The 72089-nt window shown below is 34.4% G+C and overlaps 1 protein-coding gene across 1 annotated transcript; it reads right to left on the bottom strand.

Annotated features, from left to right (window-relative positions):
* Positions 1 to 14684: 14684 nt before the first annotated feature.
* On the bottom strand, positions 14685 to 44470 carry LOC113504695 (diuretic hormone receptor; the record flags this gene model as incomplete). The annotated part of the gene is made up of 11 exons (XM_026887103.1): positions 14685 to 15888; positions 16339 to 16453; positions 19111 to 19277; positions 20374 to 20562; positions 22692 to 22817; positions 24678 to 24757; positions 25304 to 25384; positions 25911 to 26013; positions 31003 to 31096; positions 40136 to 40313; positions 44185 to 44470. Coding segments are annotated over 11 exons (1467 nt in total), but the record flags the coding sequence as incomplete, so codon positions are not given.
* Between the last annotated feature and the right edge of the window lie 27619 nt (positions 44471 to 72089).

Here is a 72089-nt window from a genome sequence, read left to right as displayed (position 1 = left end):
ATAAAAATCATGCCGCAGCCTCTAGTTACGAAGAAACGTGATACCCTGTTTTAGAAGTACCTATTTTAAAAGGTACCTTTGAATTTGTCTTGTCTTTTTTTATTGCACCAGGGAGGTGAGTAGCCAAGTACATTGTTCACAACATTTTGTGCGTCGCGCTGAACAATACCGGCTATTTTATTTCCTACATTTGGTCTCATTATGCAAATTTCACAGCCGTTTATAAACGAGAGTCTACCAAAAAGGTTTTATTTGTAGGTACTACACTCACCTGTAAAAATTCAGACACATACAGAATATATTCCACAATAATGAGATAAGTAGAATAAAGTATGTACGGTCAGCAAGAAAGTAAAAAAACAAAACGTCAGAGACGCTCAGAGTTTCACAATATTGGTTTTTAGAGGAGATCTGAAGTCAGAAGTATTTTGTGTCCATCAATATTACTTACAAAATACATTTGATAGTGATCTTTAAACTTGAAGATCTGATAGTGTTAACTTTTGCTGTTGGTTGTACAAAAAAAACCATCTTACTTCCACTGCAATCTAATATGCAAAGACCGCTTAAAATGCAAAGAGATACTTAAGGATAAACAGTAGAACCTCTTTAAACGGGTTCTTGGTTTGTATGAGAGAAAGAAATCCGATCTTATTTTCGTGGTGGTTTTGACTCCAGCCATCCATTTCCTGCGCTTTGCATAGCGGGCACTTTCCGTCCTTTTGAAAGGTTTCCAGTTTTCGATTCCGCTCCAAGCGACCTTTTGCTGCAAATGCCTTTGATTGTGCTCATTGTACTTAAGTTTATGAAGGGATTTTTACATTTTATTGTATCGCAAACTAGTATAATAGCTCTGAATGTTTCTGCCACAATGGAAGGAGCTTGCACCGTTCCTTTTGATTCATTATGTTTTTATTACAATAGGTTTAAAGAAAAAAGGCACTTGATTTTTATTATTATGCATCACTGAATTACATTTTTAACATTATTTGGTTGTTACTATAGATATAAATCGGTAAGGTAGATATATAAACTTGATATGTACCCATAAGATGTGTCGTGTATACCTTATGTGTACTCATCACATAAATTGGGACATCAGTCGACGAGTTCAAAATCTTAATCAGTGACCTCTGCATCAATGTAATGTTGTATTGGGAAAGCGACTAGATCGTCGATCGCGCTAATTTTATAGCAGAAACGACTACTTAAATAACATAGATAACGATAAAGTTTTTTTTCCACAATAGGAATAGCCAGTAACAATATGGCGTCGAAACAGTTTTTAAGATCGTAAATCTTGAACGGCATGCCGCAGAAAATTGCTGCATCGATGTTTATGGCGCGACCTCATGCTAATGACGTCAGCAACACGGAATACAACCTCCGTATCTACCTCGCAGCCGTTAAACACACCCTTCACACGATATAAACGTGGAATGTGTCAACGTGTGATTTGTATCGCTAAATTATGGGCAGATGAACTGCGAAAATGAATAAATTATATAGGTACTGAAAATATGTACATATATGTTGGTGCTGAAACCAAATGAAATGACGATGAGTGAACTGCCCTTATAGGTCTCGTAGATGCGAGATGCGGCTTTCTAGCTTCTCACTACCCGTAACGACTATCAAAGATGCATAGATAACAGCCGGGAACCACAATGTAAAGGGCCTTCCGAAACAAGTAGGATCTCATTATGACTTCTACTCCAATAGCCAATGGTCACCCATCCACGGAACGTCCATATGCAACGTTGCTGTGATTGATAATTAAGTACAGTTATAGCTAAGCCTCGACTTCCTCGTGCTACAATAAAGCTCATGATGCAGGCTCTTCTTACAATGATTTTTTAATATTTTCTATTATGATTATTAGAAAACTTTATGCAAATTCCTGACACCTGTTCCCAACTGTCACTTTTGAAAGTTGAATACCACCCAAAACGTAATCCAATACAATTTACTTTTAATACTTTGAGCTGAATGATAGGAAAACAAGTTCGCGTGTTCGGATGTTATAAGCTAAAACAAACTTAGTCACTTCAAATTGATAGATTGATCTGCGACTGTTGTTTAAGAGTTCCAATTGTTATACTTACATACACATAAACCACTGTATTACATGTCCACGAATACGATTGTTACTTTCAAATAAATATATGTAGATCGTTAAATGTACTTGAGTGCCTGTTCTTAAGCTCTTACTATGTCTTCTTAAAGTGGGGCTTTCGTTGTGGAAGCGAGAGGCAGCTATGCGTAGAGCAGCGCGCTCTCTTTTCCACCCTGTCACCAGGCACAGTTTAAAAACTAATAGTTATATCTTGATACTATATAGGTTCGAGTAGATACTCGAAACGCCATAAAACCGTTGGATTAAGGGAAGTAAACATAGTCCCCATTTTATTGCTTGAGCCGGCGATAAAATTAATCTTTTAATCTGTTTTAGCAGTCGATCACGATTTTCACCTGTTTCTAGGTGGCTATACCTTAAAGTTGTAATATTCCTAGATGTAGGTATACATGGACTATTTTAGTAGGTAAGGGTCCAGGTTGCAAGAGCACTGCATTGCCATTCACCGACACTAAAACGCTGATGACGTTGCACGGAGGTTCAGGTTTTGTCCGTAAGAGTCTGATGTTACCCGTTTTCTCCCAAGAAGGAATGTGAAATTAAAGCTATTAAAAATAAAGAAAAGGTTTAAAATTACAAGTCATGGATATATAAGTAGATGAAATCGTGTTAAAATCTTATCACCAATTAATCTGACGTAAAAAAAATACTTTTCTTTATTTTCGCCCATCAATTCACTTGAAATATAACTTAATTAAGGTCTCCTTCGCTGAGTAAATGTATCTGTCAGAGCGAAAGCCGTAATGTTACATGAAAGGTGATTAATAAAAGAAGACATATCAGCCTGTTTTATATGAAGGACAAGTAGAATATGTGACTTAAGGCTCATTCAGATGAAGCGAGAAAATTGTCCTCCAAATTGCAAAACAATGTCTACCGGTGAAGCTCTGCCCTTCTGGCCAGCTGTCATACCGACAGTCGTTAAAGTCAAAAGGAAACGTTTCAATGTATGGAGATGACAGGTCAAGGTCACGTGACTAATCTGTACGAAATATCATCTCCATATAATTTCGTCAGTCATATTGAAGTTAAAAAGAAAGTAAATATGGATGTCATTTTCGTTTTTATGGGGTCACAAAGCCCCCGCGACTAAAGGGAGACGCGGGTCTCGTTTATTTTTAAATTAGTTCAGTGTTTGTGTTACAATAAAATAAAATGCCCTTATATTCTACCATTTCTGGCGTAGGGTGTACTACAAATATTACACCTAACCTAATATTATCCTTTATACCTACTACTTACTATGAAATCACGGTTACGGCAATGTAATACAAGTGGCACAATATGTTACGGTCTGAATCAGCTTTACTTACATTATTCAAGTGCGTAAGTGATTGAAAATACACGTCATTTGTTCACGTTGACATAGTGACTGGAGACGAAAATAAATTCGTTGATTATGTGCAAGGATTGTTTAAAAGCATTGAAACTGATTTTTTTTGGATTTTTATGGCCCAGGTCAACGAAGAAATAGTGCGAAAACGTTTTAAAAAAAATGTTTATCAAATACCTGGCTTGCAAAGTAATTTCTGGAAAAACATAATGAAAATTTATTACATAAGTTATCATATTGCGTCTTATAGCTTTTCGTTCAATTTAATAACGGGCTCGTTTAAAAAGAATATAATTTGTCTGAGACACACAAGTTTTTTTGTCGTCATGTTTTTTGTTTGATCTTTATTGGGGATCCAGGCTTAAAGGAATTACTATGGTGGGTAACAGAGGCGGGTAAGCAATAAAAGGATTCAAGATAACAGGGATTTTACAAAGTAAATTGGCGCGAGCTTAGTCCAAGTTAAAACGGGACTGTCGTAACATTGTCGTGAATAAAACAACAGAACTGTTTAAAATATTTTAGAAATGACGGCAATAATAGCATAAGACTTTCGTTGTTCTTGTGCTGTAAATTGGAAATGAGTTTTCTTACATTAAAACTAAGTACAAACACGTGTTGTTTATTAAAGCAATAATGCACTTAACAGACAGATACAACTTTTGTGAGTCGGATTGATAAGTACCTACTTGGTAAGAGTTAACGTGCGCGGGACTGCTAAAGGGCTCCGCTGGCGCAGAATCTACTCGCGGATCCCGATAGATTAGGGTGAGAAAACTTCTGTTTAATCATTAAGGCAGACACATATCCTACTAATGTTATAAACGCAAAAGTTTGTACGTATGGATGTTTGTTACTCTTCCACGCAAAAACCATTGAAAGGATTTTGACCATATTTGGTACAAAGATAGTTTATAGCCTAGATTAACACATAGGATAGTCTTTATTCCGATTTTATATACCCGTGGCATCATTTTCGGCTTGTTGCAGGCGGGCCCGCGGGCCGCTGCTAGTAGTTACCTAAATATTTAGATATTCATATCTAAATTTTAGTACCAACGATTTCCACGTATTTTAAAGTGTCAACGTTGACTAATATGCTATGCCTAAATTTTGTTTAAATGTTAATTCACTGAAGTTTATATAACCGTGCTCATGTTACTAAATCACTGGAGGGCAAAACCGTTATCCAGCCAAATGGAAAATAAATACAGATCGTTATAATGCGTATTGGTAATCCCAGATCGTGTTTACTTAAGTTAACTGCAGGTACTGGCGGGTTAGAATTTATACTGAAAAAGAAGACCGCGTAGAGTAACATACGACTCATAGGTTTGATAAAAAAAAAAACATTAAATGTAGAAAATTATTTAAACACATATAATTTTTTGAGCATTTGCAGACACAAGTATCTCATGGCCAAGGTGCTTCAGGTTCTTAGTGATTAGGTTAAACTACGCCATATCTATCTCATAACGAGTTCCTCTCTGTTTCGGAAAGCACTTTAAATTGTGGATTCGTTCTGTTAATACATACCTTTTTACAGTATTTACTGGATATTTTGCTGGAGAAACAGACAACCAGTCTATTAAGGAGTATCGTGATGCCCATGTTACTGGGTTGAAGATATTAGGCCGCTTCTTGTTAACACTAGTCTCAATAAGACTGAAAGCCAGGACAGGAAGACTGGAGGCTAGGACGTTGATGATAGTTAACTGGTTTCAACAATGTTAGGTTGAGGAACTAGGACTGAGGTAAGTTTAAAAGGCGACTGCAACAAAAAACATAACTAAATGATCCAGTTAATAATTTCGAACATCGGGTATTCACTAAACAATAGATAATAAAATAACTAATTCGATAGAAGCTTCGAACGGCTTCTAATTGAGGCAAATTAAGTGACATCAAAGCGAGAATCACTTTTGAAGTCCGTTCAAATCAAATTTCATTTGTTTCATACCTTAATTTAATTGATGTACTGTTAATAACGTTTCAATTAATTACCAATTGTATTTTGCCAATGTAGCTTAAATTCACGGTTAAATAATTTTAATGTGAATAGATTCTTTCCACGCTGCTACACGTAATTAATCTTTGTTTATTTATTGAAGAGACAATTCTATAATCTTTAAAGAAATAATTTAATATGGGACTCTGGCTATGCGCGTGTTTTAGGATTTGATAAACCTTTCAAGTATGGATCATCCTGAATCAAGTTACGTTTATAAACCACATTACTTCATGTAGTTTGGCATCTGGGAACTTAAGACAAAACGAGGCATGATACCTTTATTTGTTATTGTGGAGGATGCCTCATGGAAACCCACCTCCGGGACGAAGTGGGTAGTGACAGACCCTTGGACCATATAAATTATTTTATTTCAATCAAATGTAATTAAAATAATTTATATTTTTGTTTTCTGCACTAGTAGTAAAAGTATCGGGCGTCATTATCCTGAACGGATGGGTCAACATTGAAGATTGACCCCCTTGCTAACTAAAATGAATTGCAAATTCATCACGCATCGACTGTGGAAGGCATGATGCCTAGGTAGCCTACCCGTGTTTTCAATCAAAATAAAAAAAACGATTTAATAACCCCAATTATTATCGTAATAATAGCAGCATCTAATTATACTTAAAAAAATATTTTAGTTCCAAAGAATAGATTTACTCTTACATAATAATAATAAGGCACAGAGAGCGCTAAATTAAAATTTCATATCATAATCTTTGAGAATATTTGATATCATCCCTGATCCGACTCTCGGGAGATTTCATTATGGTGAGTGTTCGCGAATGCTATCGCGATTTCCTGTAAATACGGATTAACTTCTCATGATTACACTGACGAGTGGCAAGGGAAAATGTTACTATAATACAAAAATAATAATTTAATGTTTCAGAAATTTTACACAACGCCATCTAGTGTCAAACTATTGCTTGTATTAGGTGTAACAAGTGATACACATACTTATATATTTTAAATACATACATATTATACACGGATAATTTTTTATTAGTGATCACACGAAAAATCCTGGGTAGGAATTCGCACCTCCGGTATAGCAGTCAGGGCCTCTAACTACTAGATTAACTAACCCACCTTCGTTGACTTTCGTGCTATTACTAAGAAAGAAGAATGTTTAATTTCTAACCTCAGATGAAGGAAAGAATTCGAGGCATCACAAGGATTCTAAAATGTTTTCGAGGTAAGCAACAAAGCAATGCCGACCTTGTCCCACATGTTATAGATTTCTTTTTCTCTTTATTGAAAATCATTTCAACTGATTTCTTGTCCATTGGATACTACTCGTAGATAGTAGTCTTTCCTGTTTCATACTTTTATCGATTTACCACAAACGGATGTTTCATCTCCTTACCGTTATATTAAAGTCATTGTAAGATTGTATGAGTATTTCTTCAATCTCCGCTAACGCTATGTTCAATTAAATATAAAAGTAATAAAATAGCATGTTTTTATACGTACATGCTTTTTCCTTCTATTCCATAGGTTTCTTAGTTTAGTAAAATCTAATATTTTGTTTGCTTTGCAGGTTGCGACGGAGAGTTATTGGTAGCGTTCTGTTTTAGTTTAAGAATGAGACTGCATGGAGAGAAGAGTGGTTGACGGCTAACCCTCGTGTGTCCTACACGAAAAATCGTTTGTGTGATACACGAATGCTTGTTCTGAGGCAGGGTGTCATTGTGCATGTCCGTGTTTGTTGAATGACACCCCCGCGACATGAAGATAAAATTCTTAGTGAAAGACTTTCTTTCTTTTTAATTAAAAATAAATAAAATTCATCTGCCGATGCAGAAAGTCATCTCCAACATTCGACCGTTATGATTAGCTTCAGCACTTGTAGCTTTCATTTGTTTACGCCTCGGTACTTGTTTTCTAAGCTTAATTATCCATACATTTCCTAGATCCGTTCTACAAAACCCTCATACATATGTAAGCTTATGTAGGACAGGTAAGCAAATATTTGCGGGTCCCGTATGTTCAGTATAATAACCTTTTATCAAATGTGCGTTGTTTGTTCAGGTCATTTGGCCAGGGGCAGCTCCGATGGTTGTTCGGACACCTAACTTATAATATCGGATGTTTGGAGAGTTAACTTTCGTATGGGGAGCGTAGATTGTAAAGTTAGTATCAGAACGAATTATATTAGAGTACTTGGCTATGTGACTTTGTTTGCGTAGAAAAGTGGCTTTAGCCATAATAGTTTTTACCTGTCTTTTTTGTCCAATACACACATAATGGAAATAATGCAAAAACTCACCTTATTCAAATTTGGCTAAAATTATGTTAGTAGATTATAAGCTGGGTAGGTTATTAGCAGCTATATTTTGTTCATTAAAATGTGTAATTTCTGTCTTAATTACATTTAAAGGGCGAGTGACCATAGGCAATATAACTTCACAATCTTTTAAAAATACCCAAAAAAAGGAAAATGCCTTCTTGTCATGTGATTTGTCGGACTTGTCAGTTCAATACATTGCAGCATTGGTGCAGTTCCTCAGTGTTATTTCACGAAAAAGTGTTACTCATCTAAAATATCTGTATATACACTTTAAAATACCGTACCTACCCACAGAATCCTTTACAATTCATAGAAACCAATTTAAAATACTCAAACCAGCTTCGATACTAATTATAAATTTACAACTACAAGAGTGACGGACATTTGATCTATTTACACTTCGCGGTAAAATTTCATAGTTTGAAATTGGGATCGACTAACTTTTCGACATCATAATACCAGAGAATTAAGTGCTTTGAATTAATTACAAACTCTAAGCCAGTTTAAGTATCTCTTGATCCTTTGCCTGGCGACCGGAATAGTTAGTCAAACATTAATTATCGCTGTATTACGTGTGGTTCACAGTACCCAACGGACGAGTTGTTCACATTGACTTCTTTAGCTCTTATTCCAAATACATAAGGTTGATTTTTGTATTGAAGTATGTAGGCTTTTGAGTTCTAGTATTAGGTGTTGATAGAAAGGCCTATGAGCATCGATCCGTGGATGAGAGTAATGTAGTTCGGAAAACAAAAGTTTGATAATTAGCTTGTTAAAAGTACAAAAATGTCTGATTTACGTGCCTCCCTTCATTTCTCTACAAAAAAGGCATTATTGCTGAGTTAACATATTTCTTTCATTATTAATTATGGATCAGTACTTTTCTCACCTTGTCTTTTGACATGGACGTCCTCTAAAGATATTCGTTTAGTCTGAGTTTTTATTAAATTTTATTTTATTTCCCCCCGCGATTCTGATCCATTAGTTTTCTAAAGGCCATCTATTACCCATTTGCCTGAATTTTAGAATTTAGTTGTTTTAATGTATTGATTTAGTTCTTACTATTTTAAATCGAACTGAAGTAGAACGTTTCGCTCTCTATAATAGATATTTAAAAATGTATTTATTAATCGACTGACTATATTTTTTAGCAAAGGAGTTTGCCAATAAGTCAAGTGCGTGCAAGACATAGTAGCGACACGATGAATATATGGACTCCTTGACCGATCCTTCGCGTTCACTGGTCAAGTCTCATAAATCTAGATAAATGTCGTGTAGGAAATTGCGTCCAAAAGCGATCACTTACCACAGGTGTGTATAAACTAAGCACATCTGTAATATTATTTAACTAGCTTTCCCGGCGGACTTTGTACCGCCTTAGAGTCGATGATAATATTGCTGATTGTTTTTAAGTAATCATTTTAAGTTGTATATAGGTTGTAAATAAGAAACACATGATTTACTAATATTGCCGATTGAATTAGTTTTTTATGCTAATCGCGGCCCTTCAGCAAGATCGCAACCACCTTCATATACATCTACTGCAACTTAGAGCAAAACTCATGGGTGCTGCCAATAGATATCTAGTTTATTTTTGACTAGCTGTTGCCCGCGACTTTGTCTGCGTGATTTTCAAGATGTGAAAAACTATGAAGTTTAATAATAACGATCATCGCAAAAATATAATGCAATATTGAAAATGAAACACTTCTTTTTTACATTTTAAGCTTGATTTTTTATTTCTAAATTATAATGAATCTTGAGCGGCCCAAAGACTATCAAATGTTAGAATCAAACAGATTTCATCGTTTTTGATACTATCCTGGTGTCAAATATTTCACAGCTGTTTTAATGACTTTTTCTTATTTAATCCCAAAAACCTGTCTGTCTGTCTGTGACATCATAGCTTCCGAACGAATGGAACTATTTTAATTTAAACGTAAATTATGTGCGAGTGTTCGTTTAAACATGTTTGACAAATCGAGCCGTTTAAAAATGGGAGGGAGGGTGCAAGTAGGAAAAAAATAACAGATAAAACAGAAACAAAAATGTTTTACTTTCGAGGGTTTTCCATTTTCCAATTGGGTGGGTTAAGATGTTCGAGCACGTCTGTTCTTTTGCCCGCATACACCTGAAATTTCTAGACGGATTATGACAGTGATTATGAGGTATCATAAAATTATTATTGTACTGTAACCAAAGAGGTAAACCAGAACCATATTACTGAGGCCCCGGTGGCCGTTCGTCTGTCTGTCACCTGGCTGTTTCTCAGGAACAGTGATAGCCAGACAGTTGTTATTTTCACACACGATGTTTTCTGACGATATAAAGAAGATGTCAAATTATTTTTGTGGACGGAGCTGGTGAAGTGAGAGTCGGGCTCGGTAACTGTGGATTTTACATAGTGTCATAAGATATAAGATTTTGCAAAATTGCGCCCAGATAAACGGTTTCCTGAAACACGTTATGTTTGATTGTCCTCTTAATATTAAAACTGATCTTCCTCACAAACATTTGGAATATTTCCAAAATAAAAAAGTTGGTAAACGTGTTATCTTGGACCCCTGGTGTTTTGGTCATGATTTGCCTTTAAATTGGTGATAAATAAATCGCGTGATTATAAAAAAATATCAGACACCCCTTTTTTTAAATTGACAATTACAAAAATCTAAAGTATAGGATATGTGTAATTTGTGATGTTACGACAAAGCAAAATATGAACATAAAAGTGACTTCATGCGCATGAGTTCTATTTACTGTACCAATTTACAAAGAAAAATTACGTATTTTATTCGTTAACCTACCTGACGATCATTGAAGTAAAATACCGTCATCCCTACTGCATAAATGGAACTTAAATAAAGACTACATGAGGTGGGTTATGAGGTTACGCTGTCGATATTGAAAGCCAAAATGAATTTTCCAGACATTGTATGACGGATGTAAGTGCTGATAGCTCTACACGCTATTATCAGCCTTATTGGGGAAATTTCCAAAAATATGTTCCTAATCCTCGTCGGCTTAGCTTTGGGATCTCAGAAACTCGTTCAGTCTCGTTCCTTCCCCTGTTTTTACAAGGCTACGAAAGAAGAAAATTTTAAATAAGTAGAGATTACAATAAATTTCTCAGTTTCTTTGATGGCGGATGTAGACCGATTTTTGTTGCTAGTTGTTACAGATGAACCAAGGTAATAATTAACTGTGTCGTTTAGTAATTTATTGTTATCCATAATTATAGATGAGATCAATGTGAACTACATGCAACTTTGGGTTGAGTGTCACTACGAATGTTTTGATCTTGGAGTAGCATCGCCAACATTACCGAGCTAAAAACATAGGTATATACACCTATCGTAAATAAATACAAAATCATATTCCACATTTGAACTTGAGTAATTTTAAAATAATTTAAGTTCCTTTCTTGCAAGAATGTACGGATTACGGTAACAATTGCATAAAAAAACGTATTAGTTTATGTTTCTTTTATTTTACTTGTGAAATAGTCGCGGTAGGCCTATATCAGACTTAAAAGAGAATAAGATGACTAATTTTGTGAAAATGATTTTTTTCGAAAGATCCTATTATTGCTCTGCCAAAAGTCTTAAGATAAATACCGTGATGTTTTTTATGTGTAAATTGATGACCGTGCTGCCTACTACTCAATGGGGTGAAAATACACCTCATAATTGTATTACACGATGTTACGGGTGACTCCAAAAATTTTAAACTTTACTGCTCATGCCCCCTGCATAGTAGCGTTATGGTTTTTGTATATTTGTTGTATCATGTGTACAATAAGGTACATGCAAAATTTGAACGAAATATTTTCAGTAGTTTATTAGATAATTTGATATTTGTTTATAGATATAAAAGGCTCCTGCTCACCCCCTGTAACGAAAAGCGAGATAATAAGTAAAAAGTATGTTGACCAGACCTCTTGTTGATATTCTCTGAAAATTTGAATCAAATCTATCCAGTACTTTCCGAGATCTTTCCGGACATACATACAGACAAACAGACAAACAGACAAACAGACAAAAAATCTAAAAAACATATTTTCGGCATCGGAATCGTTCGTAGACCACCCTGCAATTATTCTTTTTAAAAAATATTCAATGTACAGTTCTCACTTTTCTACAATTTTATTATATGTATAGATTTTGACTACCATTCCCCGATTTAATGGTACCACCTTCATGTATTACTGCTACCTGCTCTACTGGTAATCCCCTCATGACTGCTACCTACTCTAAGGTCCCACCCTACTCTCACGCGTACAGTACCTGCTACCCAGCTATAACCCTCACTGCTCTACTGGTAATCCCTTCATGACTGCTACCTACTCTAAGGTCATGAAATATTACTATCTGATCTCCTGGTATCACCCTAATCAACTACGGCTACGTGCTCTCCTGGTACCGCCCTCGTGCTCCCCAGCTACAACCCTCATGAAATACTACTATCTGATCTCCTGGTATCACCCTATGGACAACAAAAGTTTTACATGTAATGAACAAATCAGCATTTATTGAAATGAAAGTATTCATTACACATATCGAGTTTTCATTGTTTTTAAGATGTATTCTGTTTTCGGGACGGAAACAAATCCAACAAATCAAAAACCATGGCAATCGGTCCAGCCGTTCTCGAGTTATAAGTGTTGTAACAAACACGACTTTCTTATATATATATAGATAGAAGTAGTTTTAATATTGATTTCTTACAAATATCAAATTGTCATCCATACGTCATTACATAGCTGTCATTTGCGTTTTGTTATACCACGTTTTATAGTGACTGACGTTTCATGTCAAGTCACACGGGAACGCTGTTGAACGGGATAAAAAGTATCCTATGTCCGTCTTCTGGCTCTAAGCTACCTCCCTACCAATTTTCAGCCAAATCTGTTCTGCCGTTCTTGAGTTATAAGTGGTGTAACTAACACGACTTTCTTTTATATATATAGATAACACAAAAGGTAAAACCGAATTCAAATAAAAATTTCTGAGCCGAACTGGTTGTTTTTTGGGACCAAAGGACTGATATTTCACGTTAAATGGAAAAATAACCAACAAAGTCGGTTCTTCCAGCTGAAGATCTGATGCAACGAAAAAAAAATACGTGTGGCACTCGGGGCCTGCCGCGGTAAAGCTATTGCATAAATACTTATACACCTTTATACTTTCTCACAAACAGCTGATTATGTATTCGTCCGATTTCGGAGCAGCTCGTCTCGATTCGGGTGAGTTCCGTAAAGTCGTACAAGACGTCTAATCGCATGACACACAGCGCCGTGTCGAAGACTGCCGAACTGACACGACGTTAGACGATGCACGGCCTTCAAGCCACACCTCCGTGCCCGTCGGAGTGGGGAGCGTGAGGTTTTTTCGTTACGGAATTTCTGGGTTTAGTCCCCGCGCTCAAGGTCTGCGATAGAAGCTATGCAATAGCTTAACAATATAGCAACGAACCTTTTATCCTTCTCCGTTTTTGAAGTTGGCTGAAAATTAAATCTTTCTTATTTTATTTTTAAATAAGATTTGCTGATTGGTGGATAAGCTCAAAATATTTATTAGTTGCTACATATATCATTGGTGATCAACTATTTAACCAATATTCCAAACATTAGCTTTCAATAGACAATCATCTATCGTGAGCAAATTATCTATCAATCAATTTAAATGGCACGTTGGCGTTTATCATTAATCTGTGGTTGTGTCAAACGCAACGCAACCAGCCTAGTGTGGCCTAACTCTAATTTGATTGTCACAGCAATTGAGTATTTCCCGAAACCAATTAATTGGGTTCTAATAAAACGGTTAACAGAACAATACTTGTATGTTTATGTTTATCAGATTGTATAAGTAATAATTTTTTGTTATTTAAAGCTGTGAAAATAGTTCAAAATAGTTAAAATGGATCTCAGCGATATGATTCAATAAAGTGAACTTTATCTTAATAAACTTACATATCTCGATAAATTAGATTCACACACTTTCGAAGGCCATCAAAAATAAGTGTCTTTGGAATCTCCTTGAGCATTCTCATCCCTCTTGTTTTAATTGAATGAGAGGGTCAGCAGCGACTGACTGCATTGGAGCAGACTGGGCTACATGGAGAGAGGCCTAAGTACTGCAGTGGACTACAACGAGCTAGTGATAAAAAAGCCTGATATATACGTCCATTGCTTTTCAATAAAAAATTAAAATACACGGGTACTCCAGGAGTTCCGATAGAAGTGAAAACTTCACATCTCGTGACCTCGCCGCGAGTTTTACCCATACAAAAAAAGGGCTCAGCGCCGCTAAAGAAGTTTTCGATTAAAAAAAAATCTCCATTCCGATTAACCCATTTGTTTCAATTTATCCCATCTTTATGATTAGAGTTAAATAAATAAAAATAAATACACAAATATAAATAAAAATAAAAACGAAATTCGACAATCACAATTTTTATTACAGATAAATGTACAAACAATAAATCACTTTTTAATTTACATTTATTTTATAAGATTAAATAATATACATTTATTTATGTTTTTTTGTTACATCTAATATGAAATATACAGCTAGCTTTATTTATTTTTGAATATTATATCTAATAATAAATTGGTATAAATAGTCTGTACGGAAAGAGAACTAAATACTATTTTTTTACTAAACTACAAATCATTTAACTTTTTTTTTCAGTACGAAACGCTTGATTCTACCTTCATGCTCATGACTCCGGTTAGGTCCGAAACTAATCGGCCGATTTCGATAAACACGCGTTACTCCTTAAACAATTATAATTCCTCCTCACGAAAGTTATTATTATTATAATAGGAAATTCTACCTTTTAGTACATTGATCGTTATTTTAAATATTTATTACGTACAAGTGCATTCGAAGCAAATATTCATATTTTTTTTAGTCTTTCACAATGTTTATTTAGCTGTTATTTATTTCATAATTATTTTAGACGCTGGAAGGAAGTCATAGACATAAGACTTTTGGAAACTTATCTCTTAAGGCTTTCAGATTTAATTATCATTTTGTTCTGTGACATAGTAAGTCTTAATTGTATTTTGTTCTACCTTAGTTTGAATCCAAAAATAATGCTGAAAATACTAATTATGTACATCAACAAGGTATATTAAATATGGTGATTAAAATGTTGCTTTTCTATCGCCGTCCCCTTTCCACACAGACTTTGCACGTGTAATCTACTCACTCATAAGTTTCGTATAATAATATTATTATGTCACAATATGAAAGGTATCATCTACATAGAAAATAACGTCATTGTATGTAAAATTTACGATATGCTATAAAATTTATGATACAAATAGCGCATTGTTTCCCAATTTTTTCATCCTTAATACTAAACATTAATTACTTTCTATTTTATAATATTAAATTAATCTAGAAGCTGTTTTAGCTTTGGCAACATTCAAAGACTGACTTACTCGAGTAAGTTACGTACAAAAAGTTATTTTTGACTCGTTATAAAATCGCATAGTAATACATAGATGAATATATATAAAAATTTGAAAATCTCTAAATCACTAAAGAAATAATGCGGCAGTATCATCTAATTTTATGCATTTAAAAATACATGACGTCGATATAATTATTAGTGATTTATATTCTATATTAATTTAGTTTATCATAATGCTAATATATGTATTTAATACGCTATTACTGATGGTACAAGTCCGTACATGCGTCACGTAATACCTAAACTTACGATAATAATAATTTACAATAATTTAAGGAACATTAAATGCGTTAATATTCAAAATATTTGGTATTGGGGCTTGAATGAGAAGAGTTCGGTGACGTAGCATTAGACCGAGTCAGAGAAAGGGGTCCATTTCGTCCATTTGACTTTTCATTAGAAGCGTGCATCGTATCGTGGTGGTTGGGTAGGATAGAGATAGATGGTGATGTCGCTTGTGCTTGAGTGGTGTTAGTGGGGCAGAGTGGTGATGAAGAGGCGGGAGAGGCGGGGAGGGACGCTGCGGGGGGAGCGTCCTCCTCGGGCAGGGTGCGCAGGCGCGGCAGCCTCCCCCGCCCCCCGCCTCACACCGGGGACTGCTCGCCGCTCGCGCTGCCACTCGTTATGTAATCCTGCGCGTACAATGCTCATGAAGAAACAGTTCTATAAATGCAAAGGGTAGTAAAGAAAGGGATACTAAACAAAATATATCACTAGAAGTAATTAATTGAATCTCATGAATACATGATTGCGTGTCAAAGTGTAACACCATCTATTGCCTTCACACCTCTAGCCTTAACTCTGTAGGCTTGCTACGTGGCGCAACAACAACAAGTCTCTGGTACTCGAAATTATTTCTACAAGCGAATTCCGCCACATAACCTCATAGAGTTCCATACAAAAGACACGTCATTAGAGTCGAGAACTGTCTGGAAAAGGGTAATTTGCACAGTCGAGGTTGTTGCTCCTTGTTGTCTCTGTTTATTTAACGTCCGCAAAGGGATACTTAGTAGCCAATCAATCGTAAAAGGATTTCGATTTCTGTCTTAAAGTGATTTCCTTATCCTAGGTGCAATACTTACAGCATGCAGGTGCCTGCCATCGTGAGGAGGCAATAGCGATGTTCGGGGCACAAGCAGGGTGGTGGTAGTGGTCTCAGAGGCAGCTGACTCCCGCTTAGATGGGTGGCTGTACAACCTGCCCCACAGTCTTCTTGTTAACATCCGTATTCAAACATTCTCTGTGCATATACGCTTATATTTAAGTAACTCTAACAATAGTTCTCAAAGATCACCGGTATTTTGGGGTAAAAGGAAAAAAGCGGTACAAAAGGGGAAAATGCATAAGGAAACAGATCATTTTGAGAAAATTAAATAATTGTTTCAAGTGGATAGTAAAATCAGAAAAGTAATCAGAAAAAAATGAAGCATTAATAAACTTTTGTACAAGACCAATTTCGAAACGTTCATGCTTCTATGATTGATGTATTTGTGCGGTTGTCGTTGACAAGAGCTGGTAACAAAAGCCAGTGATCAGACAAATAAATAGATCTAGGATTATCTGTGGGTGTTACGTAAGCTGTCTAGATAGAACAAAATTGTCTGAAATCCAATCAATTGTTTTTGTTACATCGTCATGCTTAGAGCGGTTATGCCTTTATGGATCATAGTTGTAAGTGTATTTAGATAGAGGTGAGAGAAGGCCTCCAGATATGAGATTTTTGGATCTAACGTCCATCTAAAGTAAGTGTACAATTTTTTTTTCACTTGCATTTCTCTTTCCTCATCGCACATGAATCTGAATCAATCATAGGCTATAGAAAGCTATACCATTGGCGTTCCTTTTATTTAACAAACAAAATTTCTAAATCTATTATTTTTTTGTCTACTCGTACGTCTAAAACACAAAACTACAATTCAAATTGTAAATAACTTCGAGAAAATATGAGATAAGTTCGAACATAGTTTCCGATCAATATTGTTTTAAATTGTGCCTTCTTTTATTTATGAACAAACTTTCATACTGAAAGAATACATAATAGATCTTCCTTTTGAAGACCTCTTCATTTAACCGTAAAGGAATGGATAACAAACGCCTTTATTAGGTTTTCGAAATAGATTCATTGATGGCTCTCGAGGTTATTTGAGAAAGTAAAAGGATACCCCGATTTATTCCACTTCCCTTCCGTTTCCCACTTCGTCGTCAATAGGTATGGAGATTTACCCTTTTAGGTGACCCTTTGAGGTCTTTAGGAACGGTTTAATGTGAATACGGAAGGTGTCTTGGGGAATAAATTGTATTACTATCTGTAAAGGCTGGAATTAGTTGAGAATGTGTTGTCAGTTCGTGTGAGTATGTTGAATCTGCGTAAATATCCATGATTCTGTTTAGTCTTCATGCAAGATTCGTGTTGAGCAAAAAGTAACACATGCAAAATAATTAAAAACCTGAAATAAAAATATTTAATTAAGTCCAGTGTGCAGTAAGAAAATTAAGTAAAAAAATAAATTAATTGCAGTATTAAAAGGGGTATTAAAATAAATAAAAAAAAAGAAAATTATATAAAGCGGATGAAACATTAATTTATTTGTAAAATTAATAAAACACGTAACAAAAATAAAACAATGACAATTCCATCCAAATCCACATTATATCGTTGTCTTAAAAAATCTTCTTAAATGCAAAGTCCATTCCGGTAAGCAAATTCGTTGGATGTCTACCCAGAACTGGAATGAATTGGAATCCTCGGTCCTCTTCATACCGTGAGTCTATTGGGAAATAAAAATATTTGATCAAATATGGATTTGGAAAATGTTTGTGGAAATGCATATATTATTTGGGGCCGTAAGCGTGCAGTTAAGCGCTGCTGAAAAATATCTTTGAGAAGTGGTGCAGTTGGATCAACCGTCGGTTACGTCAGAAGTCAATTGTAGATGTAAACATGAGAACAGTATAATTCCAGAAATTTTAAATCAATTCTTCCGTAATATCTATAGTCCAAAGACTATGCGATTTTCATTTAGAATACCGATTCACTTAACAATTTTAAATAAACAGGCGAGAGATAAAGAATCGATTCCAACTTCAAAATTTATCGAGCAATAAATTCATTTTATCTACGAGAAACTTTAAAGACTTCTTTTTAATTCAGTGTAACTCGATTAACTTTCTTATACTTCATTAATTCGAATTTGTCAATGTTCGAGTTGAGGGTACAATGTATTCTGCAAGTCAGAATTCATTACACAACCGCAGTGATTCAGCGATTACTTGTCTGGTTTTGTTACTATATAGCAAACCTTAAACCTTAATTACAGCTGTCTGAGTATAGTTCTTAAATATTGATCTAGTTAGTCTAGGTAAGTCTAAGCTAAGTCTATCTAAGTCTAGGTAGTATAGTTCTTTAATATTACATAAAGAAACTTATTAGAGAATAATCAATTTCATTCCTTGATATTATGTGAGACATTTTGGTATTGGTTTCAATCAATCAAATCAATAAATTCAGGAAATCGAGGTCTACTGCAGCACATAGTACTGGTATTGTTTTGTCATTTAAAATTTGTTGCGGAACCTCAATAAGAAGGCTTTTTTTTCCTAAATACTTGGCCCAGCTAGCATTTGGCAATTCATATAAACTTGATTAAATCACCAATAAATAATAGTAGCAGTGCTGTGATTCAGAACTCTCCACTAATATTTCTCCCATTAAAGTGCTAAATGAAATGATTTCTATTAAAATGACTGTATTAAAATAAGTTACTATCCCAGTTTTTCCCAATTAGTATTAATGCGTGCATAAGCCCTTAAGTCGTGTCTAATGCCTATCATGCACAGTTTCCTTACGACCTTACCTTATGCTCTCAGTTCTCGATCGAGGGGACCAGTCTTTGGAGTACGAGGCCCCTCTTCTCCTCCCCCCTCCTATAGTCCTCCCCGTCTTCCACCTCTCCACATGGTACCTGATGGCGTGACGGACCTCCGTGTTCATGAAGCAGTAGAACAAGGCCACCGTGAACCCCTGAAAAACATACCTTATTAAAACCTCCCAAAATCCCGATCCCCAAATGGCAGGATCCAAAATTACCCGAATTGTTTTAACTGTTTGCCCGAACATTAATATTCTTGCCATCCGTTATTTTAATATCTTTGTGAACAAATTAAAAATTTCGTTTGCAGTCCAAATACAACGTGTTTATTGTAGGTATTTTATTTCTGACTGGATGTATGTTTGTATATAACAAAGTAAGTTCGATCGTCATTATGTTTTGTTGAAATTCTAACTTTGTTATGACTTGATATTAAACAACGTTTACAAGGGTAAAGTTCATTACATAAATCCGCCGCAACAGTTCAAAAGGTAAGCCCAACTTAGCTAGAAACACACATCTCACAGTTTCAAAGTTCATTACGGCATTGAGAACTCGCCACAAACTGCCGGAAGATTACGTTTGATTGTTCCTGTGGAGGCTACATGTATACGAACTTCTTTGGAAGCAAACAGAGCAGTATAAGCAGCCTGAAGAGTTCTTGCGGTTTCTAGAGTCGATTCTCAGAGGTTTTACTGAGACTGAAGTGGTGCTAACGCCAGCCATATTTAACGACCGCCAGCGCCTCAAGTGTGAGTATTATGTGTTAGCTCCAAGCCTTTGACACGTTAAATTGATATTACTATCAATAATTCTCAAGAAACCTTCGAAGTTGTCGTTTATGATAAATTTTGCTGAAGCCAAGCGTTTATCTAACGGTGACACGTAGTTCACGTGGATAGAATAAATTCGATTTGCAAAGCAAGTAGCTGTCATAGACGAGATATAAAATGGCTTTAACGCTACATTTTTAATTTCGTTAGTTCTCTTTTTATAAAATGATAATCTTATCTCTTTAAGCAACTAGTCTTAAGCTAAATGACTTAGTCTTTTTACGAGAAAATTTGCACCAATTATTATCAGTTTTCAGATTCTTAAATTTGGATAGGTCGTAGTATTTTTTAACCAGCGGCTTCGAAGATGTTGGATATAGATCTAAGTAGCTAAACATTTCTTCCATCGAAATCTAGACATACGACTTTTTGTAGTAAAACTGCTGAAAAGGCAAGTTTATAAGTATATATTTACCTGTGTGGATAACATGAGTGCCCTTGTGTAGTCGAAGGCGTGTGCGAACCAGGAGTCATCGCTGGGCCCGCACAGCACGAGCAGGTTCGTGATGCCCAGCAGTGGGATAAGGACTAGAAGTGCTTTCGTCGCCTTCCGATACTGTTCGGTCTCCAATGTGTTCGCTGAACGGAGCTTCGTGATCAAAACCTGGTGATACAAACAAGATATTAGTTAGTTTTGTTAGATTTAGTAGTAAGACTGCTAAGACCTAGGACTGCCAAGTCAGAGGTCTTGGATTCGATGTCACGGAACGCAACGACTTTTCAAATGTTGTGTGTGTTTTAGAAATTAATATCACGGCGATCTTGGATCCTGTGCCATCTCTATCGTCGACTAATCGGGTCAAGGGAAGTAATGAATTATAATATATGTATGACTATTTAACAATAGTCATCGTGGCTGAATCTGTCGCGACATTATTATTATTAAAAGCGAGCATCAGATACAACATTCTAAGTGGTTATCACGTTTTTAAATTGTCTGTATTCAAATTAGGCCACTAAAATAAACAAAGGGTCTAATTAGCTCTCCAGCAGACTGTTTGTACCCTATCTAATGATACCCTCATAAAGAATTCTGGGAACAAGTAATTCGAGCAACAGTTTCAATGCCTAATAGGTTTAGGTAATTCTACTCATGTATTCGTGGTTCTTAAACAATACATAGCTGTAAATTTTAGTGGTATAAGCCACCACGCCGAAGCACGCGCTGAATCACGGTTAGGGTCAAGATTAAAAAAATAATTGAGATCTTCACGAATGTTTCTTTTGTCTGGATGTCTTTTTGCATGTAACATGAATGCGTAGGAAAACCCTCAATATGTGACTTAAGTCCATAGAGCGAAGGTCTTTAAAACATATATATGAGTCCACGCATTCTTGTTTCCAAAGAGATTTATGCCTTCTAGATTCCAGTACTTACGATTACGACTAAGGAAAAGTCGTTGAAACTGTTCTAAGTTTAGCAGATCACTTGACATAATGGCTAAGGACGTTAAAATCGTCTGTAGCAGAGTTTGTAAATGTTAGGCCATAAGTATATTTCACAAGTTTTCAAACTATGAAAAATTGCCAGCCATCTTTATGACATGAAATTATTTTTGTTTGCCCTACCGTCGCACATTTATAAAAATGAGTGTAATAGAATCAGATTATATTTTGAAATTGTAGTCTAATTTATTAAAATATTAGGGTAATAAGCTATTTATATGAAATATGAAAGCCTTATGTCAATATAATTTACGAGAGACCCCTCAAAATCTAAAGTGAAGTAATAAGGAAATTGATGTGGTCAATCTTTTTCAATTACTGTTCGATTGATGCTTGCTGCGCTATTCTGATTTCCCGAGGGATGTAACCTCGTCCAGAGCCTGTACTACGAATTTTACAGGAAGGGGAGTCCCTGTTGATAGAACGAGATGCGGCTATGCCAAAGCTAGTGCGTCGTCTCGCTTCCACGGAGGCAACAGCCTTCGAGGTCCTAGTTAGGGTGCAGGCCATTATTCAAATTAATGTAACCAGTGTAACTACTTCGATAAATCCTTAACGAACGATTTTGATGACTATCATTTTACAAAATGCTTAACAGACTAAAATTTTGCTGAAATTCCTAAAGCGGGAGTTTTACTAATGACTGGATATTTTATTTCGAATCGTTATACTTATTAATTTTCGAAGGCGTTTATTAAATTTTGGATTATATTTCAGCATTACTTCAGATTTTCGCAATGGCGAAAATCTTAATCTCGAGGTTATTAAATTTCTTCCAAATAGATAATTTTTTATACGTATACGGAAATTACTCTCAACTAAATATTAATTATAACATAACCTTCTTGTTTACAGACAGTAGGTTTCTATTCGAGGGACAACTGTAATCTTTGTTTCGAACCCGCTGCATATCGTGCAACAGTTTCTTTGAAGTAGTAAGCAACTTCCGTTTTCAAGGCTGACATGCGTGAGTCAAATAGATTTTTTGCTGGCAATTATTAGTAAATACAAAACTTTTGTCACCAGGAGTCTAAACTATTTACATCGTTTTAGACCACACATTATCAAGTGAACGGTAAAGATATTCGTTTTTAGCCGACTTCTAAAAAAGGAAGTTACTGAATTCAGCCGTGATATTCTTGAAACAAAGATTGGATTACATCATTTCGATTTATCATCATGATTATTCAGGCCTGAGTGACACTGCTGCATAATAAATGGCAATTAACATGTTTTTCTCGACCCATCTAAAAGAGCTTTAAAGAACGTCATGTTTCGACCACTCACCCACATAATCCTAATAAGGAAGAAGAGGTTGAGAGCCAGTCCGGCGAGCGCAGGCGCCTTGTGTATCCAGTCCACTTGATGTTCATGCATCCACGTGCACATCTTCGTTTCACCCGTAATAGATAGCTTTAACAAAAGAGGTACAAGTTGTCTTTATAACCGGCCAAGTATGAGACGCGCTAACACTGACCGAGAAGAAAGAAAAAAATAAGAAACTCATATGATAGATGAAAAGGTCATGACAGACTGTCTTCTGAAGTAAAATAATATGAAAATATGAGTGGAGTTCTTTTTCCAGGTAACGTTCAACAACGTTCGTTCCAGCGATGATCTGATATGATGATGATGAGTTTTAACGATTTGCCATTATGACAATAATAGAAATAAATACTGGATATTATTATAAAGTGTCGTGAGGTTGATATTTGGTGATAGATATTTTAGTGTTTTTTTGTTAAACCAGTAGGACGATGCTATGAGTAAGTTAGTGAGTTCAATAGATTTTCTGTCTGATAGAAGTAGGTGCAGCTAAGAAAATAGCCCTTTGATGTGATTGGTTACAGAACTCTACTACTACGAAATTCACCCATAAATTGAGGGCCCACTTTGTTTTTTAGGTCGGCCAATAAAATAAGATTGGCTATCTTTGGCCACGATGTTTGTGTACCCGTCATTGTTTTGGCAAAATTAGGGTACCGTAATATTTGTCGATGAGGTTTATCGCAAATGTTATGGCAACCCTCGATAAAACCATGCAATGGCCTCTTTTTACTTGATCTTCGTAACTTGGAAGGAAGTGATTTATTGTTGGGAGATATATTTTTGTGAAGGACCAACATTATGTAATTCGTATTAATATTAGACAGAACTTTTTTTTTACTTTAGTCCTTGACGAGCTTTCTTTTTCTTATTTTGTTTCAACTTTTAATTGTTATTTCACAAGCCTTTCAAAGCGCAGACGATTGTCCTTTATACGTCGAGCTTATTACTTTCTTGCGAAAACCACATGAAAAAAATAAGTCAATAGTTATCAAGATCCAATCTTATCAATAAGAAAGCTAAACAAACAATATGGACAATACAATTGTAACCAACAATTAATGAATACAGTCTGCAACAAAAGCCTTCAGTGTAAATAAACCTAAGAAATTCACCTCACATTTATAAGACCTAGCTTCAAAGAAACGAACAATACTTGGTTTGAATGCAATAAAATATTAAGTACTGTATAATGGACTTCTTTGAGATTTCTTTGTGCATTGCTAAGAGGAAATATAGAAGGAACTTAATGAACATGATTTCTTTATAATACCTTTACTTTGCTCAAGCAAAGGTTAATAGAGAAAATGATGAAATAGTGTTCTGTTTTCAGATGTAAACAAATTCATTGTTTTATTTTTATAATAACTATCGTGAAACTGATTCATTATTAAATGATGTAACGGTTTACTCACGCGTATTTATCGGGGTAGCCCGACTAGTTTCGGACCCTCGATCTCGATCGGACTCGCGATCCCGCCGCGTCTGCTCATGATTAAGGACTCCTGTTGGGTCCGAAACTAGTCGGGCTACCCCGATAAATACACGTAAACCGTTACATCATTTAATCATTGTTTTATTGATAAAAAACGAATATAGGTTAAGGGTTAGGGTTAAGGATTTGTTAAATTTCCTTAATTTTTTTTCTTTATTATAATTATTATTCTACTTAGTAGTGCAGAAAAATACATCACCCAATTAACAAACAAATAACAAATAACTCAAATTTTCTGCAATGATTAAGCATAAAAACTCAACAAAAACTTGAAAAAGGTGTTTTAACCAGAAGTGAAAACAAAAATATTAACGTGTATTCACTTTTACGTTTTCTATTAAATGTTTACAAATTGATTTCTGAACCAGTGAATTTTCATAAAAGGAAAACCTTTAAGTGCCTCAAAGTCATGCGTTTATAACATTTTATAATGTGTTCCGAAGGTTGCTTACCCCGTCTGGTCCAGTGGACGTGACTATGGTGACGAAACACCGTGATATCACCCATATTATTAGAAAAACGGCCGGCGCACCTGTAAATTATGATGTGAATATGAACTCTATTGACACGAAAACGTATTAGATCTGTCAAAAAGTCGTTTGTTCTCTTGCTTTACATCAAAAAAATGCCTAATAATAAAAGGGTTCGACAGTAACGATTGCTTAATAGTTTGAATGGTAATAGAAATTTCAAGATATCCATTCTTAAAATGAAAATGTAGTTGCGGAAAAGAGCAACATTAGCAACAGTCTTACACTGACTCACTTTAGAGATAGTGCTAGGATAGAAGCTATCGATTTGCTTATATTTACGAATTTAGTAAACTCTACCGCTTCACGGGATAATTTCATGGGAGAGTAGTTCCTTTTTAAAAGCGTACAAGGGGATACAGGTCTTACATACAGAGGCCTTGTTGACAACTTAAATAATGTGCTCCTCAATGAGATAGCGATTAACTAACAGGTTCCACCCATCCCTACTCTATAGAAGTGCTGACTTAGTAATTTTTGGCTAGTAATAAGAAAAATAGCACAAGTACAATGGTGTATTTTTGCCTATTACCATATAATGTACTTACCCCAGCCGATGGTTGTGTACACTTTCAGTTTTATATTCTCAGCTGTGAAAGTTTCCACTACCAACATATACAGGTACAGACCTGAAAATAATTAGATTGTTATACATATAGGCAAGGTAATCGTTAAAGTAAGTGATAATATAGTAACCGATCAAATGCGAGTAGGAAATGTGACATGGTTACGGAAAAACCAGGCGAAGTTATATTAATTTTAACTCTGTGCTGAATAAATTAATTACACGGCTCATAGAATACATATTAGGGGTTTATTTAAGTTGTCCTAAAATTTTGTTGAGAGAAAGAGATTATTTTTACAATAGGTATATTTCTTTTTAGCGTTTTTTCTTCAAAACCGTTTAATATTCTCTACGTTTTTACAAACTGAGTGAAGTTGCATGCAATGCACACCATGTTTAAACCTAGCCTGGTCATCGTTAAACGTATTATTTCTACGTAATTAGAAAATTTTACCAAAAAGTCTATTTCGGAAAAAAATGTTACCGCATGACAATTTTTTTTCAGAAAATTATGGGCCGTTTTCTTTCTGGTAAAAAAAGCCTGTACTGACCAAGATCTTTTGTGATTGTATTATTAATAAGATTATTACCTTCTACTAACATCCAAAAGAAGTTTGTGAGGTAAAAATAATGCATACATATGACCAGTATCATACATGAGGTCTGGTCTTGCTGGGCCTCGTCAGACCAATTCTGTGGACAAACAAGACGCAATTAATATTAATCACAACTATTACTTCCCAAAGCCACTAGATATTGGAGAAAAGTAGGGCAAGCATCAATACCACGATACTCTTAAGACACGACTGACGCCTTTGTGGGAGCAAAACAGCGCACTACAGGATGCATAGTGGCATCTCTCTTTCACAATGGCAAGAGTTATGCTTCAAGATGTGGTAGGCGCCCAGGACGTTTACATTGGTTAATTTTGTAGTAATTTTCAATTTGTCTTCACATCCCGTTGGCCCGTATAATCAAATTAAAAATACTTATAAATTGAAGGCCCCTGATCTCGGCCGTTTAATTAGGTCAATTTTGAGATGCTCAAATGGACGTTACAACATTTTTATTTGATGAGAGATATGGAATGAGGCGGCGAAATGAAGGTTAAAGATAAATGAAAAGGAATGTCTACGTAAAAATTGAATTATATTTTCGGATCCGATTTTTTCAGCCTTATTTTGCAAGTATTTTAGAATGTGTATCAATTTTATGAAATGAGGATAGGTACATTTTAATTGAATGTCTACGCTTAAAATATAATTTTACCTTATAAATTCAGAGACAACAAAATATATTTTATTTATATAAGCGTGAACAATTGCATAACAATATTACACGTTGTAATTAATTAAAAAAATAACAATTTGTTAAAAATACACGTAATAACGTTAATAAACGTTTAAATAAAATAATTCCGTATCCCAAATTGTAAATACAAATTAAATGCACTGAAGTACTAGTGAGTACACTTTTCTGTACGAGTACAAGCAAATATGTACACTCCACCATTTCAATATAAGATAGAGGCGCAGACCATTTATGTCAGATTTAAAGCGGCCATTAGTCGCTAAGTGTCCTATTAATTACTAGAAGTTAAGTGCAGCCCAACAAAAAGTCGTTGGTAATTTTCTAGAGCTCGATTTACCAGGATAATGTTTGTTACCGGGGTTCTAGAAATTCTAGTCGGATGTTAAAATAAGTTTATTTATTTAGTAGTGTGCTTGGACCACGTGTAGACTGTGGTTTTAATAAAAGTCAAACGAACTTGTTTGGAACTATATTTTAGTTTAAATGCTTATTTGGAGTTGGTGAAATTAGAGTCAACTTTTTGGAACTTTGGCGCTCACTATATGGAGTGCAAGCGTATAGCTGTTTTGGTGACCTCTCACTTCCACAATCGCTAGTCGTTTTCTATAAGTTGATTGTACAAACGTTATATGTCACGTTCCACTTTTTTTTGTTTATTTATTAAACTATTTACATTTACTTGAACATAAAACCCCACAAAACTGTTTGCACAGTTTGTCTGTGGGCATCACTTACCTATGTTTCGTTCGTTTTTTTATAGCACTTCTAATATACTTGAATGTCTTTATTTTTTCTGTCCCTCTCTTTTTGCATATCTGTGTTATATTGTATCATTTGATAATATCAAGTCAGCGTTATTGATGAAGGGTTATAGGAAGAGCCATAAGCAAAAATAAACTCTACGTGTAATATAATTAAGGTATGCAATTGTGTATTCAATTACGTTGTGTGACTTCAAGAGCCAGAGACATCGCGAGAGATCTCGCCTAGATTAATTAATACTATTGTCACGACCCTCGTCTACAGATAATGCCTTATTACCTAAGATCTTTTGTTTCCTTTCCTATTCTAATTGGATCTTTTGATGAATTATATTTAATTATATCTAATGGGTTATTTTTAGATTTGAGGTTTGGAGTAAGGAAGATGTTATGCTTTCAATTTGAAACTGGGACAACGATTAAATAGAGCCTTAGGTTAATTGAATTACAATTCTTACTTTTTCTTGTAATCTAGAAAATCGTCATAGTAGGTTCTTAGGCTACGTAAAGGCAGATGAAAACATTTTTTTACTGTTTTTTTCAACACTTTTGGTATCTGTAACATCAATAGAGACCTACGATAGTCATTTATCAAGTCATTGCGATCTCGGTCAAGCGTTAACAAACTGATTTACGAGATTGAGGTTTACCGACACTGTTCTAAAAAAACGAACTTTATCTCGACTGAAAATCTAGTATGAATTTACATTGAAATGTTTATCAAGGTATTCTTTTCCAACGACCTTTCTTGTATCTAGATCGGGTGCACGCAAATACCTTGATGTTTTCTTGGATTCACAAAATTCCTTCCTCTCTGCCTCTAATAAACACGAGTTCAAAGATTCAAAGATCTATCGAGATGCAAATAAATCCGTTCTTGACGTTAAAGTCCAAATTGATGGTGTTTAAATTTGTTGCTTCGAATGTTGAGTCGCTTTTATCCTCACCGCTCCATCTTTATTCATGACTCGGTTCATTAGGCAAAGGGGTTAGCAATTTATTTTAAAATATGTGTCAGGGTGCTTACAACCGCCTATTTCAGTACCACTGACAATGTGTAAAAGAGACAGCACTCTATACGGCGTAAAGAGTGTCTCTCTTTCGCAACTACAACAGCTTTGCTTTGAAAGGCGGTGGTGGTTTCCCCGATTCTTAAATATTCCATCCAATATTGAGCATGCTTAACAAATTACTTGACGAAAAACAAACTGTGACGTCATTTGCTGCCTGCAAATGTTATTCGCGCCAAGAATATCGCATCATTTACTTTTACCACATTCTTAAATGGTAAAAATTAAGTTCTTGAAACATTACCTACTTAATTAGGTACATATTGCGAAACTTTGTAACTAATATTGTTTGTTTCTAACTTTATTATACAGTTGTCTCTGCTGAAGTGTAACATTTGACGGAGCAGAAATGAAATGGATTGAATATATTTTGAAACATGCAATATGTTAAAAACACCTTCTGGATTTTCTCTGATTAAAAAGATGTTATAAGTGAATTTCCTTTCCATTTTTTTTTACTTTACATGTTTAACTGGCAATTTAAATTTAGAACAAACTTGGTTAAAAACCTATTGACAACAATTTTAAATTATACATTAAGCTAGCTGACTGCAAAAAATAAAATAACAAAGCCAGCATTTGATGAGAAACTTTTAAGTTGTCTTAATATTTTTTGACTTAAATAAAAGGAGGCCAAAGAACAAAGTTTTGATAAGTTTTATTCTGAAGCTACAGGCTGTATAGTTTTAAAATAAAGTTTTCGAGGAAAGCTGATATTATGTTCGATAATTAGATGTTATAACTAAAATGTGTAGCTGCGGTGTTACCAAAAGACTATGTTTATGTTAGACAGTGATTAAAACTATTTTTTTACGAATTTGTTGACAATGACCTAAATCTCCTCAAAAAAGGATAAGATTTTAATACTGTCTAACACTAAACAAAGCTTTGGTTGTCGTTTTTCTCTTACTTTAGTTCCAGATGTTTGCTAAAAGAAAACTTTAATTTAGTGAATCTTAATTTGAATTAACATATTTGCAATGAATAGAGAGAGATATAACTACATTTTATGTAAACTAATCCTAATATGATAACGAACCTACTGTATGAAAGAAATAGTCAGTATTAGGGTAGTTGCACACGGAGGCCACTAGATCACGAATGACGAGGAATTAACGACTCGTCGTCCACTTCATAAAAATGGTCGTTTGCGCAGTGTAAAACCATGATAAGTATTTATTATGCACCAATAACAAGCAAAATACAAAGTTGCTTGTTTTAAATTGTGTCAAAAAACGACGTGCAAAAATCGCATTTTTATTTCAGAGGCGAGTAGTGAAGTGGCTTGTGCCGCCTCGTGTGTGAGCACCCTTATACTATTTGTCATTATCTTAACTCGAGTGACGTACGACTAGATCAAGATAACAGGAATGAACAACGAAGAAATGTCTTTCAACTTGAAAGAAATTCTTTAGATGATTACTGTTTTAAATATGAGAGGAATTCTATGAAGACTTTCACTTTCCTTTGATTGAGATGAAAATTAATATTATGGCAAAATGAATATTATGGCAAAATTATTTTCTTCTCTCACAGATAGGTTACTTGTTTTTCTAGTGGTTTAACTCGCGAATCTTACTAAAAAGTGAGTGTTGTATGGTCATTTAGATTGACTACTGCATCGTAAGTTTGACATTGAATGACGATACAAGGGCAATGTAACTTTCAGTTTTGGGTGTTTAAAATATTAGTATACCTATAGAAAACTAGCTACATCTTATTATGATATATAAATCAGATGTTTTTTTTGGGTGTCGCATGCGTTTTTTAGATGGGGACTGTTTTAATACAATTATTTTAACTAATGCTTGAGAAAATTCATGGATTTATTTTAATTTGTCTTGTAATTCATCGAAAACTTTAGTAAAACTGTGTTCCCATCTCCGAAAATGTCTTCATTCAACCCTTTTTATCCTATCTTTCATTTGTTTGTTAATTTGACGGAAAATCATTTTGATTTAATTACTTAACTACTATCTACAAGTTTAGATAAAATAATGACTTGTGTGTGAAGTATAAAAGGGTTTCAGTAAAATTTATGGATCTAAAACATTGAAAAGCACTTGAAAGCTTCATCAGGCTCTTCTGATGTTTTTAAACTGTTTGAAAAATGACTCTTGGCACTTTGCCTGTTTTGATAAATTGCTCTGTCAATGTAACTAATCTACATTGGTGTAACAGCATTTTGATGAATCGATCAAAGTTAGATAACGTTAAGATTGGTGAGGACCAATAATTTGATGGTTAGATAAATTTGTATAATGGAAGTTTAAACATTTTTTTAAACTACTTAATAATAAACTACTATAGCATGGTTTAAGTTAGTTTTTAAGCTGACAAAACGCTTTATAAATGTCTTTTCTTTCGCCGCCTAATGAAATGGAAGCCTAAATTTTGTGTATTAACTATAGTCTTCTCCGAAATAACAACTTCATTCACAACTTAATTTTCATTGCTATATTTTTAACTGATTGCACGATAATCGAGATTTTTTAGATTTAGATTGGTCTAAATTTAGTATTAAAGTTAAAGATACTTACTTGTAAAGCTAAGTTTAGGACCCAACTACACGCAGACAGTATGTAGGTTGACATGAGATTTGTGTGTATCGTGTTCCTTAGACATCGCAGGTCCCTGGAAAACAAAAACAATATTAGGATAAGTACATAATAAGTAAGGATAAGTACATAATAAGTCTCTTAAAGACCAGAATCACTGATTTGAAAATTAGTTTTCTTTTTTAGTTTCCCACACCTGGTATATAAAGAGTCTATTTCGCTTTTTTTATTTTTTGGTAGCCCTATTTACTGAAGCTCCGCCATCTATCTGTCACGAGTCTCATGAACCATGGTTTTCTAGACTATTGTAAAAAACACAGATTATGTGTTCATGTTACCACTTCAACAAAAAATACTAAAGTCTAAGTGGCAAATACGGTTAGAAATTTGATGGCTCCCAATTTTGTCTTATTTATGCTGAAGTGTACGTCTGTCGCATTTGAATTCAGACGAATACGAAAGAGCATTAAATAAGCTGCATAACTTTATCTTACAAATTCTCATTGACAAAATCTAACAAAACCATATTCTTAACGTGATTTTAATTAAATTAAACAGCATTAGTAGTTGTTAAACCCTTTAATTTAACCGCAGGTCATGTAAGCATTGCGTGGGTTTAAGATAACTAGCTGTATCAAAGTTTAGATAAAGTTCAGACAAAAGTTTCTCAACAATTTGGTAGCGTTTACTCAAATAATATAGGAGCTGTGTGGGCGAAATTTTTCTTTATTTATTCTACGTATTTTTAAACATTCGTCTCTCATATTAAACTTGTAAATGTAAAGACAAGAATGTTTTAAATTTGAAATTCATGGTCTCTCTGACGACGTTAAATTTTGTGTTCCAAATAAATTTTATACCCTTTTTTGTACCACTGTGTCTTTGTACATTTGAGCCATATTATAATGCTAGTGCTGAGCATTTTAGTTTTCTTTAAAACTTATTACTCAAAAGCTTATGTAACCCATTCAAAGTTCAGTCGTCATGTCCAAAGCTAATTTGCCTTGACTCTGCAATTTACTACTTTCCCTTTGTTAATCGCAACTCAAAAAATAAAACGCGAAGTTCGTTTCTCAAGGACCTATCGCCACCTCCCTGAATAAGACTCAAATTAGTAGAAGCGTGAGTAGGAGCATAGGTTACGCAGTATATCATACGTAACATTTACGAGACTAACGGCATAAAGACATTGTAAACTAGCTGTTGCCCGCGATTCTGCCGCGTGGACTTGAGTCTACCTACAGTGCGCGGTGTTACCCGTTTCCAAGTTCCAAAGCCATAGGCCCTTTCAAAAAAAAGTTTAATATAAGCTTTGACCCCCATTACCTACCCTAAAAAGCCTCTTTTCCTGTTTAAAAGTGGCCTATTTCAGGCTGTAGACTATCTGTGTACCATATTTCAATCGATTTTGACCGTGAAAGAAAGACAGACATACTTTACCATTATATTAGTGGGGATTATGACATGACCCAACGGAAAAGGCTTTCTATAGATAAGGAACTCTTAAGCTAGTCAAGCAGTAACACTATATCAGTCGCAGTAAATGGTTCAGTAAGTATGAAGTTAAAGTTATAATGGAGGGCAAGTTGTGACATATTGCAGGCGGAGTGGAACTTGTTCTACAAGTTATGCTCGCTAAGAAGCTACTCCTCCTGCTTGTAATGTATTACTTAGAACTTCGGAATAGCGCAGTGTGTTGTTATTAATATTTAATGCTAAATGTGTCATAAATGTAACATGCTTACGGTGAATTGTATGGGCAGACCTGTTCCATTTATTTGTTACGCGAGAATAAGGATGCTGTGAGCGCTTTTAGTTTTTTTTCGTTGATGTTTGAATGAAAGACATTTCGGACATTTGAAAGAGAGTCGATTAAGAAAACTTTAAGTAGCCAAAATAAAAGGGCGTTAAAAATCTTTTTGCAAACGTATTGCTAAAAACCTGCCCCTTTTTGAGTACGTAGCGCAAGTATTATCAAAAACTATTTTTTGGTTTAGGAGTAAAATGAAGCGAATGTAACAAGATCCGATTCTATCATATTACAAAAGATACAAGGAAACGCAATGCGAATTCACATAAACCGAGAAACTACGTGACGTTTACTTGTAGCAAGATTCTTTGATTCTAAACATACCTTTGATGTCATCGTTTAAATGTATAACGTTGGTAAACGAGCTTAATTTGGCCTCTATCACTTTCCAAAACCGTTATCCCCGTATTATCCATAATGTGAAGGATAATATCACAACAGATTGTGGCACTTGTACAAAATGGTCTGTTTATTGTAATGATGAGCGCACGGGGAGAGTAATAATGAACGTTATTTGACGCATTATAGTAAATTATAGGCGAGAATTATCATAAGCATGATACCAGGCTAGATTTATCAACTATCAACTGGCCCTAGGGTATTTTTTAAACAACTTAAAATGGAGGAGGTTCTGATTTTTTTTTTATGGTAACCTCTTAGGTTAAAACTTCGGGCTAAATTATCCGATTTTGATTATTCTTTTTTTCATTTTACGGGAACTGGTTGTTTTTTGGTCGCATACAATTTAATCGATTTTGGCTCGCTAGTTTTTATTTGAGTCAGTTGTATGTTTTAATTGTAAAAAATATTATCCTGTAATTTTTTGTGTTATGTGTCATTCAGCCAGGTAGCACTATGGACTAGAGGCTTATTTAGGACGCTTTAATGTTTTTAAACCGCTATATAAACAGAGATTCGTTCATAAGCATTTTTAATGGAAACCCTAAACTTAGACTATCGGAGAAACTTCAGCCTTAGCCTATTGAAGTTTCAAAGACGACCTCCGTGGTCGAGTGGCGTACGCACCGGTTTCTAGGTGTCGCTAGCTCTGAGGTTCCGGGTTCGATCCCTGGTCGGGTCAATGTAAAAATTCACATTTCTACATTGTCTCGGGTCTGGGTGTTTGTGGTACCTTCGTTGTATCTGAATTCCATAACACAAGTGCTTTAGCAACTTACTTTGGGTTCAGAACAATGTATGTGATGATGTCCGCATTTATTATTTTATTTATTATTATTTTATAAAGTAAAATTCATTAGCTATTATATTGGATGTTGAACGAAAGACAATGCGTCGATAAAAATCATTTTGGCGGGATGTTCTTTCGTTACCTATTATTGACCCATACTTCATGTTTTTATTAGTATCCGGGTAATAAGAAAGTCGTAAAATAAATTATAATGCTATAAACCCGGACATATTTAGACAGCTATAAAATAAAGGTCATTATCCTAACAGCTATTTTCGGTTCAAAGATTGGTTTTAGTTGCAATTTTCTTTATTGTGTGTTGGCACGATACGTTAATCGGAAATCGTCGATATTTTCATATAGAGACAAAAATACTGCATTAATGGTCACCATAAAAACAATTACTTTTGTAATTATTTTGATTCCTATAATATTGCGATTGAGGTACAAAAACAAGCCAGTAAAAATAGTTTTTTATAGCAATCGCTTACGGCTTACCATATTTTTTTGTTGATTGTGTGAATTAAACTTATTAAAAAAACGATATTAATCTTCGATTTTAAAAAATACACGTGATGTTACTTAACTAGGATAAAAAATCCTGTAATTTTTAATACGTAAGAGAATATCTATACTTTAATTTGGTCTGTATACAAGTATTTTTTTATCTTTAATTCCTTTCGTAAGTTATGTACTCAGAGTAATAACATTTATGGTGTTTGCTGTCACGTAACTGATGCCGACATAATATTGACAACATTTTCATGTTATCTGTCGTTGCGGGTATAATCTGTGAGAGGATAGGCAGTTGGGATTCGTTACTAACCCACAAACAAAAAGAAATGCTATCTTAATTTATTTTAATATACTTATAAGCAATTAAATGTAATAACCGTGTAATTTTCATGTATCAAAATATTTGTTAAGTTTAATTATTTGCGTTGAGCGTTGCAGGTCAAGTGGTCTGCAAAGGTGTTGCCTATTATTTTTGTTATAGATGCAAAAAAAATCATTCTTATAGGCTACAACAAATTATGGTTCATATATACTGTCAAGCCGGTAAAATAAAACAAATGTTAGAACCTAAACAATCTCTAGGAAAAAGATTACAACAAAAATCCTCGTTTTCGAGTACGAAAACATAGTTTTTAATTAAGAAATATGTTTTCATAAGTGGTAATCTTTTTTAGGGCATACAGTCTAGACGCATATCGCACATTGTTTACTAAAAACCTTGTTCAGTAATAACCGAACTATTTTATAACGACTACACTAAAGTAAATAAAAAACTTTTTATTACGACCTGATATTCTGACAGCGCTATATGAAATATATTTTTTTTATAAACACACAAGTGATTCCTTTTTCCTCGATATAGTTGTAAACCAAGCGGAGGAGCTCGTGGCTAAGCTATAACCACATAAGTGATTCGATCACAGGTTAAGCTATGCTTGACGCGGTTGGTCCGTGGATGGGTGACCATCTTTGTCATAACGAGTTCCTCCGTGTTTCGGAAGGCACGTTAAATTGTGGGTCCCGGCTGTTATTCCTACATCTTTGACAGTCGTTACAGGTAGTCAGAAGCTTGAAAAAGTCTGACAGCCAGTCTAACCAAGGGGTATCGTGTTGCCCAGGTAACTGGGTTAAGGAGGTCAGATAGGCAGTCGCTCCTTGTAAAACACTGGTACTTAGCTGAAACCGGTTGGACTGGTAGCCGACCCCAACATAGTTGGGAAAAGGCTAGGCCAATGATGATGAGTTGTAAACCAAGCTTGATAACAATATTTCACAGACTTGATCTGTAGTTTATACGCTCACTATTCTTACTTGTTTGGGTGTCGTTTGCCGTTGTATGTTTGCAACACAATTTTGAGCCACTTCCCGATAAGCTAGATTCTCAGGGTAGCTTCAAACCCGATGACAATGCAATTTACAACTATAAAACGGCTAGACCGATTTTGATAAAATTTGAATGTAGTGACATTTAAAAGCATGGGATTGTAGATTTATTAAATCTATCTCTTTTGTTCGTAACAATGCTGGCTTCGTCTAATTGCTCATATAATAATGAATAGAGTTAGTTGCTCTTTACGATCTGGTATTATGTTTATTTACTTATATATTACGTTATGATATAATGTTTTGTACGTTTGTGTGTATAGAGAATGCTTAGAATAATATTTGCTTTGTATTTTGATAGCGTGTACTGTGTACAAAGGTTGTGAGATCTCTGTCATCTTTCGTCATATTCTGCGCAAAATGTTGAAGATTTTGCTCTTGAAATAATAATTTGGGTTTGTAACGAGTAAATTAATGAAATAATGAGATAAATTTTTTTCGTATTTCAAACTAGCTGTTGCCCGCGACTTCGTCCCCGTGGGTAGAAGATATAAGTTATGATTTATACCTGCCCTGTTTTTTTCACATTTTCCATTGTATCTTCGCTCCTATTAGTCGCAGCGTGATGGTTTATAGCCTATAGCCTTCCTCGATGAATGGTTTATTCAACACAAAAATAATTTTTCAATTTGGACCAGTAGTTTCTGAGATTAACGCGTTCAAACAAACAAACAAACTCAGCTTTATATATTAGTATAGAAGTATAGATGAAAAAATAGCTAACATGTAATTATTTTTTTGCTAAATTGATAGCTATACATATTAATTCTTACAATTTAAGGGACTGCAGTACTCTTTTCCTAAAATCCTTATCCTTACTAATGTATAAATGTAAAAGTAAGTTACATATTTTTGGAGATTTACAACGATGTAAAAAAAAATGTTTCCTTATAAAAAGTAACATAGGATACGTACAACAAATATTTTTTACGATGAAATGGTTTCAACCTAGCGGTTCAGTATTGACGTTCAAACCCTAAGTAGGTACTGCAAAAACGTTGCACTGTTTTACAGACGGTCACACGGACGGAGTCGCAGGCAACAGCTAGTTATAAATAAAAGAAAACGAAAGAAATCATCCATTCTAATGGTATTTTATTGTATTGAAACTAAGGTATTTGGTCAAGCACCAAAACATAAAGCACTTTTTTTACTATTTCCAAGTTCAAATTTCGTATCCGCGCACAAAAGTATTGTGATTTGTGCCTCGGAATTGTGTGTACGAAATACCGTTAATGTGTCGAGCAAGCCTATTCGAAATGGCGTGCGGTCACAACAAAACATTCATTTCATATTTGGGACCAATTTGTGCGCTGCGGTTTACCAATTTTGGAATTTACATATTTATTGTATAGACTGAGTTTACTTTGTGTAATGTTTTATTTTTAATTTACCTTTTTATTATAACGACGAGAGTTGAACGTATGCTTGTTACATCTTGACTCACAAATGATTGGACCGATTTTGATATAAATCGGTGTGGACGTAGACGTAAACCTGGATTACAAAAACTACTAGCACAGCTACTAGTCCATTTAGACAAATGAGGTTTATATACTAATACGAAAATGTCAAGAGGACTCGGTTTTCAGGTATTTACCCTTGGGACTACCATTTTATTTCGACCCTTGAATAATAAGAGGGACAACGACTAAGGACCGACTACAAAATGCCTACATTATACTAACAAATGATTTAGAAACCTAACCCACGTCATTTATAAGGTCTAAGGAAACATCTACTCGTGGAATATCTACGGCACATAATATAATGTAGGTCTTATAAATGAGAAGACTTATTTTCATATAGGCTGGATGCGAAATACCAAATGGTTCAGGTGTTTTACGAAACTTGTAACGTGCGATAAATCGTTTATATTGCTTCAGCCAAAAACATAAGCTTTTTTTAGAAGGTAATTTTAAGAAAAGTAAAGAATATCTGCTACAATCATACTCCCGGGAGAATGACGAAACAAGAGAGAATACTAGGCATGTCTTTAATTTACGAACACGAAAATAATATACGAATTTTGAAAACGCAGACACTGTGATCATTAGTGTTAGCTCATCTTCAAAACTGAAGCGTGTATGGAAGTGTTTACGTATTACGGGTGTTCCCAACAAATTTCGGGACTTCAGTCCGTTCACAAGTGTTCGTAACTCAGTGTACCGAAGAGCCCTTGACGCGGTGAGCACTAGAGTCTGATTTATTGTACGGTAGACCGAAAACCAGTGGTAACAGCGAATTGCGAAAGTCTAACTTAACGTTTTACATTTTGTGGCTGAATGTTGGCATATTTAGTCCATAATATCGTTTTAAAAAACAAATATTTTATTAATCATCTTGTTTTTTTTCTGTTCTATATTTGAAATAGATCTGACGTCGATTTTCGTTCTCTATTCAATTGCTAATTTTCTCATCGTAATTAAACTTAAATGGCTTACATTTTTGTCAAATTTATAAATTTAAATAAATGTTCTGAGACTGCGGTTTGTCTGTAAAATTAAGTAGATAGTTTATTTTATTTACATTTATGCCATTACGATAAGACATTCTTGTAATAGTTTTAGCTCACGAAAGTTTAATAAAATGGGAAAATTATACAAGCGGCGAACGAGCATTTACATAAAACTTCTAAGGTTTTGTAAGTTTATTTACCTGATTCAAAGTATTACATTTAAGAATATTCACTATTAATTTACATTTAAACACTAAGTATTACCCATTTGCGTGCTAACTTTTTTGTTGATTGTTTATTGATTTCAAGTAGATAATGAAAAGCATTTGAAGAATTTCATTTTGGGCATGAACAAATTAAATACCTATAATTATAGTTATAAATTAACTAGTAGTCTACACTTATTAAATCTATGAATAAAATAAAGTGGAAAGTTCCAATTTTGTTATCTATGTGCAAATGACGTGGCTCGCCGTCCGAAATATAATCCAACAATTTTGTGTGATCTTTCAATGTCAAGGTTAATGTTAAGACACTACTGAAAACTAATTAGCTAATGCTTTTATTTTGGACATATGAAAGTAATAAGTAGTTAATGTCACTCTGTCTAAGTTGCCCTTTTTGCCAGGGTACCGATTTGCCCATAAACTAAAAATTTTGTGCATTTTTCAATCGAATCGATTTAATGAAACGAAATAGTTTAACTTATGAAATACTTGCTTTTCGCCAACGTCGAGGTCGGTTATATCGCGTTTGGAAGAAACTCTTCAAAAGTCCAGGATAAAAACTATCCTATGTCTTTTCTCAAGGTCAAGTCTATCTCTGTACCAAATTTCATTAAAATCAGTTCAGTGGTTTAGACGTGAAAGCGTAACAGACAGACAGAGTTACTTTCACATTTAGTAGGGTTTTCTTGTTTTCAGTTATTAAGAACCATAATCAGTACAGGATTAATTACCTACATATTTTTCCCAAAATTAGTAAACAAAAAAGAGCGTCACACAAATCATAGATTTAGTTGTAAGTTTATCTATCAAAGAATCACGGGAACTACACGACAGGTAAGATTGATTTGCAAATACCTCTTATAATTTAATCTTGTTATCCAATCTACTTGTAACCTACTCCAAATATTTATTTTATTTAAACACGGTAAACTGTTTTTATCGTTTCAAAATAATACGTCTCACTGCAGGGCATATACATTTTCCCATATAAGGAAGATACGAGCATTGATCACCAGGGCCCCAATTCTGCTATTTACAACGGCCGATGAATGAATGAAATTCGGCATAGAATGCCAATTTTCGTATTCTCGTAAGCATTTTTCTATAGGTACAACAATTGCAAAATCAGTACAGGACTGTACACTCAAGGTCAATACAATTAATTATTGTATTGGCAAAATGCTTAAGAGAATAGGAATAATTTCAAATTTAATCCAATTGCCATTCATTCACCCACCGTTGTAAAATAGCAGAATTGGGGCCCAGGCGTCGTGATGCATAACTACTCGCCGGATTATTAAATCTTTTGATAGCTGTCACAACATTTGCCTTTCAAAAACCAATAATAATATAAAACTAAAAATAAATAAAGACTAAAAACGGCCCGGGCCCCTTTAACTGCCTAAGCCAGAGATAGCCGCGGGAAGAGCTATAAAACCTACTTACATACCCATGTGCAGTCACTACACGACACTAACAGAAATTGTTATAAAGAACAGCAGATTGCCATAAAAAGAAAATTTGATACTTACTTGAAATAAAGGAAGACGAACACAGCGAGCGAGAGCGCTGCGAGGCTGAGGGAGTAGCCGGCGAGGTAGATAAGGCTGGTGACGTCAGTGGGCGACACGTTGGCGATGCGTTCCGTGCAGTTCGCGTAGTTCGAGTAGTTGCGCCACACGCCGTCCAGGCACCATCGGGAGGCGTTCTCTGTACAAACATGTGGATTAAAACATATAAAAAAAAAATTACTCGCTCTTTTAGGAATCTTGAGGTTTCACAAACTTTCAAGTCACATGCATAAAGACATTCAGATTAAAACCTGCATTCGTGCTTGTTCTATGCGGGGATCGAACCCGAGACACATCGCGCACAGTGTGTTTGGCGTGGTGTCTTTTATTGATTGCACACATTTTGGCACGAGCCAACATTTAAAATCGTCACATTGTAGTAGTAAAATAAGAAATTGTGCAAAAATTGGTTACCTTTAAATTTAAAGATTTAGATATTAAAACAACATGTTGGGGATGTTGGGAAGTTGGGGAATAATCCCCAGATTAACTGACAATTGAGAAATTCGTTTCGATATATACTTTGTTTTTTTTTTCATTTCTAGCTATTTAAATTATGTTTTATATACTTAACATCTTCAGAAAGATACGTCACATGCAACTTAAACTAACAAGTCAACAAGCACACACCATACACTACAACATACCCTTTTATGAAACTTTAGTGTAGTTTTAAATGAGTATATTATTTTTCTTCTTCAAATACTGTTGTGCTATTTTAATTTCCTTCTATATCACATTCCTACTAGATTTTCTGTAAGAGAACCCAACTCTGGGTTAAGCTCGCTTTATAAATAATAATATAATAAATAATAATAAATGCGGACAACATCACATACATTGTTCTGAACCCAAAGTAAGTTGCTAAAGCACTTGTGTTATGAAATTCAGATACAATGAAGGTACCACAAACACCCAGACCCGAGACAATGTAGAAATGTGAATTTTTACATTGACCCGACCGGGGATCAAACCCGGGACCTCAGAGCTAGCGACACCTTGAAACCGGTGCATACGCCACTCGACCACGGAGGTCGTCTAACTATTTTATACATAAAAAATCCAAGAACACATTGTCCAAGTGTGTATTTATGTGCAATAAAAATAAAAACAATAGTCGCGCTACGGAAATCCTCTATCCATACTATTTGATCCCAAACATCGATATTATAACACAAATCCAGTCTCCTTACAAAATACTTGGAGCGATTACTTCTCGGATAAACTGTGTATTTGTTTGAACGATATTGTTCGGACCCAGTAAGGATTTGGCGCGGGATTACGCTCAACAACAGATGCTTTTTATTTTCATAATTTCCTTGCTTTTATAGGCAGACTAGATTTCAAACAGCAGTTGTTCTGGATTTTAGTGTCTTTGGAACGGTTTTCAAAGCTGCCAGCGATAGCTTTATGCAGTCTTAAAGTAGTACTGATGCAATACACAAATATATAAAAGAAGAATGAAGTGGTCTCCGAGACACGTGCCACAAACAGGAGAAGATTATCAATCTTTATTGTATACTTTGACAGATGTAAAACGAACTACAAAACAGATCTCTCGTCGATGTTTGTATGTTGAATCTGAATAAGTAACTAAAGCTAACATTTTATGTTTTTCAGACAGTACTAAGCAAGTAGAATACGACAGCGAAAATATTCGGTGACACTGGTTCCGGTACTACTTATATACCGGTTTATAATACAAGCAAGAAAACGAACGCCTTAATTCTCCAAAGGCATCGGCCCAAAATCCTACAGCCAAAAAACTAATGCTCTTAATATAAGCTCTCAAAACAGCCTACAGCCTTCTCTAACACCAATATTATTGTATTTGTGGAAGCGTGACAACATAGCACGGTGTCGACCGGCAACTGTCTATCACAACTGCAATCATATTTAGAGATCGGTACTCTTTTAACATTAGAACATACTCGTAGGTCATAAACGATATCAAATGATGATTCATTTTCATATCTGATTGAATCTCTGACTAAACGAATTGATAACCGTGACTATAGTTCAAGTATGTTGTGACATTTGTCTGATATTTATTTAGAAAGGAAAAACCTCTTTGTGAATACATTAGATAAATATCAGAAACAAATAGTCGTAAATCGTACCTAACCCCGTTTTAGTACAAGGGAAAAGGTAGATTCGTTACAATATATTTATTCAAATGGAAAACTGTGGAAGCGGCTTAACGCCATGGAAAGTTAAAGAAGTACTTCTATTTACAGCTCTCTATTACTTATTTTGCATTTAAACAATAACAATCTAAAAAACTTGAATTTATTTTATTGAAAAAAGATAGACCCAAGATTTTTTCCTCAATCTAGCTTCTTTTAATGATTAAAAATTCGTACAAGAAATTTAAAACTCTATAAAGAATTCGTATAATCAATTGTAACTGTAACAACCAAAGCCAGTTCTAAATATAGAACACTATTCACCAGATTCAAAATTCGAAAATAAAGCGTTTTATTTAAAAGGTTACATACTGTCGTAGCACAGCATTACAATCTGTATTCACATCGTATTTTAAAAGAAACAAAGGAGTCTGGAACGATTGTGTTTTGTCTATTGTTCTAAAGGTCTCAGCTTCTAGCAAGAACGCCATCGAAAAAGTATTTATATCGAATCGTAATTTGTGTGGATAATAGCGTCCCACATTCTAAATAGGGATGATGACTGGGTATAAAAACAAAAAATCTCATTAGTCCCTCAGTTAGATAATTGAAAAGTATGAGACACGTATTTTTCCCTTTTTCAGAAAAACTAGAACTGTCAAAGATTAACTGCTTTAAAGTTTAGCAGAGGGGGCTTGTGACGTACCGATATATTTATACTCAATCGTGACGTCATGCGTAAGTTTCATTCACTGTAATTTGGTCAATTTATGTTTGCGGGACAAATTAAAAAATACGTATCCATTATTATACAAAAAACTACAAGAAGACACGGCAAAAAAAAATTGTCATCATCCCTATTGTAATTACTTTTTAAATAGTAAACATTCAAGAGGATTAATTGTAGTTCACATTAGTAGTGAGTAGTGAAGTTCACATTTCAAGTCCTTTGTATTACAGAGATCGGTTTATCACCATTGTTTTTATTTATACAAAACACGACGCGTTAATGTGTTGTTGTTTTGTAGTTGCGTTCAATAATTATATCCGCAACTCGCATAGATTTTCAATAAGTGTTTATAATTTAAAATGTCAAATTGAATCCTTTATTTTATTGAACACCTGTTTATGTTAAAACGCATTGATAAATACTTAAAAAACAATTTAATTTACACTATTTAGACAATATTGTGTTTGAATTGTTTACTATCTCGGATGTGAATAGAAAATTGAACGGAAACGGCACAAACTATTTAGTAATTTAAATACCCGTTGTCTGAATGCAACCCGCTTGAAATACGTCGGATTTTGGCTAGATATATGTGTAAGTTGGTACCTACAGTCCACCATGAAAAAGTCTGTTCAAAGCAGTTCGTATTTTGTACAAAATAGTAAAAGAATATGACATGTGTGCATGTTGTATTGTATGTATTTGAAGAACGAAGTTTTTTAAGAACAAAGCCCAATGCAGTCGGCTCCAAAAACAAAACCTTTTGTTTTCAAAACATGAAATATTTCGTTAAGACTCGGCTATGTACGGGGATTCAACTGTGTATCTGCTTGGGTACAAGAGATTTGGCTACTTTGTTTTGTTGCGTTGGGTTTTACAGAAAGGAACGAAAAAAGGATTGTAATAAATACGAAGAAAAACGAAATCATAATGAGACCAAGATCAAGGAGTATATGAAGAACATTAACAAAGAGATATCAATATTGACTCTCACTTCTGTTAGTTTAACGTGACTTTGGATTACCTTAACCTTAATTCCCAATACGAAATCTTGGCGAGATTTGTGTGAGATCCCCAATAAAACCGTCTAAAGCACGTGATACCTTTGTTTACATACTCTAGTGGTGCGTAATAAGGATTAGAGATGAACTCACGTGTGTCGTCGTACTGCACGCCGTGGAACTCGCTGAAGCAGCGCTGGATGGCCAGCGTGTTCCACGGCGTGGGGTCCCAGCACAGCAGCCCGTCGTAGTACGCCGGGCACGACTCCACCAGCGACACGTGCTCGTTCCGCGCCAGGCACTCCTCCACCTTCGCACTGACATTGTCAAGGTCGGTATCGACGGTATCGAATGTCGTTAGTTCCTCCAGCTTGACGACAAAATAATCTCTTTCGACTAGGAATTTCTGCTGTACAGCTTTGGTTTGTTCTTTGGCTATTTACACTAACATTAACACTTTAGTCACATGAATTGTTTTCACTTTGACCGGTCCATGTGGTGGGTGATGCGCGGCGCCATCCGCGGTTCAGCGCGCTGCTGCCTCGTGCCTCAGGTGGTCTGCGAGCCGCGCCGGAGCGGAGCGGAGTCTGTGCACCTCCTCGTACTCTCCAGTAAGAACGTTACCATGATAACGTTGTTTGATCTAGGCTTGTGTTCTAACTTATCAAGTGATAACGTTCCGAGAGCAAACATCGGCAGTCTGCGCGAGTATTTGCGTATCGTGCAAGGAACTTTAGTTTTTAATTTAATTGCGTTCGCCCCATTTAAGCCTTGTCCGTGCAACCTGCAAAGAGACACCTTTCTTTAATCATGTTATCGTGTAGATAGTGGTGTGTAAACGTTGCGATTATAGTTTTGTATGAGTTATTATTTGATACATTTGTAATGTCTTGGTTAATATTCAAGGAGCGTGCTACAGATAACACGTCATTAGTACTATCATCACTTATAATGAACATACTTATTAAAGACGATTGTTTTGATAGAGTGATATTTGATACAGTATTTTTTTAAACGTCTTCTATATATGTAAATAATAAAAAATCCTATTGCTTTAGATTTAAATAACTTCCACGGATAAAAGTACATATACAGTTTTGTTGCCTGTATTTTATTCCAAAGCAAATTTTTCTATTGAAATATTTCTAGAAGAAGAAATATCTCCCAAGACACATCTAAATCACCTCATGACTTAACCCTAAACACCGAAGTGCGCGGTTATAAATCTTGATCTAACCCTCCACAATTGTAAACGTCAACAAGTTTATACATTTATATTCCGTAATTCTATAAACAAACATTGTCTTTGTAAGGATAAACATAGGAGTTGTTTATACAATTAATTGTTTTATGTTTAATTGTAAATAATAGATACATTACAGGCGAGTAAGATGCAGCTATACACTTTGTAGGGCGCTGTCTCACATCGCAATGTAATTGTCTTGCTTTAAAAGGTGTCGGTAGATCCTTTGACTTTATTATTACGTGATATGACATTCTTGCATAATGTATTTTTATATTATTTGCCTTGTCTCAAGTGTAAACAGTATTAATTACGTATTAATCCCTAAGTCGGGTGTAATGAGATTTTAAATGACTAACGAATCGTGAAATCGATATCGTTATTTTTCGCATAGTAAGCGTTGTAGGATATGACTCGCATACCGCGAGAACACCAGTTGTACCGTCGTGGGTTTTTAATTCAAAAAGTTTTTACGAGACAAAACATATTCAAAATCATTGCGTATGGTAATCAAATCAGATTTTCCTGAGCACTATTTTTGCAGACGCCGCTACATACCAATCACTATATTCAGATGTATTGGCGAATAAAGTCGTGTGGGAGATGCAACGATTGGCTTTAAATCGGGAACTATTTTCGCGTAACTTTGAAAATATGCTCGGTCTAGCTTCGATGCCATTTTGCTACATTAAATCGATTTCGTTTTATTGTTTTGTTTGTAATGTGCTTTTACCATGATTTCATTGCAATTGTTATGTCTGCAGTTTCTGAATTTTAAAACTGTAGGTAAAGTACGAATGAATTACGTCATTTATATTTTATTATCTTAAAACACTCTATCTGATCTATTGTATAAAATAATGGAATTGTATTTGTATAGTTCGTTAAAATATTTATTAAAAACTACTTATGTTAAATTGGTCTTTCAAATATTTTCAATTGGAAGGGCCAGAGTCCATATATTAATATATCACCTCCACCGTCACGTGAACAATTTTCTTCAAGAAAAATATTTTTACAAGGATTGTTTGTTCTTCTCATACTAAACCGTCACGTGATCATTAATATGGGCAGACCAAACATTGTATTCGAAATAAGATCACATTTTCTTGAAGTAGGTAAGTTGTGGATTCCTATGTAGTAGCTTTTTAAATAAAGGGTGTCAGATATAATTGAAGAACAGCAGCACGGGCGGGTTCCGTTTAACCCTTTAGATACGGATCCCTAAAAAGGGTGAATGGAGAAATTTTGTCATTTCTATAAAGTCAACATATTTATACATAGGTATAGGTAATTGGGAGCTTTCATAGACACGGTCCAGAAGTTACCCGAACGCTCCCCAGAGGCAGTAAGGTCTTTGGGAGGGACCTTTCCTATCAATACCTCTTTATTGAAGATACCGATGGGTATAGTGATGAAATGGCTGCGTCTAAAAAATAAATATTTATTATAAAAGTACTATGCGTCTTTTGGTACGATTTTTAGCAGGAATTTGAACTCTATTGACGTTCTTTTGAAAACTATAGATATCATCTGTGGCTTGGTAAAGTATCCCGTAGTAAAAATAATCAAAACCCGAAAATACTCCGAAGTTAACAGCTAAGTTCAAGGTGCAACCACCGATCTGACCTCCTCAATCCAGTTACCTGTTCAACAGGATACCCTTTGGTAAGACTGGTTGTCAGACTTTACAGCTAAATGCTAGTCACGACAAAGCCAAAGATGAATAAATATCAGCGGACACAGCCTTCCAAAAAGGGAGGAACTCGTTATGACATAGATGGTCACCCATCTACTAATCGACTGTTTGCTTTATCAGTGTATGCTGAGTTTAACCACGAGCTCTCTTAGTTCACCTTAATATCATGTCCCGGTATACTTAATTACGTGTCACTGTGTAATACATCACTACAAAATTTGTTCTTCTAACAAAAGTCAAACAGTACCAACTTTTCCAAAGTTCACAAATAATCAAATTTCATTCCACTTCGCCTGTAAGATAATGGACAGTAAGAAAGTAAACACGACTAAAAGCATTTCCAAGTATTTAGTCACTTTGCTACAAGTAATGGCGAACAGGAAACTGACCGGCCGAAGTGACATCGGCCAGCATAATTTGATTCGACTCCATCCGGTTCTAAATTTGAACATTTAAGGAATTTAATTGAATTTCTTGTTCCAGACGAGGTTTTCTTTTTGGTTGTCTTCTTTCTGTGTAGTTAAAATTTGTATTTTGAGTTTTTCGATCGTATGATTCGTTGAAATATTTTATTAAATCCTGTATAAATATCTAGGCTTCTGTTCGCTTTGGAATCAGATACAAGAACTTCATTAAAAAGGAAACAAAGTTGGTATTCGTAGCGTAAACGATTCAATTAGATGGAGATTCGAATTTCGGTACTTACATCATTTTTAACACAATTTTGTAAGTAGTGCTAATATTTATAACAGTCCTTAGTACTGACTAAGAAATGTATGAAAATCATAGTATATGTAAACATAACATGTGTCTTTGACTTACAATGTCAAAATATTTGAGCAATTTTATAAGCCTCGAAAAATGACACTGTCTATGGGGACTAGTGGCGGAAATCTGATTGAAAAGTATTTACTCGTATTTTCCCTGTTCGTAAAGCCTCTCAAACGATCAAACATATTTTTGACAAAAGTTTCAGAAACCGCACGTCTTTTATTTTCTTTTATGTGAACTTATTGCAAAATACTAAGAGCTTCCTAGATTGACGCATCCTACGTCGTTAGCCTACAAAACATGGTCTGTCGCAGTGCCGGCGAATCTCGAACTACTTTCAATGCAAATACACAAGTTCTATTTGCATCTCATATTCATACTGTATCTGGCATGATTCTTTACATGTTTCTCTATTTCTCGTTGAGACGCGTGTGGTGAAAATGCAGTTTTAGAAAATATCTTCTGTTTCATTGAGTTAAAATATTTCCTGTTTCATTGACTGCTATATGTATTTTTGGTCGTAATCCTAGCAAATTTTAGAGTAGTTGGAATAACTTCAAATTATTTAAGGTAAAATATATTATAAGCTTAATTTTGACAAGATTTTATTTTAAACCTTATCGAATTGCTCGATGAAGTGGTCGATTCGATTTTTATTTTAAATTTCGAATTTATTTGTAAGGAGATCAGTCTCTTAAAAAAAACTAAATGCCATAAACTAAGCATTCCTCTAATTTCTATAAATAATTAATTGCTAGGCTCTATTGTATCTTTAAAGACAAAAGATCGTTATTATTGCTAAATTCCTGCTAATTAAAAACAGGTGTCATCACACAGGTACTTCGCAGTTCTAATAATAAAAATCTATTAAACGAACTTCAAAGAACTAACATTGTAATTAAACATTGATTCTGAAAGTGGCCCTCGACGGGGATCATGTAAAAAGAGAATTCTAATTTAAGAATATTGAAATAGATGCCTACAGTTAACGAGAGATGAAAAGATTTAATTTCTTCAATAGGTAGGTTATTACAAAACGACGGTACTATACAATAAATATTACTTTTACACTTCAATAAGTTAAGTTTAAATGAAAAATTTGTAAATATAAGTTAAAAGGAAATTGTATTTTAGGAGCAAGTTTTAGCTTTTATTTTTACTGTATTTTCGAATAAAGTATTGTTATTATGCTATGTCAAAGCTAAAATACTGTTTTCCCATTATTACCGTATAGATCCATAAACAAAATTTTATTTTACACCAAGCATGACAAAGGAAAACATTAAATTGCCATAATAGCAATTACCGCGTCGGTGTTGCCATTTACCGCTGGCTTCGATCGCTATTTGCTTTATTAAAACAAACAGAAGTTTTAATAAAATTGATTGGAATCGAAATTTAATAAAGGAGACACGAAAAATTGATACTTAGTTATTGAAAAACTTGTTTTATTTTTATAATGAGGTTTAAAATATTATTACGTTGATAAACTTTGTTTTATCTTAGCTAATTGGAGCTAGTAAACCAGTGTATTTGTGATTTTACGACCACTTACGAGTCGATTAATTGGTCTGACTCAGACATGTAAATACCTACAACCACATGTATTGTATAGTGTGACTGATTTTAAAAACTGGCTAAGATCGAATCGGAAATTTGACACTGGAGATTTCGTACAAATAGGCACTAGGAAAACCAATTAATTTATTATATCCTTCACAACCGTTTCATTATCTCTACCTTTTTTTTTGTATTATATGGACTGGCAGACTCTAGTTTCGAGACCTCCAAAGCACACACGTTGAAAGTCAGTTAAGGACGTGTAAACAAAAAAAAAACAACATTATTGGAATAAAGATTTTAATTAAAGATTTCTCATACATCGCATCATCAGCTCATCACAGTAATTAAATATGTACTTCGAAAATAAAATGTAACGTTTAATCAATGGAAGTTATGTACGTACCAAACACCAATCCATTACATTCGTTGTTTCAATTTCACGAAACGAGATTGCTTTGTCGATATATTAAATAAAAATACGCCGAGTAAACAGAGTTAAAATCAATATTTCGTTTCGACCATGACTGCCTGAGGGACTTACACGGAAATTCGTTTAACTTATCAAGGATCGAATAATGTTCTACCGGTTGCATATATGTACACAGTATGTTTGAAACACCCTGTCCGATCCATGAAGGACACATAAGTGATTTTTCAGATGTATCATTTTTATTTTTCTGAAAATGAATCTCGCTCTAAGGAATAAAATCCTTGTCTCGCGGGGGGCTTCGCAAACATTCAAGTTACATGCATAAACACACCTAGACTCAGGACAAGCATTCGTACATCACACAAACGCTTGTCCTACGTGGGGATGTGTGGGTTTGGATGGTGATCTCAACCACTCGGCTATTCGTGCAGTCAAAAATATGCGGTTAAAATATTGACAAAATTCTCGGTCTAAATATAACGAAGCTAACGAAAAATATACGCAGGATTTTGAGTAACTTTCCCTAAGCCAAATAAACTTATTTTTAAGTAGTTACCTACTAGGTAATCTGTAATTAAGTAAGTACAACAGAAAATACAATAGTAGTAAGAAGTACTTATTTTAATTATGTTACGTTCAAAAATCAAAACAGTTTCATGAAAGAACATTATTTTTACATTACATAAGCCTCTGCTATTACGAGATTGCCGTAAAACATAATCGTTGGGAACAAATAAGATTACTGAGGCAGAATGATAAAATACTTCTTAACAAAATGATGGTACAAAAATTTAGTTATTAGCAGAATCACGTCCTCCTTAAGTCATTATTATTAGGAAAAGAGAGAGTATACGCGAGATTATAAAAATATATAAATATGTCACATAAAGTACGATAGATAAGGTCTTGAATCCAATCACGACATAGCTTGAGAAAAGGTTATGTAGAAGACGACTGCTTCCAGAATAATTTGCAATATTTTTTTTTTAGGTACTTTTGGGAAAAAATAATCAAATTGCTGAAGAACTCAAATATGTAAGAACGAAAGAAATGTTTAACTGTGTCTAACTAATAATTTGGAACATTCCAGAAACAAAATCAACGAAGCAGCACCTTTAAATATTAATAAAAAAATCATTTGAAGAGAGACGATTTGTTGGCACGATTCGGCGCAAAGAGAATAGATATAGCCAAACAATAACTAATTCACAGTGAGCACTGGAAACGGGTCCGACAGCCAGGAACCTCCCACCAAAGTAATATTATTGGAGTTGTGGAAAGAGACGGCGCTATAGAACGTGTAGTGCGCTGTCACGCTTCCACAAGTAAAATTACATTCCTGAAAGGAGTGACGGTAGTCCCTAAATTCATAAGGAAATTGCCATTCGAAACGCAAACAATGGAAATATTTCTTCTTTTTTTTCTATCTTTTATTTTCATTTGACACGTTAAACAAATACGTACTTGTAGGTCGCGACTGAATCTGTTTATCTTGTTTGCTTTTGATATGATTTGATTTATCACACGTTTGTTCTGGTAAGTAGATTTTGATCGCTCGTCTCAAGTGGTTGCGTGTTCACTCAACTGTGCGTAAGTGTCGCCTTAGAGAGTATTATAACTCTTCGTCCTAGCCTTTCCCAACTATGTTTCGGTCGGCTTCCAGCCTTCCGAAACACAGAGGAACTCGTTATGACAAAGATGACCACCCATCTACGGACCAACCTCGTCAATCATAGCTGACCTGTGATCGATTCACCAGTTATAGCTCCTATTGGAGAGTATTATAATTAAAATAGATAGTACTAGAACCAGGGGGCTTACCGCCACATCTGAGTTACTGTTGTATTTATGCAAGCAAGAGAGAGCACTACACGGCGTAGAGCAGCTTCTGGCATGCACTAATGCAGCATCTTCTCACCTTACGAAGTTATGATGATAGGCAGGATTCCACCAAGATGGAGATAGCAGCGGGAATCAATTCCACTATATTCCAAGCCAATGCTAGTTTTTATTGCATTCCCTGAGTTAAAGCTTTAGCGGAATTGAATTCTAATTTCTTTGCTCATTTATATTCGAGAATACGTTAAATATTGAGTCGTATTATTTTTCGCTACTTTTCAAGATTTGTGTTAGTAGACTTGATTTTATCTTAGCTTATATTGGTGTAGATTTCTAAACCCTCTTTAGTATCTATTTTTAATATCGTTATTAAAGGTGTTTATCCTTTTTTATCTGCTCCAGATAGCTCTTCAAGTAAATACCTAATTACGATATTATCGCAAGGCCCTCATTAGGCTTAATGTCTTACAGATGTCGTGAAGAACCGCGTAGAAGTTAAAAGCTGTTTGATCGTTACAGTCGAGCACAATAAAACTAAAACATGCATTTTTATATGACTATTTGTCGATAGGAAACGATTGAAATAAAACGGAATAAAGTCGATTGCCGCGTATTGAAGCGGAACCGTTCCGTTTTGTAACGTTTGTTTCGTTTTCACAATTACTCGACGGTACGCGCGGTCTGAATGATTCCGGACGATTCCCGACGTTTCCGAACGATTCAGGACGCCTCCGTACGTTTCCGTACCAGCGTATAGCGGGAAACGTTTCGCCCCTGAATATTCATGCTGTATTCAATTGCATATGAATGGAAAGTATTAAGTGATCGTGTTTTATTTTTCAACAGGAATGGATCTACTTTTAATTCTCGATCGGATAAATTATATTTCGTAGAAGTTTGGGGTTTAATTTAAATTTGTGTTTTAAAATTTTGTGCATCGCTAGGATACATAATTAAAAAAGTAACGTTACACTGCTGATAACTCAATTAAAATGATAAAAATTGGCGTAATATTGAAACAACCATTGACGACATAAACCATACCAATTTCGCTTTAATCGGTACTATATATTAATAACAATCAACAGAACAAAAGAGGCAACAAACATAGTTTGAAGCCACACAAAACCTGCATCACGGATTTACGAACAATAAAATCTATACCGCGTCAGCAACTACACAATAACAGTAACTATGAAAACTCGTTTCAATTTACAACGTAGTTAAAGTGAAGTTATAATAACTGTCTCGTTTGAACATAAAGTGGCAGCAGATAGCACATTAACTCTGTATTAAGGCTATCTAACCGCCACTGTAAGTATCTCTGCAGTTAAGCTCACACAATTGATCGGAATGGACGTCTTAGTGAGCTGTGCATGTGTAGATATAAAATTCTATATAGGTAAATGATTTGAAATATAATTTAACCTACTTGCTGAACCGTACCTACTGCGATTGTTGGAAATTTTTAAAGTGATAAGCTGTCATAACGTTAAATTTGAACGATATTTTTTTTGCTCTGATGTTGTTCTGAAATATAAAATAGTAGAAAACACCACATATTAGAAATAATTCATAAACGTCTAAATAGTACGTTTTCAATGAATTATTGACTTATTTTGTTACTTTTAAAGGGGTATACCAAAAAATCGTTAACAATTGAGCTGGAAGGTACAAAGTAGGTATTACATGTCCTTGTGACCGATTTTAAACTTAAACCAAAACACAAATAAGTGGTTTTAAATAAGGAACATCTTGATGGCGCCTATTAGTTGGCACCGCACTATCACAACACACTCTAAGTTATAATAACCGTTCTCCTAGCACAACACTAACTTGTATGGAAAGATATTGCTAGGTAAGGGATCCTACAGAGAGACCTAAAATGGCCGACTTTAAGCCAAGATATTTCGTCCATTACTAACAATGATTTGATTATGCATAGATTATGTATTTTATATATAAGTTAACAGTTTATTAGTTGTATTCAAGAATTATAATTTGATAAGTGATTTAAAGGTCTAAAAAGAAACAAATTTATGTGGCTCCCAATGAATTTGTAAGCGTAAGAAACGGTTGTTACTTTTATAAATTTGTTGGGTTTTTACTCAATAAGTAATGGGGTTCCATTGTATACACTTTTGGGCATGAAAACCTGAAAAATAGAGTTTAAAACCCGATATACAAAAAACAAAGTAGGCAGGACTTTAGGAAGTTAAATTATAATATGATTCTGCAAAACGACCTTTTTAAGACTCTTGGTGAGATTGAGGATATCCTAGAGAGAAATCCGCTTTTCTACTTTTATTTACTATATATGTATAATTTTATTCATAAAAGTACGACTTATTTCACTTTTCTTTCAAATTTCTTTTCAAATTATAAAAATACAATTTGGAGTATTTAATTTGAATAGAATAGAACCGGGACTAAATGAATGTAAATAAAATATTTTTGATCATGAAAGTTTTGAATCTTATATTGTTATACACTATTTAAGTAACGGTTCATTTTTATTGCCGTAATTGGTAATCTATATTCTAATATATAAAGCTGAAGAGTTTGTTTGTTTGTACGCGCTAATCTCAGGAACTACTGGTCCAAATTGAAAAATTCTTGTTTTGTGTTACTTTTGTGTTGACTAGACCATTCATCGAGGAAGGCTTTAGGCTATAAATCATCACGCTGCGACATAGGAGCGAAGATACAATGGAAAATGTGAAAAAAACAGGGCAGGTATAAATCATAACTTATATTTTCTACCCACGGGGACGAAGTCGCGGGCAACAGCTAGTCGCGAATAAAGTATATACTATGTAGTACACGAGTAATTGAATGGCGTGTATTTCCATTCCATTCAACGAATTTAATTACACGCACACCTTCAAATGTTGTTGTGTATTAGTTAATATAGTTATATTGATATATTGTTAAATGTTACACATTAAATTATGCCAAACACGTTACGTTCTATTTTAGCTTCAATGAACATAGAATTATGTTAATTGTTACTAGAATGCGTTACCTATTAAAAACAGGTAATGAAAGTTATGAAAGATATCTTTATATAAAACTAGCCGTTGTCCCCGAATTCGTCCGCGTGGTTAGAAGATAGGAATTTTTGAATGGAAGCCCTCGATCATTAATATTTTTCCCCGTTTTTGCCACATTTTCCATTGTATCTTGATGTTATATAGCCTAAAACCTTCCGCGATGAATGGTCTATTGAACACAAAAATAAAGAGTATAATTAAAAAAATGAAGTGTATAATTTAACTGTTACACACAGGAAGCTACATTTTAATAGATAACCTTCACCTTAATTGTTTCAACCGCTAATGATGTTTGTAAAGCAATCAAAACATCATTGTTTTAGCTATTTACCAGCGGTAATGCCCGTTCGAAAACCTGTTACTACAATGTAGTAACATTTATGTAAAGATCACAAATTACACTGAGGAATTACACTGTGCTTGTAAATAAATTTAATTCTACATAATCCATAGGTAGTCAAGTGTCATAAGTATTCGTGAATCAATAACAAGTGAGTCAAACTGAAGTATCTGATAACAGAACCTGTACTATGAGATCCTGTTGTAGCTCTATCAGGGTTGTGCAAGCGAGACGGCGCTCTACAATGTGTATAAAGGCCTCTCGTTTCCACAACGACAATTTCTGTTTAAAGATTCATAGTAAGAGAGCCGATGCCAATTTTATTCACATCAACTAATAATTTATCTTCTTATCTTTCAAGTTCTTTTCACCTCATTAGTTGCTATTTATTCTAGTATTATTTAAAAATACTGAATTAAACAGATTTGTTTTACACAAATTTCAATGACACTGTACGAGGTTGTAAAGGTTGGTTAAAATTAAGCAGATTTATTGAAATTAAGGAGTGTTTACTTACGCAACAAGCAATAATTAAAAATTAATGTTATTTAACACTTTTTGTACACATAACAGTAAAAAAAGATTATTCCTCTGACTTGTTAGGACCCGGCAGATCCAGTATGGCGATGATGAGATGATGAGCAGAAGAAATAAAAAATAAATTTATACTCCTATGCGACAATAAGTTTATCGCTTCGTCTCACGAACGAATGTCCTAGACATAAATAGTTACTGACATGCCGTGACAGATGAATTGCGACTATCCTCGGACAGCCAGAATTTACATCACCTTCAAGGTCAATGACGGCAAAGGTCTGAGGAGATCTAGTAGATATCGGTAAAGATGATGCCGAAGTTGGAACTTTATTCGAAACTGTATTTCAAATTGTTGCAAAATTTTCATTTCTATTTACTAACTGTATTTCACATGTTTTTTTTATTTGCTTTACTGTTTACTTCAGTAAGTAAGGAGGAGCTCGTGACGATTGACGCTTTTGGTCCGTAGATGGGTGACCATCTTTGTCATAACGAGTACCTCCGTGTTTCGGAAGGCACGTTAAATTGCGGGTCCCGGCTGTTATTCCTACATCTTTGAAAGTCCTTACAAGTAGTCAGAATCTTGAAAAAGTCTGACAACCAGTCTAACCAAGGGGTATCCTGTTGCCTAGGTAACTGGGTTGAGGAGGTCAGATAGGCAGTCGCTCTTTGTAAAACACTGGCACTTAGCTGAAACTGGTTAGACTGGTAGCCGACCCCAAAGTAGGGAAAAGGCTAGGCAAATGTATGTGTTTACTTCAGTAACGACTCAGACGTAATCACGACGTACCTTGTATAAAAGAAAACTTTTGCCTCGCAATGTGTCATTCACTTGTGTCTAACTAGATCTTTTAATAATTTTGTTTTAAAATCCTATACAGCAGAATTGCTTCGTTAGTGGTAACTTTATAATTCTAGTTAATTAACTTTGTACTTTTATTTCCAAAAGGTATAAAAACAATGTTAGTTAAGAACAAACTAATGAAAAAGTCAAAACATTTAGCAACGAAACTTTCTTAGTTGTGTTTTTATGTTTTAACAAAGAATACGGTATTTAAAGTCCTCAACTCTTTCGGTATAATTAGTCATTAATTATTAAAAAATAATTACAACTTCTTAACTTCACTAGAAATACCAAAGTTAGGTATAATTTTCTGGTGAAATTAACGTTGTTCTTTTAAAGTTTTGACTAAGACGAAAATCAAGAATGAAGTATAGTAAATGACGAAAGAAACATACTTTACTGGAATAAATAATCTGTACAAATAGTACAATCAAAGCTTGCACACTTTGACCGATGCATAAATGTATCATGATTAAACAGATTAGGAGTTTTCACAGTTCACTTAAACCTAAACACATGTCATGGCGGCCTGTGTCATGGTAGCGGTTCCAATCATAAACAATCCCTTTTTCAAAGTTGTATGTAGTCTCTTAAATAATGTTATTAAATATCGTAAGGGAACTTAAATTTAAATATTGGATTGTTGAATCGCCACCTCGTAGAAATAATTATAACACCCGAGCGATGTCGTCTGGTAAATATACTGTACCAAAAGTTAACAATGTATATGGAGACCGAACATTAAAAAAGCGAGTTCCATATACATTGAACAATTTACCAGGCGATATCAGAGAAGAAAAAGATAAAAATAAGTTCAGTAAAAAATTAAAAAAAATATTTAACTAACACATTACCTTAATATTATATACTATACTTAATTTACATACCTAGATATCTATGTATAAGAAATGTTTAACGAGATCCAACAGACAAACTATGTCGATAGTTTTGTTGGACATTGCATCAGATTTAATGTTTTTTATCATGTACCTGTTTAATAAATAAATAAATAAAATAAATAAATAAATAGAGAGCTAGCGTCTAATTCAATGTTCAAAACCCTTGTCTATACGGGAAGCGACCAGTGCCCAGCAGTGAGACGTATATAAGCTGGTATAATAAAGAGTACTGAACATTATTTAATTCATTAATAATATTTTCATTCCCAGTGTTGTTTAATAAGCCAGATTTAAAAATAATGAGCTTGCTAATTAGGCTCTCATTAAAATGATAACCTTCATTGATGATAGCATATTCTTTGTGTTTGAAAGTCCGATATCCCTCTTTGCAAGTCAATCAAAATACAGTCGGTGGCACAAGAGATAACTCTTACGAAGACCACCCTTGTTTCTATGGAATAAGGTTCTTTGTCATATTTACCAGTCACCATAGTTAATTGTGAACACTGTACTATCAGTAGCTATTAATCTTCGAAGAAGGTTGAATGTCACGAGTTTGAAATATGTTTGAAATTCGAAACAATTGGAAATTTTAACAGACTGCATAGCACTTTGAAGAAATTCAAAATAACTTTGAATTTAGAATTTGCGAAACAAAATATTCGTTTGTTTTGTTTCGGCCATTTTGTTTTCACCTTCTGGCAATCCCAAAAGGGAAACTTACAGATTCTATTTATTTCGGGATTTTCTTGACTTATATTTTTAAAGGAATCTCTACGAATGTTTCTTAAGAAATTGTTGTCCCAGGATTTGAGGCTGAAGGTCCATTTGGCCGCCTAAGACTCTCCTGTTCAATAATGCATGAAACGTAAACCTGGCTTTGTAAACTCGAATATTTTAGTCTAGTTTCAGCTTTTTGTCACAATTAAGTTGCTTCAAAATATTTAGAGGATTAGGACAGGTATTAATCTATGAATTTGTCAAATAATGTATCAAGCTTTATTTTATAGAGTACCTAGCCCGTATATTTTCCTGCTGGTACTGGCAACGGCATTTGGAGTTTAACGTTTTTACGGTATTTTATTCAGGGCTAGTGGTTTCGATTTATATCTACCTGTTCCCCGCGACTGCCTAAGCAAAAGACTGCCTAATATTATTTGCAATTTGTAGAATTGCAGTTGGTATGGAATTAAGCAATACATTTTGAATCGAATGCAAGCAGGTGTATACTAATTGGTCGAAATTGAATGGTATGCAATTAAATTGCGAACTAATCGATTCCAGACTATTAGTAATCAAACCTCGTTTCAAAATGACTACAGACAGAATGTTAAGCGTATTATTGCTATTTTCGAATTTAAATGTTTTGCAAATATGATTTAAACATACATTAATTTATATTGCACATATTTTTAAGAGTTTCAAGCACTTTGAGATTTCTTCATCGTTCGTTAATGACTCGTAAAATATTGCACTACTTTTAACACTTCTTGAAGACTTCATATAAAACGTGTTTTAGTTTCCTACGACTTTGCGATCAAAACAAAAGTTAGGCACGAGCCTAAACCTAGACAGAACATTAACAGTTTATTTTTCTGTACGCGAATGACGAAAGTGATTGACGTGAGTGAGTGACCAATAGAGAACTCTTAAGAGAGAAGTTTGTTCGTCTAGAAATCTGAAGTATACTCTTAAAAATGATAAAATTGCCGCCGCCCGCGCCCCTCACGATTGTTACAGGGCTCGGACCGCGCTCGCAACAGAGCTGTGATTCTAAAAAACTACGAATTGCATCATAATATTGAATAAAAATTGCATTTAATTTTTTTTCAAATCTCATAAATACCTATTTTTTTTTATCATGAACGTGTTCTAATCTGAAACATGACCGACTGGACTATGTCTGACTATGAACTGGGCCGCTTTTGTAAGACGACTAAAAAATCACGGTGTATAAAAATGAATTGCTGTTTGCTAGTCTCACTAAAACTCGAGAACGGCTGAACCGATTTTGCTCATTTTAGTCTTGAAATATTTGTAGCACTCCAGGGAAGATTTAAACGGTTTTAAAATATGGAAAAAAACTACATCAACTGTTAGGCGGCACGTAGTTCGCCGGGACAGCTAGTTTAAAATACTATTTTGGCAAAACTAAATAGAATGATTTTCACCGAAATATTAAACCGTTTGCGAACTACGAATGCAAAGCCTACGAGAAAATCTGGCGTAGCACTAGTTCGTAGCGCTGGTCTGTAGCAGTTATTACATAATTTACTTTAGCTTTAGCTTACTGTGACCACATGAATGACATGAGTTTGAAATTGAATACGTATTTTTTTAATTCCTTCATCTCTATTGTATTTAAATTAAATTTTAATCTTCAGGAGTATAATTTACTGTAAGTAAGGATTGTAATCTGAAAGGAGCTTACTTTATTTATAAATATTAATAACAGAATGCAAAGAAAATAAGCTTGTATTAACAATTCAGGTACGTAAAGGATTAAAAAATTGCAGAATTAGCTAACTAGATATTAGTTTCCGCAATTAAAACTATCGCACAAAAGCTAATTATCTAGAATGATTTATCGGAATTGAGATCAATTGAATTGAAACACCTGTTTCATTTCCAATTTATTTATGCTTTCGTTGAAAAGCGAACGGGAAGCGTATTTTAGATTAATTGAATAGTTGTTAATTAATATTTTACAATGAGCTTTCGTTATCCAGGAAATCGACCAATTCGTAGCTAATGCCTATTAAACGGCTATATTTTCATACTAGGTTTACCTAGACGAGGGCTAGCTCGATAACGCTTAAAATAATATTTCAATTTTTAAAAATACAAAATAGGCATTAAGTCTGTCTAATATCAACTTCTTAGTAACAAAATACAAAAAAGTATCCACGCAGATTAATAATTAATATTTAAACATCGAAATTTTTGGAGGAATATAAATTCGAAAACATAATAGTTAACAAATACAAGCCAAGGAACGAAAAGATGTTTTATATCATTAGTTAGAAATACAGCAAAATATTTGAGATTGATAGACAGGTACCATAATTTATTATATTCTCGACCTCGAATCAACAGCTAGATGTTTCTTAGTGAACTAGTTCGGATGATCAAGTATCTAGTTTATGTACACTTGGACGGGTCAATTGACCGATTTCTTTTAGAATCACCGAACAAAATAGGTTATTTGGAAACGGTGTCAATTTATAAGTTATCAGTGTATAGTGCGAGGTGGTATCGAGAGTGTTTTTAGTAACTAAAAACCGTAACAGACAAATAAAAAAGTTCCGTCCCGATCGTTTACTGGAACAAACGAAAATTAATTACTGAAATTTCAAACAAAACGGAATTAAATTAACACAATATGAAATATAGCAAATAAACTTAATTGCAAGCAGTTTTCAATACACAGCTTTTATCAAGGTATGTTCGTTTAACAGTTGAATTAATACGAGCTGTGAATGTGTACTAACGAGGTTCGATCAGAGATACCTACCCGGTTATTAACTCAGTGTACCTACGGATACTTTCTGTCGCTGGATACGTATTTTAATTTAAAAAGATACAGGTTTCATTATAATTGTGAAACCAATTTAATTGTGCGAAACAAACTGTTTTTAACTTGTTTGTTTTTCATTAAATCGTTTGTGAAAATTCATTATGTAAATTTAAATATATGTTTATTTCTGCTCGCAATAAAGTATAAAAAAAGGTATTTGTTTTGATCATATAATCCATCAATAATTTGCGATTTTTTCGGGTGCCTTAAGAAATGGTTTACGGTGGTGAACGCATTATAAGTTTATAAAATACGTTTTAAGTAACGATCAGTTAGCTCCGGAATATTTAAAGGGTAAAAAAAATGTAATGGTTATCGTTCACTAAATTTTATAAGAACATACTTTAAAGTAGTTAAGACACCATTAGACTTAACGGCTGCTTAGAACAGATGATAAACAAATACGACTAAACATACAGTATAACAAATGTATTGGAACGAGAAAACACAACACCAATATACTCGTACAAGAATCTTAAAACAAGTTCCCATTTTTCGGAGACCGCTCTTATAACAATATTGAGCTTAAATTATTCTCCACAAGACGTATATATTATGCGGGCGCATATTAAGCGACGCGTGGGTGTTCCTAAAATTATGTGTTGTCTGACCTGCTCCATTAATAATATAAATCTATACTAATACTAATATATAAAGCTGAAGAGTTTGTTTGTTTGTTGTGGTCCAAATTGTGTGTTGTGTTGAATAGACCATTCATCGAGGAAGGCTTTAGGCTATTAACCATCACGCTGCGGCTAATAGGAGCGAAGATACAAGTAGACCATTCATCGAGGAAGATGGCTATAAACCATCACGCTGCGACTAATAGGAGCGAAGATACAATGAAAAATGTGAAAAAAACAGGGCAGGTAGAAATCATAACTTATATAATATCTTCCACCCACGGGGACGAAGTCGCGGGCAACAGCTAGTACATGATAAACATGATGAACATCTCAATGTTTTTCGATAAAATTGTCTGATATTGATTCCGAGCCGAGCCGTTCTTATCTAGGCTAGGCTAGGCTATAATATTAGTTTGTTGTACACATGTAATGTGATCATAAGACCCTATCAATATCTGAATTATCGGTGAAATTACTGCAACTTTGCATTGCGTACATAAGACCTTTCAATATCAAAATCTACCATTAAGATTTGTTGAACTAGCTTACATCTACGTTTAATGCATTTAACGCTGCCAGTGTCTTTATCTTTATCTTTCCAAGGAATCTAAATTATGTTCCTGTAGTTCGAGGGTCAAGACTTCAAATTCCACTCTGGTTGGGTCTGAATAATACCTACTTTATTGGGCCTACAATATCAACTAACTAAATTATTATTATTGACGACTCTTGAAACATTCATATAAATCTTAAATGATTGAAGGATTGTTAACGATCTTACTTATTTAGTTAACAAACGTACGTTGCTGACGTGACACCTGTTACTCGATATGGACTCATTCATATCAATTAACAACCTTTCGACAAAAATATTCAGGGAAAAAATATTTCTGGCTTTGTTGGAAACGTCTGTCAACGGAAATAACTTGATGTTTATTTTATAGAAAATATTAGAGAAAAAAAAATGCGGTTCCCATTGTTCTTTTTATTGTTTGCTTTTTTTTTGTACGGATATTTGTAGTATTTGTACGGAACTCCAAGTACCTCAAGTCCGACTCGTACTAGACTGGTTTTAATTGTTCCTTTTTCTACCATTCTTCATCTTACTATCAGTAATAACATATTAATTTAACTATTAAAATACAAAAAGAAGGTCATACGCATGTGTACTAAAAATCCCAAATATTTTTATATCTTGATTTTAAATTTAATCTTAACCAAAATCCCAATCAAAAAAGTTCAATTCTAAGTAAGTCTTTTTCAGGCTCGCAAATAATGTTATGCGGTTTCAAAATGTCACTCTTACGCAAGAGACTCTTAATTATGAGTTGTGTTTACCTAAGTAGCACTAAAAACTCCGAGTAATGGAACCATTTTGTAAATGATAAGAACTAAAGAGAGCATAGAATAGGTTTCTACCTTGAAAGCTTAAACCATGCGATATGAGGAAAGTGGGATGCAACACACAAACCTACATATATGTATCATACACATATATGACGTCACATGTTCCTGTAATCTCAGCAAAATGGCCGAGCTCTGCCGACCAACCACCAACCACCACCTCAAAATGAATATACTTCCCACTGTGAAAGAGACAGCGTATAACACCGCGTAGAGCGTTGTCTCTCACCCAAAATTGAACTAGGTAATATTGCTTCATTAAACGCTGGTAGGTTCCTGAAGTTGTAAGACCATGAAACGGGCTGCGTCGATGCCAAGCCTCCAACTTACATTAAGTCGTTTTGATGTTAGTTTTCTCGTTAAAATCATGTAGTATGTATAAACTTTAATGGACGCATACAGAGAAGGTTAACAGGTTTTTTACATTTTTACTTTAAAAATGCAGTGAAAAACTCCGCGTTTTTATTGGGATTACCCGACTAGTTACGCATCCAACAGGCTTTATCACGTGTTAAGAAACTAGAAATCCCAAAAAATACGTGTGAGCTAGCCGTTGAAAGTTAGAATAAAAACAATGTTTTTTCATTACACATAACATATACGCAACATATAACGTAATTTTTCGTTCATTATTCTTAGTTTAAATTGTGCTATATTCATTTGTTAATGTTGACGTTTGAAATTGGAGTGGAGACTGAAGATCTAAGTCTTTAGCTAGCGATTAGGGTCATTAGCTTACGAATATGAAACATGTGTTATTAGCTTACGAATATGATTTGTGGCAGTAGGGATTATGATATACATATATACAACCAACGGATTTGCATGAGTTTTATTAAAAAAAACGCCTCGAGCACTAAGAAATGTCATCATCGTGTCGCGGAGGTTCACAAACATTCAAGTAACTTGCACAATAGTGCAAAAACATTTTTTCCATATTTGATCTGTTGTCAAACAATAAAAGTGAAGTGTTAAGAAGACTAATGGGCTTTCAACCTGCAGTCAAGCCTTCAAACTATAAATTATGCAAAACTCTCGTCTCGTAGCATGTGTAGTGAGTGCTAGACTAAACTCTACGATATGTACGACTTCAGGGAGGTACAACCCTAGGTCATATTATAACCTGCATGGTACGGTTAGCAACACAATTCGGTTACCACAAAAAGATTTTCAAAACAACTGCTATTAGATAGCGTATATATAGTTAAAGCATACTTAATACCAATTTCGAATGTGATACAAATATTGTTTCATTTTTTTTCCAAATAAATATTTCATTCTGTATTCAGTAAAATACTGTACTGGATTATGAACCGACTTTTGTTGCAGACTGTATTTACTGGTAGGTTTCTGCGTGTTCTTGGTATATGATAGGGCTGTCACACTGTCACAAAGTTGAATACGAATACCGAATCAGTTTAAAGTTTTTTTAGACTATTACATTTTTTATTTAAAACAAAATGTATATTTTGAAAACCAAGATCGTTGTTTTAAGTTTAAATTAGCTTTAAAAGAAAATTAGGCTCCAGTGATAATGTTTATTGTTTTTATTTTTGCCAAGGGTGGATTTTATTGCGCAAAAATATAAATTTTAACGGAGTTTTGGGACAGTTTTTTACAAGCAGGTGTGGTATAATACTTTTTGTTAAGTAACTCTTTTGATTCACAGGTGTTTCTTTATTTATAAATGTACATATCTTACTCACGCAGTTTTTTTTTAGCTTTGAAAGCTGGACTATTTAATTGTAGAAGCTATATTCTTTATGAAGTAATCCTAAACGGCTAGACAGATTAGAATGAATTTATTCGTATGCTTCTGTTTAGCTCCCTGGATAGCTTTAATTTATGAATCATTCCGGCAGAACCAAGTTTGTTGTATCAGCTAAAATTTAATATAAATTATTTTGTTATGAAAATGTAATATTCGCTAAGAGCCAACCCTAGTCTTTAGTGGGGCATACGATGACACTACGCTTCAAATTTAATTACGTCGATCAATAGATTGACAAAGTTTGCGCGGTATCAATGTACTTAATTGAATTTCGTTCCATTTAATAACATAGCTCCCATATATATTAACTTTTGCGATATTTTAATTGAATATAAAATTGGAGTACTTTTGCAGTGTACCTAATTGGTGAAGAAACTGATTTTTGAGTTTACTTTTTCAGTCGTGCCGTGATTAAATTAAGACTTTTCACTCATACCTGACATATTGATTAAAATCCCTAAAAAATTACAAACAGTACTAGTAATCATTTTAGAAGTAATGCCTCCAACAGCTACGGAATAAATATAATATCATGTACTGTACTAATTTCCATTAAAAAAAACAAACTTGCGTTGTGACAATACCATTTAGTGCCGAGTGAGTCCATATAATTTGTCCTATTATTCTATGACAAAGGAACACTTATTTAGGCCTTTCATGCACGGAGCAACACAAGTCTTTGACAACCGACGACTTTGGTTGCCTATCTCTATTACTATATTTTAGTCATTTCTCTGTCATGTCATGCTGTCTTTATCCCTGTATAACGGAATGACAAAGACATGAGACATGATAATTTAAGAGTGAAACTTATTACGAGACTTTTGTTGCCTTAGAGGTTTTTGCTAAATGTTTTGGGTATTCTATTTTTGCCAACCGGTTTCCTACGGAAATTGAATTAAATGGTGACAAACGTGCGAGGACGGCCTCATAAATTGAAAGCAACCGTAATGTGGCCTTTTATAAAATGTTGCTTTCATTAGCGAGGGCTGCTTTTATATATACCATTTGACCGGATATTAACAGGGGAATAATATGTGTGAAATAATAACACCGTTTTAGGTTTTTGAAAATTAATGTTGTTATATGGTGTTTGAGCGTTTCAGTGTTGCCTTTAGTTTTAAATGTCAATAACAACTTGTTTAAAGACGAGCTCTTCTTTTTCATTTTTTTTTGGTTTAAAGCATTTAAAAAAAAAGTATTGCTCACTACTCTCTGTTTTGCATTGAATATGTTTTTCTACAGTGACTCTAAGTTGATGTTTTTGCTGTATGTCTTGTCTGTATTACCCTATATTTTGTTAAATATTAACTGATCATAATATAATAATAATTGTAGAGTTAAGTTTAGTGCTCCATTTTTTAATATATCGACGAAGTCACCTGCCGTCGTTCATAAATTTAATCAACTTTCGTTTGAAATAAGTCGTTAATTAAACTAAATCTCACGTAATAGAGTTTTACGATATTCATTAAGTATGGTGCGAAAGTTTTAAGTGCTATTGCAGTAGTTAAAAGTTTTCCTATATCGTGTTACAGGAGCTAGAACGTTTTCAATTAAACTATTATGAATTTTATGTGAAAAGTGCTGTTAACTGATTGAATCATATATTATCAGCTGCTTGTTGGTTTTTGAAGTTATTTAGAATTTAAAGAATGATTATAGTTGGGAAGATTTTAAAACTTTTTATTTTATTGCTTGGCTATTGGACTGTTAACAAATTTTAAATTAATGTTGCACTTTATTTTTGTTCCAATACCTTATTTTAATCTATATCTATACTAATATATAAAACTGAAGAGTTTGTTTGTTTGTTTGAAAAAATATTTTAGTGTTCAATAGACCGTTCATCGAGGAAGGTTTTAGGCTATATAACATCTGCAACCAATAGGAGCGAAGATACAATGGAAAATGTGGCAAAAACGGGGAACAATATTCATCTTCGAGGGCTTCCGTTCAAAAATTCCTAATTTATATCTTCTAACCACACGGAAGAAGTCGGGGGCAAGAGCTAGTTATATATATATTTTTTAAAACCATTATCAGATTATCCAGATTCCTGGATTATATGAACGTTTGTCCTATGAGGGGATCGAACCCGCGACACGTTGAGCGCTGTACGTTTGTCGTGGTGACCTCAACTACTCGGCTAACCGTAAATACCTGACAGTTCGTGACGTTATCCCAGCTTACATTTACTGACTGGCTGTACTGTATGACAGGCAATCTGAATTCTATTCAGCCAACGACAGTGAGTGTAGCTTTTCATTTCGCCATGTTTTCAATCAGCCGACGTTGCGGCTTTTATATTCTCCTGGTAATCTATTGCGTTGGCAAGGTGGTTTTAGTTTTGTTTTGACAGAAGAACAGAAGTAAATCGTTGTTTTTAATTGTAAAAGTTGGTGAGGAGTGTGATGATCATGTCAGATCTGTAAGGCCAAAATATAGCGAAAAATGTATGAAGTGGTATGAAGGCTTTTGCCCATCAGTGGGATTACACAGGCCTTAATAATGCCTTTATTTAAAAAAGCCTTTCAAGTCTCCCGCATTTTTCATTGATGCTAATCCTGGTTTATGTCAATTATAATTAAGCTTTTTCTTTATTCTTTGCATTACTTCTATTTATAACGAGAGGATAAGCATATTTGAACAGTCAACAAAATTATTTATTGCGACTTTGATATTAAGGGGATCAAAATCCGATCCATAAATAATGAAAACTTTTTGCTTACAGCTGTGATTTTCAAATAAAATAGAAATACTGATTGGCAGTGGCAAAGCAAGGACAAAGGTTATTCATGAGGTCATGAGTCTAACCTCACCTCATTAGAGGTCTGAAGGTGAAATTGTCAGAAGGAACATAAAGTTAGTCTCACTTAGTTTAGTTTATCCTAAGGGTTTTGGTTTTGGCAGATAATTTAGTTCGAGGTAGAATTTGGTACTTGCAACATTAAAACAGTGTAGAATTGCCAAGTTTGAATATTTAGGTCCAGTTTCACCATACTCTGTTTGTTCAATCATAATCGGTCATTTACTAATGGATTGTTAATAGTTAACGGTCTGTTATGTCGTCATGTGTCCCACGGCAAAAATTTAACAAGGCATTAGTAAATCTGCCATTTAACAGAATGACGGGCAAGTCATTCGCTCTTATTTTAAGCAACCAGATTGAAGTGCTCGCTTCCGACGTGTATTTATATGGAATTGGACGACATTTTACATAGTCGTATAATACGTCGTTTGATATGCTATGCGATCAATTTCAAACGTCGTTTGCTCCAAGAGGTTTCAATGAAAGCAACCTCTCTTGATTTTAGCCGAAATTAAATGTCAAGGTATCTAGGTGTTGTTTACGTTTTGATTAGTTGTGTTCGGTTTGTTGCGGTGTAATTTTTTCGCGATTTTTTGAAATAAAAAAATGTCGAAGAAGACACGTGGACCGAATTTTACCACACACGAAAAAGAACTCCTGATAGAATTAATTTCACGGCATAAGGATATCGTGGAAAATAAAAAAACGGATGCCGTGACCAGTGCAACGAAAAATGAAGGGTGGAAGAAACTGGCAGAAGAATTTAATTGTTTAAGTTCTTTTCACGTGCGTCACGTTGAGCAATTAAAAACCTGCTGGGACAACATCAAACGCACCACACGGAAAGACAAAGCCGCTGCCAAAAAAAATATTTTTTTAACTGGTAGGTGACACAGCTATTTGTTTTAAAACATGAACTAGCTAGGCCTGAAAACAAGAAGAACACAATATGCTACAGCTAGGCACATCCAATGCTTGTACGGTATAGCCGAGTGGTTAAGGTCATCACGCCAAACCCACTGTGCGCCGCGTGTCGTGGGTTCGATTCCCGCGTAGTACAAGCATTATTTTGAGTGATTCACAAATGCTTGTTCTGAGTCTGGGTGTCTTTTTGCATGTGAATTGTATGTTTGTGAAACCCAACGACACAGGGATTAAATTCCTTAGAGCAATAGTCGTTTTTAAAAAGAAAAGTGTATAGATTTATTCCGAGAAGTCGTGCTAAGTATTGTGTTTCTTTGCAGGAGGAGGCAAGCCTGACATTCCACCACCAGGACCTCTTCAAGGACAAGTGGAAATGTTACTTGGCCCAACTTTGGATGGACTTGATAATCCTTATGACTCTGATATACATTTCTCAGATCAGGAACTTCGTAATTCAAATACTGAAATTGAAGTTCTTAATAAAAAAGTATATTTATGTGTTATATTTTTATAGTAACTTTAATTAACATAATATTATACGAGGTAATTTTTTTATTTATTTACCAGGATGATATCGAGTCTGGGGTCGTTCTGGGATCACAGACAGTACTCAATGCCAATGCGCCTTCTTCACCAATATTTAAAGATTCCAGTATGTCTCAGAAAAACAAAGGCATTATTCCAACTGAGGTGGGTAAAAATATTTATGTAGGTACTGGCAGACAAGTGGCTTTTATGGCCATTATAATTATGAAATAATTAATTACAATAATTTTTTTATTTTTTTTTAGAAAGTGGAAAATAAAAAGTGGAGCAGTTGGACTCCAAGAGATTTGAAAACTAAAGTGTCGACTACACTTTCCGGCAATAAAGAACTTTCGACATCAACATGGCTGCACCGAAGAAGGCCAAAGACTTCTTTGCAGGACAGCAAATTATTACTTATTGAGAACATGTTGAAAAATACCCAAAAAGAAGCTGCCCTAAAGGAAGAAATTTTACGAGAACAGTTAAAACAAGAAAAAATTAGAACGGAGAAATTGGAAATGGAACTTGAAATGTTAAAAAAAAATATATGATTTTCGACTTTTTATTTTATTTTACAAACGAATTTAATTAAACTAATACACCACATTATGTTTTTATTCTTTAGTTACATTTATGAATCATGTTTTTATTTGTACTTAAGATTTTTTCATTTGTACTTAAGGTACTAACTGTTTTCGGTCTATAAAATTTAATGCAGTTAAAATAAAGACATCATAACAACTAATAATTATAAATCAATTATGAGATGCATTTAAATGTAAACTTTTAAAATAATTATTTATTAGCTCTCTTCGCTTAGGATTTATATCTCTCATAACTCCATTATTTCTTTGTTCCCTGATATGGCCCTGACGGAACAAATCTTCCCATGGCATAATTAACTCAAGTTCAGGATCATCTGGTGGTAACTCTTCCTTTCCCTTTATTGCAATATTGTGCAGTATTCCCGTTGCAACAATAACAGCAAGACATTTTTTCACTTGTATCTGCATCCCCAAGGCAAGTACAGGGAATCTTCGTTTCCACACCCCAAACATGCGTTCAACAGGATTTCTGCTTCTGATTTGAGCCTCATTATATAGTATATCCTCTGGGGTTTGTGGATTGTCCAGTGGCATCATGATATAAGGCCGATTCATGTACCCACGATCAGCCAATAATACAGCATCCCTATACTTGCCGCTTTCGAAAAAAGCATTCCTGTAGGAAGCGTTCCAAATAGTTTGGTCTTGGCTACTGCCAGGCCATCTTGCCACCAAATCTAAAATTTCTAAATTTGCACTGCAAATCGCTTGCACATTTATGGACATGTAGCCTTTCCGGTTCCTAAAATATTCTGCATTTACCCCACCAGGGGAACGAATCCGTACATGTGTACAATCTAGAGCACCCAAAGCTTTTGGAAATTTTGCAATATTATAAAAATTCAACTGAGTTTTCCTTATCTCTTCCACTGTGTCTGGGAACTTGATACAATTGCGGCTTAATGAGGCTATTGCAGCAGTGACTCTGTGTATGATTCTGTGAGATGACGATTTACTTATACCGCAATAATCACCAACTGATATTTGTTGGGAGCCAGTCGCATAGTATCTCAAAGTCAAAAGAAGCTGATTTATGGGTGAAATTGATTCGTTTCTGAAACAAAATAAATGATTAATTTTATAAAACATTCATGTATTGAATAAGCCTTATAAATCTTACCTGTATTATGTAAATCTGTGTTCGTAAAGTTATAAGGTTGTAGGTGGATACAATCAAAATATCACACATGATAAGATGGGTTGTATAAGTGCATAAAAATACTACTCAATGATTTCTTGCATTTCATAACGTACATGATGGTCTTAATTAATTAATAGACGACTTACCGATCTGATGGATATTCTAATTTATCTTCGATCAACTGGAGAATATCAAGGGTCATATCTTTTGATAAACGAAACCTGGTACAAAAATCGACATCATCGTATTCTTCGAAATAGCAATGACGATCTTTAAAAATTCTGGGACGTCGTACAATTCCATCTAAGCAATCTAAATTTTCTAAAATGTTATTTGCAAAAATAAAATTATATGCAGCGTCCATTTTGACGTGACTTTGACAATCTGTTAGTGTCTAACAGACGTCTTGACCGGTGATTAGATTTAATGCCTTGTTAAGCGAAGTTAACAGACGTTTAGTCGTGGTGGGACACTCGATAACTTTAACAGTCCGTTAAATATTTAACAGAGTATGGTGAAACTGGACCTTATGGTGTTAAATAACAGTTAGATTTAGTTTAAGATGATAGTTAGAAATTATCAGGTATGATTTATGACTCGAAGTATTTTGTACCGCTTAACACTCCTAACAGTCGGTGACAAACATACAAAAATAAAAATGAAGCTTGTCAAGCTATCCTATCTTTCAAATAATTTGGTCAAAATCGGACCAAATCGGAGTTACGAGTGCATTGCGGACAAAGAACGTTACGCGTATTACGCTTATTTATTTAATTAGATTTGTAATCGCATTAAATTAAAAAACATTTTTTAAAGCTTCTGACACCGTTACATGTATTAAATAGATTATAAAAAAAATAGAACCAGTTGTAACTGAATTCATATATTAATCAGTTCAGCCTATTGCGTCCAAAGGACTCGTAAGCTGCGGCACAACATCCATTCCTAGAGTCTTTTGTTTTTTGCGTAACATAGTACTAACCAAGGTCCGTGATTTCACTCGTGTTTGTTTTTGTGGACGCGTCATGTTTTGTAGCCTGTAAACCTTTGAACGCCATGGGAGTCACTGGTGACCGAAAACCATTATTTATGTTTTATTTATATATTTTAACCATTTATTGCTCAGCTGGTAAACAAACATATGTGCAGTTCAGAGATCAGAGCCTCCAACTAAACAAATTTACTCTTGGATTATAATAACTGAGTAAAAACGGTTATATTGTTGCAAACCCGTAACCTATAAAAATACCGTACGTACGTCTTTGGGAGTTGTGTCAAATTAGGGTGAAAAATAAAAATCTCATATTTCAAATTCAAATTCAAAGTCATAGGTCAAATTATGAGTGTGCCAATAGTTGATATTAATTTTCATTATTTGCTGTTATAATAAAAAAATAAATGAATGCAGCATATTATGTGAAAATTACAACTCTTCATATTCTTTCTAGGTTC

The sequence above is a fragment of the Trichoplusia ni genome, chromosome 2, assembly GCF_003590095.1.
Source record: "Trichoplusia ni isolate ovarian cell line Hi5 chromosome 2, tn1, whole genome shotgun sequence".
Taxonomy (NCBI): domain Eukaryota; kingdom Metazoa; phylum Arthropoda; class Insecta; order Lepidoptera; family Noctuidae; genus Trichoplusia; species Trichoplusia ni.
Note: the sequence above shows the minus strand (reverse complement) of the source record. Positions and strands in the feature narration are given on the sequence as shown.